Source organism: Bos indicus x Bos taurus, chromosome 11 (assembly GCF_003369695.1).
Source record: "Bos indicus x Bos taurus breed Angus x Brahman F1 hybrid chromosome 11, Bos_hybrid_MaternalHap_v2.0, whole genome shotgun sequence".
Classification (NCBI taxonomy): domain Eukaryota; kingdom Metazoa; phylum Chordata; class Mammalia; order Artiodactyla; family Bovidae; genus Bos; species Bos indicus x Bos taurus.
Genome location: NC_040086.1, coordinates 1,842,881 through 1,908,121, shown reverse-complemented (window position 1 = coordinate 1,908,121; position 65,241 = coordinate 1,842,881). Strand labels below are relative to the sequence as shown.

Here is a 65,241-nt window from a genome sequence, read left to right as displayed (position 1 = left end):
GAAGACCTACAAGACCTTCTAGAGCTAACACCCAAAAAAGATGTGCTTTTCATCATAGGGGACTAGAATGCAAAAGCAGAGAGTCAGAAATACCTGGAGTAAAAGGCAAATTTGGCCTTGGAGTACAGAATGAAGCAGGGCAAAGGCTAATAGAGTTTTGCCAAAAGAATGCACTGGTCAGCAAACACCCTCTTCCAACAACACAAGAGAAGACTCGACTCTACACATGGACATTACCAGATGGTCAATACAGAAATCAGATTGATTATATTCTTTGCAGCTGAAGATGGAGAAGCTCTATACAGTCAGCAAAAACAAGACTGGGAGCTGAACTCCTTATTGCCAAATTCAGACTTAAATTGAAGAAAGTAGGGAAAACCACTAGACCATTCAGTTATGACCTAAATCAAATCCCTTATGATTATACAGCAGAAGTGAGAAATAGATTTAAGGGACTAGATCTGATAGACAGAGTGCCTGATGAACTATGGACGGAGGTTTGTGACACTGTACAGGAGACAGGGATCAAGACCATCCCCATGGAAAAGAAATGCAAAAAAGCAAAATGGTTGTCTGGGGAGGCCTTACAAATGGCTGTGAAAAGAAGAGAAGCGAAAAGCAAAGGAGAAAAGGAAAGATATAAGCATCTGAATGCAGAGTTCCAAAGAATAGCAAGGAGAGATAAGAAAGCCTTCCTCAGTGATCAATGCAAAGAAATAGAGGAAAACAACAGAATGGGAAAGACTAGAGAACTCTTCAAGAAAATTATAGATACCAAGGGAACATTTCATGCAAAGATGGGCTCGATAAAGGACAGAAATGGTATGGACCTAACAGAAGCAGAAGATATTAAGAAGAGGTGGCAAGAATACACAGGAGAACTGTACAAAAAAGAGCTTCACGACCAAGATAATCACGATGGTGTGATCACTCACCTAGAGCCAGATATCCCGGAATGTGAAGTCAAGTGGGCCTTAGAAAGCATTACTTCAAACAAAGCTAGTGAAGGTGATGGAATTTCAGTTGAGCTATTTCAAATCTTGAAAGATGATGCTGTGAAAGTGCTGCACTCAATATGCCAGCAAATTTGGAAAACTCAGCAGTGGCCACAGGACTGGAAAAGGTCAGTTTTCATTCCAATCTCAAAGAAAGGCAATGCCAAAGAATGCTCAAACTACTGCACAATTATACTCAACTCACACGCTAGTAAAGTAATGCTCAAAATTCTCCAAGCCAGGCTTCAGCAATACGTGAAACGTGAACTTCCAGATGTTTAAGCTGGTTTTAGAAAAGGCAGAGGAACCAGAGATCAAATTGCCAACATCCACTGGATCATGGAAAAAGAAAGAGAGTTCCAGAAAAACATCTAGTTCTGCTTTATTGACTATGCCAAAGCCTTTGACTGTATGGATCACAATAAACTGTGGAAAATTCTTCAAGAGATGGGAATACCAGACCACCTGACATGCCTCTTGAGAAATCTGTATGCAGGTCAGGAAGCAACAGTTAGAACTGGACATGGAACAACAAACTGGTTCCAAATAGGAAAAGGAGTACGTCAAGGCTGTATATCGTCACCCTGCTTATTTAACTTATATGCAAAGTACATCATGAGAAACCCTGGGCTGGAAGAAGCACAAGCTGGAATTAAGATTGCTGGGAGAAATATCAATAACCTCAGATATGCAGATGACACCACCCTTATGGCAGAAAGTGAAGAGGAACTAAAAAGCCTCTTGATGAAAGTGAAAGAGGAAAGTGAAAAAGTTGGCTTAAAGCTCAACATTCAGAAAACTAAGATCATGGCATCTGGTCCCATCACTTCATGGGAAATAGATAGGGAAACAGTGGAAACAGTGTCAGACTTTATTTTTTTGGGCTCCAAAATCACTGCAGATGGTGACTGCAGCCATGAAATGAAAAGACGCTTACTCCTTGGAAGGAAAGTTATGACCAACCTAGATAGCACATTAAAAAGCAGAGACATTACTTTGCCAACAAAAGTCCGTCTAGTCAAGGCTAAGGTTTTTCCTGTGGTCATGTATGGATGTGAGAGTTGGGCTGTGAAGAAAGCTGAGCGCCGAAGAATTGATGCTTTTGAACTGTGGTGTTGGAGAAGACTCTTGAGAGTCCCTTGGACTGCAAGGAGGTCCAACCAGTCCATCCTAAAGGAGATCAGTCCTGGGTGTTCACTGGAAGGACTGATGCTAAAGCTGAAACTCCAGTACTTTGGCCACCTCATGCGAAGAGTTGACTCATTGGAAAAGACTCTAATGCTGGGCGGGATTGGGGGCAGGAGGAGAAGGGGACGACAGAGGATGAGATGGCTGGATGGCATCACCGACTCGATGGACATGAGTTTGAGTGAACTCCGGGAGTTGGTGATGGACAGGGAGGCCTGGCGTGCCACGATTCATGGGGTCGCGAAGAGTCAGACACGACTGAGTGACTGAACTGAACTGAATGCCCCTACTATTCCCTGTTATCACCATACTGATGCAGCTTATGATTGCTCCATGTATTATCAACTGTCTAACCTGTTTTTTCTCTGCCCAGGTCAACAAGCTACAACATGCAGTACCAGTTCAACAAGAATATATAAAACAGTTGACCATGGAAAATGTTAGTCACCTTTAGATGAACACCGCTATAAGGACTCTGAGGCTTGAGATTAGCAAGAGGTGGAGGCCCAAAGGCCCTCTCTGTCCCAGCTCAGCAGGAAGTAGCCAGAGAGACCTCAACACCCCTACTCCCAAAGAATTGGTCCTCCCCTCTGTTAAGCGGGGAATGTTAGGTAGGTAAAATAGGAAAAAGGAGTCCAAAATAGCAGTGGCTAGAAGACAAAGAGGAAAAAGCCCACGAAAGTAGAACAAGGAAGGTCCAAGGAGCGGAGTGAGAACTTCAGGTGAAGCAAAGAGCCCTCCAGGCTAGCCCAATTTACAAAGGGCAGGCTCAAGGGAAGGAGAAAAACATAGAAAAAGAGGAGCCAAAATTGAGCCGTACTTCTTTTGGGTTGGCCTGCCCTCATGCCTTGAGGATGTATTTTCCTTTGCTTGCCAAATAAAACTGAGCTGTAACCAAAAAAAAAAAAGTAAAACTCATTCTAATTTCATGAAAGGTAGAAGCTGGATAAAATCCATCTGAAAGTGTTCAGGGATTTTTGAGGCCTTGGTTACTGGCCATGTTCCACCTTTAGTTCTTCAAAGATTATATTTACAGGTGACACATGACCTAAAAATAACTTGTTAAAAGTTCATTTTTTAAAGTTTATTTATCAACGTTAATTTAAGATAGTAACCAATTTGTCTTTATCATGATGTATAGTTTTATGGGGGAAAAATTTTTTTAGCTTGTATCCATCTGAAATCGTCTGGCGCCTCCAAGTGGCCATCTTGGGAGCACCAGTAATGACCTGAGTGAAAGTTGCCTGCATGCTCAGTAATGTTTGACTCTTTCTCCGTTCCATGGAGTGTAGCCCACCAGGCTCCTCTGTCCATGAAATTCTCCAGGCAAGAATACTGGAGTGGGTTTCCATTTCCTCTTCCAGGGCATCTTCCTGATCCAGGGATCGAACCCGCATCTCCTGTGTCCCTGCATTGGCAGGTGGATTCTTTCCCATTGTGCCTTCTGGGAAGCCCATGAGTGAAGGTTACATTTTTTAAAAACATTCTTCTTTTTTAGAATCAGAGGATAAATGCTGATATTTCATAATGGTCTCTCTGAATTCCTCCAGAGATTTACCCTTTGAGGGTTCAGTTAGGAATCTCACCTAAGTTAAGGCAGTTTGTTTGGCATCATGATCTGCTAGAGCACTTCCTTTGACCTCCATATTATCTTTTTCACATGAACTGAGGCCCTTCTAAGAGCTACTTCTCTAGGCGACAGGAGCGACTCAAGTTCTTTAGCTTGTAGTTCATTTTAAAATTATTTATTTATTTGGCTGTGCTGGGTCTTAGTTGTGGCATGTGGGATCCCTCGCCCGGGTCAAACCCATGTCTCCTGCACTGGCAGGCATTCTTTACCACTGAGGCACCAGGGAAGCCCACATGATGGGTGGATGAATTCGCTCAGTCGTGTCCAACTCTTTGCAACCTCATGGACTGTAGCTTACTAGGCTCCTCTGTTCGTGGGATTTTCCAGGCAAGAATACCGGAGTGGGTTGTCATTTCCTTCTCCGGGGGAACTTCCCGACCCAGGGATCGAACCCGGGTCTCCCTCATTGTAGGCAGACGCTTTACCGTCTGAGCCACAAGGGAAGCCCATGATGGGTATATACCTCTAAGTATTGAAAGCAGGGACTAGAAAAGCTATTTTCGAGTATTTACATGACTCAACACACACTCCATGTTCACAGTAATATTATTCACAAGAGCAAAAAGGTAGAAGCAACCCAACTGTCCATCGGCAGATGAATAAACAATACAGTATACAGTGGAATATTATGCTGTGCTGTGCTCAATCACTTCAGTCATGTCTGATTCTTTGTGACCTCATGGACTGTAGCCCACCAGGCTCCTCTGTCCATGGAGTTCACCAGGCAAGAATACTGGAGTGGGTTGCTGTGCCCTCTTCCAGGGGATCTTCCCAACCCAGGAATCAAACCCGTATCTCCAGCATCTCCTGCATTGTACACAGGTTCTTTACCCACTGAGCCACCTGAGAAGCCCCACAGTGGAACATTATCTGGCCTTAAAAAAGGAAGATTCTAACACATGCTACACATGGATGAACCTTGAGGACATAATGCTAAATGAAATAAACCAGTCACAAGAGGACAAACACTGTATGATTCCACTTATATGAGACAATTGATCCAATTCATAGAGACAAAGAATAGAATGGTGTTTGACAGAGACTGGAGAGAGAAAGGAATGGTGAATTACTGCTTAATAGGTACAGAGTTTCTGTTTTTCAAGATGAAAAGAGTTCTGGAGATGAATCATAGGGATGGCCACACAACAATATGAATGGACTCAATGCCTCTGAAGTGTTCACTTAAAAATGGTTATGACAGTAAATTTTATGTTATGCATATTTTATAACAAATTTTTTTAAATGTCAAAAATGTACATGAATGTTCATAGCAGCTTTGTTTGAAATAGCCAAAAACTGAAGATAAACTATATACATATTCTACAATGATGAATGGTTAAACAAAAAGGAAGAAACTATTGAGGCATTCAACAACTTGGAAAGACATCAAGAGTATTATGCTGTGATCTCCAAAGGACATGTAACTAACTCCATTTACATAACATTCCCAAAATGACAAAATTTTAAACATGGAGAACATATTAGTGGTTGCCAAGGGTTAGGGATGGTGGAGGAAGACAGAAAAGGGAGAAAGTGACTCTTAAGAGAAAGCATGAGGGATCTTTGTGATGACAGTTCTACCATGATTGTGGTGGTTACAGAAATCCACACATGATAAAAACTGTATAGAGCTACACACACCCCCACATGCATGTAAACCCCACGATTGCATGTAAACTGATAGAATCCAAACGAATTCTGTGAATTTTATCAATATGCACAAGGGTTTTGATACTGTATTATAGGTGACCCTTGAACAACATGGGTTTGGACTGCATCGGTCCACTTATACGCACAATTTTTCAATAAATATTGTTGTACTACACGATATGCTTCCTTGGTGGCTCAGTGGTAAAGAATCTGCCTGCCAATACAGGAGATGTGGGTTTTATCCCTGGGTCGGGAAGATCCCATGAAGAAGGAAATGACAACCTGCTTCAGTATTCTTGCCTGGGAAATCACATGGACAGAGGAGCCTGGCAGGCTACAGTCCATGGGATCACAAAAGAATGGGGCATGACTTAGCGACTAAACAACAACAACATGATAGGCAATTAGCTAAATCCATGGATATGGAACCATGAATTCAGAATACCGACTATGGGATCTGAGCACCTATGGATCTTGGTATCCATGGAAGGTCCTAAAACCCATCCTCTGTGGCTGAGGGATGACTGTAGAAGATGCTACCATTGGAAATAACTGGGTAAAAGATGCAGGAGCTCTTTCTGTACTATTTCTGCAGCTCCCCATAAATCTATCACTATTTTAAAATAAAAGAAAAAACAAACAAAGCAGAACCTGAATGCTTGGCTATGGGCCAAATTCCCTTGTAATCTGAGCTGTCCATCATGAACTGGGTGCCCTCTATTCTTGAGTGCCATGACCATGGCCTCTACTCTTGCTGTATTATCTTCTCCCTTCAACCTCCACCTACAGCTTCACGGTAACTTCCATGCGACCAGGTGCCTGAAGAACAAAACTCTTAGGTTCTGCAAGGTATGTAGGCACGGCCTACAAGGACACAGCTGCACAACATCCCACTTTGGGAACGCTCTGAGGAACAGAGGTGGAGGAAAATCCTCTCAGTGGACAGAACTTTGAGCAGTGCACTTGGTTGTTCATTTTGCCCGATCAGGTGTACAGATCTATACTTTTTCAGGGACCATGGCTAATGGCTTGGCTGGCTGATCAGGTACTTGAAAGGAATGGGATTAGAAAATTCAAGGAGGTGTGGGGAAGAGGGTGTGGACAGACTTCTCTAATTTGGCACAGAATGTGAACTTAATTATGCTCCACATGAATGCTTACCAAATAGGAGGGTTTTAATGAGGTGGACAGAATAACCAACCTGAGAATGTCAGTCTGCTTCCTCCCCCAGCCAAATGGACTCAAGGGCAATGCACTAGGGATGGAAGTTATGTTTGAGCTCAACAACACAGACTTTCACTTACTAGGGCCAATATAGCCACTGCCGAGCGTTCACTATTCTAACAGCAGAGACCGACACTGGCCCTCAATATGACAGAACACGCCGAAGGATCAGTCAGCTAACCTGTTGCAGATTGACCACATCGGGCCAGTTCTACTAAGGAAGAAGCAGCCCCTTGTTCTGACACTCTGGATATGGATTCTTCTTCATCGCCCGCAGAGCTTCTCCCAAATCCAGAGCGTTACTGGAGTTGGCTATGAACGGCTTTTTTATTCTTCCGTGTGCACCATTCCCCGCTTCGATCTTCACTTAGACCCCGCTTCGATCTTCACTTAGACCCCGCTCCGTGCTCGTCCGTACCTCTCATTTCTGTTTGGGGAGAGTCCACAGCATCAGCTTCATTCAGTGAGAGGATTCTGTCAGCGGTACACGCGCTCGCGGCTCTTTAGATCCCGAGGGTCCCGCCGGGAGAAGACAGCGCGCCAGCCCCGCCCACCCCGGCCTCAAGCCTCGCCCACCCCGGCGGCCGGCCCAAGCCCCGCCCCTGGGTCCTAACGCGAGGACCCCGCGGGGGCTGTCCGCGGCGAGGCCGGATTCATCCCACCCCGCTGCCTGTCCGGACACCCCCTCACTCGGGCCTGCGCTGCGGCGCGGCCCCCGGACCCTGGGGATTCAGTCTCGGGCCGAGGTCCGCGGCCGGTGGATGGAGAGCAGTCACGACAGGCGGTAGGAAGGCTGCTCGGCCGGAGGCGCTCGTGGGCCTCCACCATGGCGGCGGCGGTATGCGCTGCGGGCTTCCTCCCTGCTCTGTGTGGCGCTTCGGCGGGTGAGAGCTGGGACGCTGGGAGCCGGAGCTTTGAGCCAAGCGGGAGCGGGGGTGGGGGCGGCTCTCCCGGGGCCTGCATTCGCCCGGGCGGGAAAAAGCAAGAAGCCGCAGCTCCGGGCCCCTCGCGCCGGTTTACCGGCTCATTGGGGTCTGCTGTGTGACCTTGCGTGCGTTCGCACAGGGCATGGGTGTGTAAAGTGAGGATGGACTGGACGCGGTCCAGGGTCCCTTCCAGTTCACCAGGCGGCTTGTGCATGCTCGGCTAAGTGAGGAGGATAGTTGCAAGCCATCATCGCCTTCCCCGCCGGCGCGACTTGTGGGTAGATCGAGGCCAGAGAAGCTCGAAAGGGAAATAGGCTGTCCTCCAGCTTGAGTCGGATAGGATTAGTGTCAGTTATTTTAGATTTCGGGCTGATCAATACTCTTTATTAAAAAGAAGGATGTTGGTATTGTCCCCCACCCCATGTTCGTTGTTTGCAGCCCGAGGAGAAGCAGCCTACTATCCTCCAGCGCAACGTTTATCTCTAGGAACCAGTATACCATTGACCTGACCGCTGATCGCTCTAAAACCTGCAATCCAGCATTCGTAATTCTGAAATCTAAAGATCTGTGAAAATCTAAAAGTTCTTTTTTGTAACTTGTTTTGTTAGGAAACTTGACCTGAAATCCTTTGTCGGAAAATCTGACCTGAGAAATATTTTTACTTTTGTTTATGTTTGTGACCACCTCCTCTTTTTTCAAAGCCCTGTTCAAATAGCACCTAGCATCTGCAGCTTTCTTCCGTGAGTTCTTATGTGTAGCAGGGTCTGTCTTAAGTTCTTTATGCTTTTTTCCTTCATCTTCTCAATGTCTTTATGAGATAGATACCTTTACATTCCCATTTTACAGATTAGGGAATTAGGGCACACAAGTTGAGAAACTTGTTCAAGGTTAGACTGGAAGGACGTCAGATTTTTGCAGCCATACCAGCTGGTTCCAGAGCCTTTTTCTTTCTTTTTCTAGTGTATAAATTTTTTTTTGATAGTGGTTTTATTGGGATGTAACTTACACACTATATGATTCACCTTCTCAAACTATACAGTTCAGTGGTTTTTAGTATATTTACAGAGCTGTGCAAAAAAGATCTTCACGACCCAGATAATCATGATGGTGTGATCACTCACCTAGAGCCAGACATCCTGGAATGTGAAGTTAAGTGGGCCTTAGGAAGCATCATTACAAACAAAACTAGTGGAAGTGATGGAATTCCATTTGAGCTATTTCAAATCCTAAAAGGTGATGCTATGAAAGTGCTGCACTCAATATGCCAGCAAATTTGGAAAACTCAGCAGTGGCCACAGGATTGGAAAAGGTCGGTTTTCATTCCAATCCCAAAGAAAGGCAATGCCAAAGAATGTTCAAACTACCGCACAATTGGACTCATCTCACACGCTAGTAAAGTAATGCTCAAAATTCTCCAAGCCAGGCTTCGGCAATATGTGAACCGTGAACTTCCAGATGTTCAAGCTGGTTTTAGAAAAGGCAGAGGAACCAGAGATCAAATCGCCAACATCACACTGGATCATGGAAAAAGCAAGAGAGTTCTGGAAAAACATCTATTTCTGCTTTATTGACTATGCCAAAGTCTTTGACTGTGTGGATTACAATAAACTGGAAAATTCTGAAAGAGATGGGAATACCAGACCACCTGACCTGCCTCTTGAGAAATCTGTATGCAGGTCAGGAAGCAACAGTTAGAACTGGACATGGAACAGCAGACTGGTTCCAAATAGGAAAAGGAGTACGTCAAGGCTGTATATTGTCACCCTGTTTATTTAACTTATATGTAGAGTACATCATGAGAAATGCTGGGCTGGATGAAGCACAAGCTGGAATTAAGATTGAGGGGAGAAATATCAATAACCTCAGATATGCAGATGACACCACCCTAATGACAGAAAGTGAAGAAGAACTAAAGAGCCTCTGGATGAAAGTGAAAGAGGAAAGTGAAAAAGTTGGCCTAAAGCTCAGTAGTCAGAAAACTAAGATCATGGCGTTCAGTCCCATCACTTCATGGGAAATAGATGGGGAAAGGGTGGAAACAGTGTCAAACTTAATTTTTTGGGGCTCCAAAATCACTGCAGATGGTGATTGCAGCCATGAAATTAAAAGACGCTTACTCCTTGGAAGGAAGGTTATGACCAACCTAGACAGCATGTTAAAAAGCAGAGACATTACTTTGTCAACAAAAGTCCGTCTAGTCAAGGCTCTGGTTTTTCCAGTGGTCATGTATGGATATGAGAGTTGGACTATAAAGAAAGCTGAGTGCCGAAGAATTGATGCTTTTGAACTATGGTTTTGGAGAACGCTCTTGAGAGTCCCTTGGACTGCAAGGAGATCCAACCAGTCCATCCTGAGGGAAATCAGTCCTGGGTGTTCATTGGAAGGACGGATGTTGAAGCTGAAACTCCAATACTTTGGCCACCTGATGCGAAGAGTTGACTCATTTAACTTTTCATTGACTTTTCATTCCCTGATGCTGGGAAAGATTGAGGGCAAGAGGAGAAGGGGATGACAGAGGATAAGATGGTTGGATGACATCACGGACTCAGTGGACATGAGTTTGGGTGGACTCCAGGAGTTGGTGATGGACAGGGAGGCCTGTGTGCTGACGTCTATGGGATCACAAAGAGTCTGACATGACTGAGCGACTGAACTGACTGAGTGACAAAGCTGTGTAACCATCCCCATAATCAATTTTGAAACATTTTAATCACCTCAAAAAGAACCTTACCTATCATGTCCCACAGTTCCCTGTTCCCCCAGCCCCCAGAAGCCACTAATCTACCCTTTTTCTCTATTGTTTGCATGTTCTGGATGTTTCGTATAAATGAAATCATGTAATGCATGATCTTTTTTTACTGTCTAGTTTCATTTAACATAGTGTTTTTCAGATTTGTCCATATTGTAGCATAAATCAGTACTTCCTTCTTATGGCAGAATAATACTCTATTTTGTGTATGTACCACGTTTTTGTTTATCCATCATCACTTGAGCATGTGGGTTGTTTCTACCTTTTGGCTATTACGTGTAGTGTTGCTGTAAGTATTTGTGTGCAGTGTCCTTGTGTCTATTTTCATTTCTCATGTGTATGTACCTGGGAGTGGAATTGCTTGATTGAATGGAGACTCCATGTTTCCCTTTTTGAGGAACTGCTAGACTGTGGTAAAGTAGCCGCACCTTTTACGTTCCCACCAGCATGAGGATCTTTATTTCTCTACATCCTTGTCAACACTTATTTTCTGTATTTTTAACCATAGTGATCCTAGTGGATGTGACGTGGTATAAATTTGTAGTTTTGATTTGCACTTGCCTGATGGTTAACGAATGCCTTTTTTTGAGGAGAATGTGTGAGGCTTGGTAACAGGTCAGGTGTGAGTGTGAAGCAGCCAGTGTGATGTGATGTCGTCTACTTGGGCAAGTGGTCATGGTGCCCAGAAACTCTTCATTTACTTGTTTTGGTTCTTTTATACTATAGATGTTGCTATTCCTTAGGTGTTAAAAATGTTCCTTTTCATGTAGAAATACATCTTAACCTTTGTTTTTGTTTTAATTTACAGGTCGTTTATGGTCCAGGCAGCTTTACCTAAACACCTTTCCAACAGCTTCCATTTGGGCGTTGAAAGCTGTTCCCAGCAATGGTGAGATTATTTATCTAACAACCTTTTCTTCTAAGATCTGATACTTAAGAGTACTTTGTGTAGTTTCTAAAATGTAAATGAAGTACATTCTTTATAATAGAAATGGGTAAGGTCTAAAGAGTATTTTTCAAATTTTTAATGATAATGGCAGTTATAATTCAAGGTCTAAGATGTAATAGCCACAATTTATTGAACAATGATTTGTGTGTCAGGTTAATAGTATGTTATCTTGGTTAATCCTCACACCAGTTTTTAGTGACGGAGTTGTTATTCCCATTTTACAGATGCTAAAATGAGTCTCTTAGAGGCTAAGTGACTTGCTTAAGGTCACACAGCCAGTAATGGCAGGACTGGGTTCTGAGGTATTTTGAATATTGTGACACCTCCTTGAAACACAGTGTTTGCAGAAGGTTTTTGTTCTTTCCTGATGGTGCCAGGCCCTCTCTTGACTCACTTTCCAAAAGGAAGAGGCCGGCGCTTGCCAAGCCCATGTTATGCTTTGTTGTTGTTGTTCAGTCACCAAGTTGTGTCTGACTCTGAGCACTGACCATAAGCATACCATGATATTCCCGGGTGGCTTGCTCAGTTGTAAGGGACCCGCCTGCCAGTGCAGGAGATGGGAGGTCAATCCCTGAGTCGGAAGATCCCCTGGAGAAGGAATGGCAACCCACTCCAGTATTCTTGCCTGGGAAATCCCATGGACAGAGGAGCCTGGCAGGCTACAGTCCATGGGGTGGCAAAGAGTTGGACAGGACTGAGGCGACTTAGCGTGCACACACTAGGTATTACATTATACCTACATCACTTACTGGTGTTGACTTTGTACTAGTTTGAGTGACGTATACGAACCTTACCTCTTTGTGACCCTATGAAGCGTAGCCTGCCAGGCTCCTCTGTCCATGGGATTTCCCAGGCAAGAATACTGCAGTGGGTTGCCATTCCTTCTCCAGGGGATCGTCCCGACTCAGGGATTGACCTCCCGTCTCCTGCATTGGCAGGCGGGTTCTTGACAGCTGAGCAAGCCACCTGGGAATGTCATGTCATGCTTATGGCCAGTTAAATCCTGCCTCCTCCGCATGGTCTCTGGTTAGGGCAGAGTTGAAAGCTCACTGTGTCCGCTCCGTGCTGGACTTGCCGTTAGTCTTCTTCCTTTCGTCTTGTCAGCCCTGCAGTTGGGATGCCTCTGCGCTTGTTCAGGTGGTCCGGCAAGCAGTCTGGAGCGCCTGGCTCCTCCTGCGTTTGTGTCTTTGTTGTTCGGGTGATGCGTTCAGTCATAAACGACGTACTCGGCCCTCGACTCTGACTCAGGCAGTGCCCCAGCCTGAGCTGATACAGGGCCTGGAGAAGGGATCTGTGAGGAAGGCCAGAAAGCAGCACTCTTGCTGAGGGGACAGTCCCACAGGAGGTCTGGGGCAAGGAAAGTAATGACTGGTGGAATGAAGAGACAGTTCTCCTCCACTTTTTCTGCCTGTGCAACCATGACCAAACGACACCCTCAGTTGCCTTGTATATAAAATGAGCAGAGTAGTTCCTGCTTTGAAGATTGTTATCTTAAAATACTACACTTCCAAGGAATACCAAAAGGTTTTTACCTTAAAACCATTTCCCTTTGCTAGGCCTTCTCATTTTCCAGTGACACTTTGTTTTAACTTCTACCTGGTTATATTTCCAAATAGATAGTGTATATTATTCTTTTCCCTGTTAACATCGTTATGCTAATTGAAGATTTAACTAAGCCGCATGTCTGCTTTTTCTGAGCATAGATGCAAGCACAGTTTCTATGCGATCTAAATCCCATGGACAGAGGAGCCTGGCAGGCTACAGTCCATGGGGTTGTAAGAGTCGGTTATGAGTGAGTGACTGAGCTGAGCTGAGTATTTCAAGGATTGCAACATTAAACAGCAAGAATAAATTAATGTGTACTTGGTATTTTGTTGAAGATTGAGGGGGTTAAAAGAAAAACTAAAATGTGTCCAATGTAATGGGATTTAGAGTGATTGTTGAAGACCTGAATTTATTTAAAATGAAAAGCCACGGGTTTCTATTTACTTTTAACTGAACCATTTACTCAATAAAGCTGACAGGTCCAGAGAGATCTCCCTGTGTCATCTGAGCCAGCGTCCAAAAGTTTGCTTTTATTTTTTAAAGAAAGACTGTCCTCCAAATACGATTCTTAAAAGTTCAGCATTTTAGTGGCTTGTTTTTATAAGTAAGAGTTAATTTGTGGCGTTGGCAGTGTCTCTGCGCAGGCGTGGAGTCTAACGCAGTTTTGCTCTTGTCTGCCTACAGGCCCTTCGTCATCTGCAGGACCCAGAGGCCGCTGCCGTTCTACCCACTTGGGCCCCGCGCTGCAGACACAGTGCTGCACTCCTGCTCCCGGGAACGTGACGGCCCAGCAGTACAGATCCTATAGTTTCTTCACTAAACGTACGTAGTCTGGCCACCAACTTCCCATTTCATGAAACAGGAAAAGAAGAGGTGCTTTGGTATCTTAATTTTTCTTCTTTTTCTTCTCCTTAAACGAATTTACACTTCAGAGGTTAACATATGACGTACAGGCATACCTCGTTTTATTGCACTTTGCTTTATTGTGTTTTGAGGATATTGCATTTTTTGCACATTTAAGATTTGTGGCAACCCTGTGTTGAACAAATCTGTCTGCACCGTTTTTTCCAACACGCTTTGCTCACTTCGTGTCTTTGTGTCATATTCTGGTAATTCTTGCAATATTTCAAACTTTTTAGTTATTATTATATTTGATATGGTGATAGGAGATCAGTAATCTTTGATGTTGCTACTTTGACTTGCTAAAGATGAACATTTTAGCAATAGAATTTTTTTTAAATTAAAGTGTATACTGTTGTTTTAGGCATAATGTTTTAGACACAGTGCTTTTAGAAATAATGCTATTGCATGCTAAAGACTGTGGTATAGTGTAAACATAACTTTTGTATGCACTTGGAGACCAAAAATTTGTGTGACTCACTTGGTTGTGCTAGTCACTTTGTTGCAGTGGTCTGGGGACAAATCCAGATTGTTCTTGTATTGTTCAGTCGCTCAGTCGTGTCGGGCGATCCCATGGACTGCAGCGTGTCAGGCTTCCCTGTCCATCACCAACTCCCAGAGCTTGCTCAAAACCATTGAGCATTGAGTCGGTGATGCCATCCAACCATCTCATCCTCTGTCGTCCCCTTCTCCTCCTGCCTTCAGTCTTTCCCAGCATCTGAGTGGCCAAAATATTGGAACTTCAGCATCAGTCCTTCCAATGAATATTCAGGACTGATTTCCTTTAGGATTGACTGGTTTGATCTCCTTGCAGTCCAAGGGACTCTCAAGGGTCTTCTCCAGCACCATAGTTCAAAAGCATCAGTTGTTTGGTGCTCAGCCTTCTTTATGGTCCAACTCTCACATCCATACATGACTACTGGAAAAACCATAGCTTTGACTAGATGGACCTTTGTTGGCAAAGTAATGTCTCTGCTTTTTAATATGCTATCTAGGTTGGTCATAGCTTTTCTTCCAAGGAACAAGCGTCTTTTAATTTCATGGCTGCAGTCACCATCTGCAGTGATTTTGGAACCCAAGAAAAGAAAGTCTGTCACTGTTTGCAGTGTTTCCCCATCTATTTCCCATGAAGTGATGGGACTAGATGCCATGATCTTCGTTTTTTGAATGTTGAGTTTTAAGCCAACGTTCTCTCTCCTCTTTCGCCTTCATCAAGAGGCTCTTTAGTTCCTCTTTGCTTCCTGCCATAAGGGTGGTGTCATCTGCTTGTCCAAGTTTATTGATACTTCTCCCAGCAATCTTGATTCCAGCTTGTGCTTCATTCAGCCCGGCATTTTGCATGATGTACATTAAATAAGCAGGGTTGACAATATACAGCCTTGATGTACTGCTTTTCCAATTTGCAACCAGTCTGTTATTCCATGTCCTGTTCTTACTGTTGCTTCTTAACCTGCATACAGGTTTCTCAGGAGGCAGGTCGGGTGGTCTGGTATTCCCATTTCTTGAAGAATTTTCCACATTGTTGTGATCCTCTCAGTCAAAGGCTTTAGCATAGTCAGTGAAGCAGAAGTAGATGTTTTTCTGGAATCCAGATTTATCTCCATTAAAAGTGCTTGCACTGTGAACTTTCAAGTTTTTGATGGCATTTATAGATAGCATCCTTTTTAAGGAATAAAGAAAGAAAGTCAGTGTTTAGTGCGAGTATAGCTTGAGGTTGGTAATTTTATTTCAAACCTGTGGTTCTCTTAAATGAATTAGTGTCAATCTAAAGTTTGCTTTGATCAAGAATACACAAAGCAGCATGTGATGTGGAAACTGACCTATTTTTCTGAGCTTCAGTTACAAAGATTAGTTCTAATAATATGTGTATTTTGAAAAACAGGGTACTCTATAGATGCAAAACATTAAAAAATACTGTAAATCCCAAACATTTTCCCCTTTTCATGTTATCAAACCAAAGGATCAAAGTGTAAGGCCTTTCAGGAAGCAAGCAGGTAGAACCTTTAAAGCCTAAGGGCTCATAAGAAAAGGAAAATGAAGATACTCATTTGACTTCTAGAATGTGTTTAGGTTTCAGGCATGTAGATATATGTGTCTTAGATTTTTGACTAGTACAATGTTTGTATGGTTCTGATTCTTTATTAAATTGGTAATGGAATAATTGGTTGTCATAAAATCAGTTGGTGATAACGTGAAAGGCAGAGTCCTTGTGGAGACCATTTAAATCTAATAAACAACGTGGCTATACCAGTAAATTCAGAAGCAGTCAGAAGTAAAGAATCTGAATGTTCCACAAGTACAGAGGGGAAAATGCTCTGCAATGTATGGCAGGAAAGATTGGGGGAGCCTAGAAATTCACAGATGGAAACAAATCAGTGGTTTCGGGGTCTGTACATTAAAGTAAAAGGTAATCATCTAAGGAGTACATACAGGCATGTGCAAGGATTAACTGTCAGACCCCATACATGCTCATTCTTTCCCAAGAATGGTTAGGTTTTCATTAGAGTTGAAGACGAATTTGGGCATCTTGTTTTGAAGGATATACAGACGTATAGGGCATTTTCAGAATAGAGCAGACAAATAAATGATTAAGATTTGTGGGTTCAAATTGCAGAGTTGGTTCTTTGGGCTAAGAGACCTGTATTGGGAAGGCTAGTTATTGATTATCTCAACAGTTACAGTGGATGTCACATAGGTGATAAAATGTTCAGGAGACACATCTATAGGAAAGTAACGGGGATATAAATGTTGGTTGTCTTTTGTGCTGGGGAGGCCATACTCTGTAAAAGGAGTAGCAACAAATCTTGGGCTTTTCAAATGGAAATCATGTGGAATGTGCAAAGGATGTTTTAATTTTGCTTTCATTGCTGCAATGATGCAGATGACCCCGCTTCTTCCAGCCCTTTTTACTCAACAGGAATAAATCAGTAGGCCCTGAACCACTGCTTGAAGAAATTCTGTAACACCTGTCTCTTTACAGTGACAGCAGATGAGCTATGGAAAGGTGCTTTAGCAGAAACCGGAGCTGGAGCAAGAAAAGGAAGAGGCAAAAGAACCAAGAGAAAAAGAAGGAAGGATTTGAACAGGGGTCAGATCATCGGCGAAGGTAAACTTACTTGTAAAAACAGCTATTGTGCTAAGATTTTTTTTTTCTCTCCAAAACTTTATAGATGTTTTATGAACTAGAAACATCAAAACATTTCTAATGAAGGACATTAGGAAATGTGGTTTTAGAGTCCAGCCAAATGGCTCATTGCCCCATGATTCAGGGGAAGAAAATCTCATAAAAAGAGATTCATTCATTGAGTTATTCATTCCACAGGCCTTAAGTGCCCTTGTGTGGCATCTGCTGCGAAAGGCCCTGTGCTCAAAGAATTTACAGTTCAGTGGTAGAAAATTAGAATTTTCTCTGCTAAGGGTCAAGAAGTAAGTATTTTCAGCCTTGTGAGCCACATGGTCCCTGTTACAACCATTCAACTCTGCTGTTGTAGCAGAGGAGCAGCTATAGGTAATACATAACCAAATGGGCACAGCTATGTTCCAATAAAACTTTATTTACAAAAACAAGTATGTGGGAGTCTTAGTTCACGGACTGGGGGTCCCCTGAATTCAAAGTGAGGAGTCTTAATTGCTCGACCGCCAGGGAAGTCCCTTGGTGCCTTTTTTATTTTCTTCAATCCCAGTTGCCTCTGCTAAGGAAACCACTGATTTCATTTTGATGTTTCCTTCTGACATTTTCTTTTTTTTTTTAATTTAAACTTTATTTTGTATTGGGTTATAACCGATTAACAATCCTTCTGACATTTCTAATGCTTTTGTATACATAAAAACCCTAACAGGAATATACATTTTCTTTTAAAAATCATTAGATTATATCACACGGTACATATTCTCTTATACTTCACTTTTTTTTCACTCAATAATAGGTCTTAGAAATTATTCCATATCAGAACCTACAGGGCTGCCTTATTCTTTGAGTTGAATGCAGCATATTTCATAGGTTGGATATGCCATAGTTCATTTTGCTGTTTCAACATTGCTAGACAGTTTGATTGTCTCTCTTTTTGGGCTTGACAAATAACACTTGAGTGGACATCCTTGTCCAAGCACACGTATGCTGCATAACCGAGGGGCAGTGTGTCTCTAGGCCGTACCGTTAAGTGGAATTATTGGCTGTTTCCATGGGTATGTTTAAAATTTTAGTAGACGGTGCCAAGTGGCCTGTAAGTGAGTATGTTAGTATAAGCTCCCACCAGCAGTATCTATCTGTATGCCCACTGCCTGGCATTTTAATACTCAAGAAATGAATGCTTTTAAAAGAATTATTTCTGTGTGTTTTTAAACCTTCAGGGCGTCGTGGCTTCCTATGGCCTGGTCTGAATGCCCCACTTATGAAAAGTGGAGCTATACAGACCATCACTCAAAGAAGCAAGGAAGAGCAAGAAAAGGTGGAGGCCGATATGGTCCAACAGAGAGAAGAGTGGGACCGGAAGAGGAAGATGAAGGTTAAACGGGAGCGAGGATGGAGCGGAAACTCGTGGGGCGGCATCAGTCTTGGCCCCCCTGACCCCGGTCCCAATGGAGGTAGCAGAGTCCTGGTTTCACTTACGTCGTGATGGAGAGGGCACTCCTAGTTTCTGGAATTCTTTAATATGCTTCTAGTTATTCCTCTGTTTAGACTGCCCTTTTCTAATACAGAATCTGAATATCACTGGAATAACTTCACATTGTTAACCAACTGTATTTTATGAAACACTAGAGGCCTGTAAACCAAGAAGTATTCCACAGATAGGATGCAAAGCACTGGGTTCTGGTGTCTTCCTTGTGTGGCTTCTCGGAGCCTTCGAGCGTGGTGGTGTGCACTACGCCTATTACGCGTCTCCCATAGTACGTGGTTTCCCAAGTGCTGTTGGTCATGGGGTATGGAGCAGCATGCCTTAGGAGTGCTATTTTGATAACAGAAGAAACCAAATAGTTGTCATGAAGCATCCTAAAAGAACACATGAAATAAAAGTTGATAATATTTATCAGATGAAATTAGAAAACAAAGTCATCTCCCCCACTGTTTCCTGAGTATGTAAAGAAGTAAAAATCATCTGAAAAATTTGTTCGTGTCTACGAATAGGAGATGAGAAAGTAGGCAAGAGTTTGGCTGCTTTCTTAAGTTTGGCTTAGAGAGGGGAGGAGAGGTTGAGGTGGAGAGACTCAGCCAGCACACTGAGGACTTAGAAGAACACTTCCCATGGGAGAATGACGATATGGGGGGGGAAACCCATGAGCTCAAGTCCCTCCTGGGGGCCCAGGTTTAGCCTGTAGATAAATGGGTGAACTCGTGACAGAAGAAAGGGCAGCGGACAGGGTCAGGTGAGCTGTATTTTGACTGTGTGAGTGTCGTCTCTCCAGAGGCTTCCTTGAGTCTTTGAGAAGGAGACGGGAACATGGACGAGTGTGGCCACCAGAGTGTGTTGATGAAAACATAACGTATCTGGGACTGGCCTCAGAATTACCCAGTGGAGTGGGAATTGGACCGAATGTAGAGGAAAGGCGATTGACGTGAGTTGATAATCACTGAAGCCAGCTAATGGTACATAAACGTACATTTTGCTGGTTGTTTTGTTGTCTATGAATGTTAATTTCCTATAGTCAAAATAAAAGAACAGGGAGTGTTTGAAATGGCTGCTGTGGTGAGAAGAGAGAGACCTAAGTAAAAGGATGTAGAAGGCCCGCGGGCAGCAGAGAGGGCTCGGCTGAGTTGGAGACCATGAGTTCTCAGTGGCCCCAGTGTGTGCCGTGCTTTGACTTCTCTGTCGTAGCGCCCAGCAGGTCAGGTGTGGCCAGACAGCTGTACTGATTGCCTCCTGGATGGTGTGGTGTACGGGGGAAGAGGTGAGCGAGTTGAGGACATTCACGAGACCTAGCGGAAGTGGTGGGCAGTAGTGTCTTGACTGAGTGGGAGAGGCTGGAAGGCCAGAGGGGTGATGGAGAAAGGGGAGCAGTGGTCACGAGTCTGGAGATGCTGGCCGAGCCCCAAGAACCGTACCTTTGAGTCACTGAGTGAGAGCTGGAGGGGTAGGAGAAAGCAGTCAGGAAGATGGTGGCCAGGTTTATGAATTTAGGGGTGGAAGAGTTTCTGGTAGTGATGAGGACCAGGGTGCGGCCTGGAGAGTGGCACCAAAATATCTGAGATTCTTAGTGAAAAGTCAGTGATGGTGCCAGTGATAAAAAATGCTGTCATACACTAATTACATGGATGCGTTTATCTATATTCCTGTTTTTTTCCTCCCTGCAGAAACGTATGATGATTTCGATACCAGGATACTTGAGGTAGGCATGCTGAACTAAATACCCAGTTAAGCCTTTGGAGAAGTTGGGTTAGTAGGTATTGAGGGGATACAGAAAGAGGAACAGTGAAGAAAAGCCTTTGATGTGTGACTTTCTGAGCTACAGGGCTGCTTTGTGTAAGGAAATGATGAAACTTCAATTTCAGTTCTCTTCTGACTGCTGCCCTTTTGAGGGGCTGCTCATCAGGGTCTCATCGCAAGGTGACTTCAGTGGTATTGTTGATACCAGAATTTGGAGATTGCATTAAATTTCCTCTTTCTTAAAGCAGAGGTTGCAGTAGCAATTTCTCTTGGGATCAGCTGTATCTGACACTTAGTTCAGGAAGCAGAGGTTGGAGGGAGACATGGGGAGGGGTAGAAAGCTTGGAGTTACTGTGAATGTCCAGCTCTTGCTAGGGAAAGGTTCTGCTGGGCTTCTTATAAGGTCTTGAAACTGAAGTCTGTATCAGGTCAGTTTCAATCACTTTTTCCAGGGCATTTCCTAAAACCGTAACTTCCCTTTGAGCTCACACTTGGTGTTAAATGCCATATGGAATGTGTTGAGTTTGTGATTGATTGTGTACGTTATTTCTTCAGTGTCAATTACATTCAAGTTTATATTTACAAGTACTTTACGTCTTTGGGTCCTGGTATACCCCTTGTGGAAGTTAGTTCCTTTGAAGAATTTTGTCCGTGGGGGTGATTTCCAGTAAGAGGATCCGCAAGAGTGGGCTTGAGCTCCCTTTTTCTTTAAGTTCACTTTATGGGAAAGGGGCCACCACGTAAGCAGTTAACAGTTTTGTAGTTCTTGGTGAATGTATAAATATGCCCCCAAATGTAGATTTTTCTACAGTGCATAACAATCAGTATTTCAGAAGTTTCTGTCTTCTTTTGAGTCTAATCCATAGAGATCCACTTCTTTGCTGATTGTTTCTGCACCTTGCATTTTATCATTTGTAAGATTCACACTTTTTCATATTTTAGCATCTCTGCTATTGGGATGTGTCAATCAGTCAGTTACCAACTGTGTTAAAGTTGAATCAGCAACTTTTTTTCTTTCTTGTGGTGCCTTCATTAAAATAAGATAGACTGTGTTTTACAGTTTCAAATCTCTTTAAAAGTTATCTCAGTCAGATCGTCTAACCAGCTTGTAAAATAAGAAGAGAAAGTCCTATTTCCATTTTACTCCTGAAGAAAGAGCCCAGATGGTGGTTTCCTTTGGAGGAAGTGTGCTGTTTGTGCTCATGGGAGTGAGGGACAATGTGTGTGTTCACCGTGTACGTGTGTGCGTGTGTGTGTAGGTTCCTTTGGTTCCCTACTTCAGAATTTCCTTAAGGGGTAACATTTATGGCCATTTTGTCCTCTAGGTGAGAAATGTTTTCAACATGACGGCCAAAGAGGGAAGGAAGAGATCCGTCCGTGTCCTGGTCGCTGTGGGGAACGGCAGAGGAGCCGCAGGTGAGTGGGGGGTAGGATGTGAGGAGCTGGTGGTGGAGGGGGGACAGGCATGGCCTGCCCTCAGCTGTGCACTCAGTGGCTTCAGGCTTTTCCCACTGATTGTCTTTTAGTGGCTTAGGCTCACAGACCTTGTGGTGAACCCAAGTAATTCCTTAGAGGGAAAAGAGAGATCTTCCTACACCTGCTTTTTCCCATGAGGACAGTGAATATTTTAAAAGGCTTAAGACACGATTGTATTATGTATAATAGTAAAAAAAAAAAAACTGGGGGTGGGGAGAGAGACAGTAAATATTGCACAATAGGGACACAGTTACCAGAAGAGTATATGTAACCAAGCATTGTGATACGCTATAGCCATTAAACAATTATGGGAAATCACTTCAGTTCAGTTCAGTCGCTCAGTCGTGTCCGACTCTTTGCAACCCCATGAATCGCAGCACGCCAGGCCTCCCTGTCCATCATCTCCCGGAGTTCACTCAAAGTCACGTCCATCGAGTCAGTGATGCCATCCAGCCATCTCATCCTCTGTCTCCTTCTCCTCCTGCCCCCAATCCCTCCCAGCATCAGAGTCTTTTCCAATGAGTCAACTCTTCGCATGAGGTGGCCAAAGTACTGGAGTTTGAGCTTTAGCATCATTCCTTCCGAAGAAATCCCAGGGCTGATCTCCTTCAGAATGGACTGGTTGGATCTCCTTGCAGTCCAAGGGACTCTCAAGAGTCTTCTCCAGTACCACAGTTCAAAAGCATCAATTCTTCGGCGCTCAGCTTTCTTCACAGTCCAACTCGCACATCCATACATGACCACTGGAAAAACCATAGCCTTGACTAGACGGGCCTTTGTTGGCAGAGTAATGTCTCTGCTTTTGAATATGCTATCTAGGTTGGTCATAACTTCTTCCAAGGAATAAGCGTCTTTTAATTTTATGGCTGCAGTCACCATCTGCAGTGATTTTGGAGCCCCAAAAAATTAAGTCTGACACTGTTTCCCCATCTATTTCCCATGAAGTGATGGGACCAGATGCCATGATCTTCGTTTTCTGAATGTTGAGCTTTAAGCCAACTTTTTCACTTTCCTCTTTCACTTTCATCAAGAGGCTTTTTAATTCCTCTTCACTTTCTGCCATAAGGGTGGTGTCATCTCCATATCTGAGGTTATTGATATTTCTCACAAAGTAATCATTAGGTCAAAGAGACAAACTAAAAACCACTTCATATAAGACTGATATAATCCCAGTTTTTAAAAAGTATGTTTATATGCAAAGAAAAGCCTATAAGGATTGGAAGAGTACACACTGAAAAGATTAAAAATGTTTAATTAGTACATTTGCCAGTTCTTCAAATTTCTTCTTGATACTCTTCAGTAGAGTTTCCACAATGAACATCTGTTTTTGAAATGTATACATGAATGTGTAAAGGGAAGAAAACTGGAAAACTGCCTATTTACATCCATACTGACACTTATAAAACGGGTATTTATAATACCTTATAGATAGAATGTTGCCAAAGGAAACGACTCTTTAACAGTTCCTTGGGCTTCCCTGGTGGCTCAGAGGTTAAAGCATCTGCCTCCAATGCGGGAGACCCGGGTTCGATCCCTGGGTCGGGAAGATCCCCTGGCAAAGGAAATGGTAACCCACTCCAGTACTCTTGCCTGGAGAATCCCATGGACGGAGAAGCCTGGTAGGCTACAGTCCATGGGGTCGCAAAGAGTTGGACACAACTGAGCAACTTCACTTTCACTTTTCTTCCCAGAAATTCTTTGTTCCTATACCACCATATATTTTCTGTAGAAATGAGTTTGTTTGTTTATTTTGGCCGTCCTGGGTCTCTGTTGCTGCGCGGGCTTTGCGCTACATGTGTTGAACAGGGTACTCTAGTTGTAGTGCATGAGCGCCTCACTGCAGTGGCTTCTCGCTGCAGAACGTGGGCTCTGGGTGCCGTGGCTTTAGCGGGTGTGGCTCCCGGGCTGTAGAGAACAGACTCAGTAGTTGTGGTGCACGGGCTCAGCTGCTCCACCGCATGCGGGATCTGCCCAGATCAGGGATCAAGCCTGTGTGTTCTACAGGCAGATTATTTACCACTGAGCCACCGGAGAAGCCCAACAGTGAGCTTCTTGTACATGTCATTTATTGTACTTTTGCAAGTATATTGATAGGGGAAATTTCTTGCAGTGAAATTGCTACCTCAAATATTTTTACTTTTTCTTTAAAAGGTTTTGCCATTGGGAAAGCCACTGAACGGGCAGATGCTTTCAGAAAAGTATGTACATTTTTTTCTTTGTTAACAGTAAAAGATCAATAATGTCTGTGCTAGACTTCGTGGGAACCACAGAAAAATACTTACTGTCAAAAGTTACTGATCTCATAAAGGCAGTTTCAGAAGGGCCTGTGTTCTTGCGTCATTTCTATTAGCCTTGTGATTGCTTACCGGAGCTATGAGACAGCGGCGAGTGCTTGAACACTGACGGAATGTTAAATGATATTAAGGAATTATTGATTTGGTTTCAGTTTGGGTTTTTTTTGGCTGTGGTAGTGATGTTATTTTATTTATTTTTTTCAAAATTAAATCCTTGACTTTTGGAAGCATCTACTGAAATTTTGGTGTAAATTTGCAATTTTCCATAATAAAATATTTTATAAAAGGTGTTTTTTGAATCTCTGAGAAAATGTAAATTCCCAACAAGAGATTTAAGAAAATTATTTTCCTTCTTTCTTTCAGGCAAAGAATAGAGCCGTTCACTATTTGCATTATATAGAACGATATGAAGACCATACCAGTGAGTGTTAATCTTTTCTTTTAAAATTTTCAGGCTTATACTTGTTTCTTTATGTGTGGCACTATATCTCTGTGGATATTTTTGTCTTTCTCTGTCTGTTACTACCTTCTTTCATATAAATATATAAAATGTAGAACCAAACTTACTCTCATGAGAAGGTTAGTAATGAGTGAAATCAGAGTTGGTTACTCATCCGTGGCTGATGCATGATGGCTGCTTAGGGTCGCGGTGGTTGCTTTGTGGTATTTGCAAGGGCATTAAAGCTGTACCCCTAACCCTGTGTTTCTGTTTTTACCCTCCAGTATACCACGATATTTCCTTAACATTTAAAAGGACACATATCAAGATGAAGAAACAACCCAGAGGTAACTAAAAACTTATGATGTGTTGGAGGGAAAGCAGAGAAACTGTACCAGTTTCATCCTGCCCCCTGTTTTTGCTCACCTTTGCCTGAACTCATTTTGAAAACACCAAAATGGACAGGCCTAAGTTAGATTTAAGTTGATTAAGGTTTTTGGGGAAGTAAAAAGCAGTCAGCCTTAGGACTTCCCTGGTGGGCCAGTGGTTAAGACCTCAGGCTTCCAATGCAGGGGGCTCAGGTTTGATGCCCATTTGGGGAACTGACATCACACATACTGCAAATCACAACAGAAAATAAATGAATTAAATGTATAATTCAGTGATTTTTTTTTTAAAAAAAGTCGTCAACCTACTTAGACTCATATGATTACAAACACATTCCAGGGGTAACTGTAGGCGGGAAGAGCACTTAATGAATAGGAAACAGCAACTGGATAAGTAGTTGAGTTTGTAGTGGGAACAGTGGTTCAATCAGTCAGTCAGTTCAGTCGCTCAGTCGTGTCCGACTCTTTGCGACCCCATGAATCGCAGCACGCCAGGCTTCCCTGTCCATCACCAACTCCTGAAGTTTACTGAAACTCATGTCCATTGAGTCGGTGATGCCATCCAGCCATCTCAGCCTCTGTCACCCTTCTCCCCCCACCTTCAGTCTTTTCCAGCATCAGGGTCTTTTCCTGATGAGTCAGTTCTTTGCATCAGGTGGCCAAAGTATTGGAGTTTCAGCTTCAACATCAGTCCTTCCCATGAATATTCAGGACTGATTTCCTTTAGGATGGACTGGTGGATCTCCTTGCTGCCCAAGGGACTCTCCAAAGTCTTTTCCAAGACTACAGTTCAAAAGCATCAGTTCTTCAAAAGCATTGGTTACTCGTAGGGAATTCACTGATGGATGCTACAGATGGTTCTTTTCCAATAGCATATTCAGTTCCTTTAATTTACTCTCATCATTAAGTGTGAATTGAACAACTTTGGTGAGCCAGGTGCTATACCAGGCTCTGAGGATCTGGAGATGGACCTTCGTCCTGTCTTGGGAAGAGCAGGCAGTCAGAGTTTAGGGTCATGGGGCTATGCCAGTTATGCCCAGTATACTCAGGCAGTAGAATTCTTAAACATTCTGATGTGCGTTTCACCTGTGGTTCTACAGTAAAAATGGTTTTGTATAACTCTAGGTAATATGTTAAAAAGTCTGGTTCAGAAGATAGAACATACACAGTATTTAAATTTTTCATGCCAAAGCTTCTAATACAACTTTGCTAGAGCCATGGCATGGAAATAAGAAAGAAAAAAAAAAAAAAAATCAAATGTAGTACCAATTATATTAGTGCACCTGAACTTGCCTTCTGCTTCAAAATCATAAGTAATCATTCATATGCCAGATAATAAAAACATTTATCATTAGAAAAAGTATTGAGTTGAACACTTGGACATTAAGGTTTAAACCTGTGCTGTCCCATTTGGCTTTTGAGTACTTGAAAGGTGGCTTCTGAGAGTCCCTTTGTCACATACCACCAGATTTCAAAGGCTCCATATGAGAAAAAAAAAAAGGATAAGGAATAGCTCAAAAATATTATGGTATTGATGACATGTTGAAATGATAATGTTTTGGACATACTGGGTTCATAAAATACATTATTAAAATCAGTTTTACCTCCTTTAAAAAAATCTTTTAAAAATGTATCTGCAAGATAATTTGAAAATATATATTGCTAAGTCACGTTAGTCGTGTCCGACTCTGTGCGACCCCATAGACGGCAGCCCACCAGGCTCCTGTCCTTGGGATTATCCCGGCAAGAATACTGGAGTAGGTTGCCATTTCCTTCTCCAGTGCATGAAAGTGAAAAGTGAAAGTGAAGTCGCTCAGTCGTGTCCGACTCTTTGCGACCCCATGGACTGTAGCCCACCAGGCTCCTGTGTCCATGGCTTGCATTTGTGGCTTGCCTAATGTTTTTGTTAGACATGTTACTTTGGATACATCTTTATCTGAATGATTTTTGAAAGACTGCTGGTTTTAATTGCAGAAGTTACTTTTTTTTTTTTTTTTAAATCTTTGCTGTCTTCTGATTAAAGCTGTATTTTTCAGCTCAGCTTTAAGGTATGTGCTGAGTTTTATGCCTGGCTAATCAGAGTGCTAGAGAACTTCCCAAGTGGTGCAGTGGTAAAGAATCTGCCTGCCAATGCAGGAGCTGCAGGAAATGCGGGTTCGATCCCTGGGTCAGGAAGCTACCCAGGAAAAGGAAATGGCAACCCACTCCAGTGTTCTTGCCTGGAGAGTCGCATGGACAGAGGGACCTGGTGGGCTGCAGTCCATGGGGTCATGAAGAGTTGGACATGACTGAGCAACTAACCAGCAACAACATGGGTAAGGGATTACAGGTGGCCAAGAGTGGGGTGAGTGGCTGGAGAGGAAACCACGGGAGATTTAGAGGCCAGCATGGAGGTGAGAAGGGCGGGCCAGTAACTAGGAGGCAGTCTGGGGGAGGGTGAGTTACTGAAGCCAAGAGTTTTTCCAGAAGGAGGAAGTGGATGATGTCTCTATTCAGTGCAGCTGACCATTCAAGGAGGGTGAGAACAGATGTGTCTGGTGAGCCCTAGTTAACATGGACATGGGGTGCCAAGAAACTTCAGGCTCTCTGTTAATCTTAACAACCCTATTTTTTATCCGTGTGTTTAATAAACTTATAGGTATATGTATTTTAAAATTAATCATTTAATTAGTTTTTGGTTGTGCTGGGTCTTTGTTGCTCCTCGCGGGCTTTCTCTAGCTGTGGTGTGCGCACAGTCAGGAGTTGTGGGGAACAGGCTTAATTGCTCCGAGGCATGTGGGATCTTCCTGGACCAGAGATCAAACCCATGGCCCCTGCATTAGCAGGCAGATTCTTCACCACTGAGCCAGCAGGGAAGTCCAGAAACATATATATTATTTACTTAGTCCTTATAGCATCTCATTTAAATCAGGGTCCTCCTTAAAGTTCGGGAAGTTGTGAAAGGTCACCCAGCTGGGAAGTGATGAAGCCAGAATGTGAACCAACATGTAAACCCAGAGCTGGAAGCCAGGTGAGGCCAGCAGGTGGCGCCACCTGCATTGTGGGCGAGTGGGCAGGCGTTTGACTTGATTCTCCTCTTTCTAGGCTATGGCCTCCGCTGCCACCGAGCCATCACCACCATCTGCCGGCTCATCGGCATCAAAGACATGTATGCCAAGGTCTCTGGCTCCGTCAACATGCTCAGCCTCACCCGGGGCCTCTTCCAGGGGCTCTCTCGCCAGGTAAGTCAACCCTATGCTCGGAAACTGAAGAGCCAGTTTGTATTTAAGCGGTGTGCTCTGAGACCAGCATCTCCTGGGCCGCCCTGGAGTTGCTCTTGGGCCACCTGAGGACCATGCATTCTTTGTCTCTGGCTGCATCAGGTTAGTTAATCCAACTGAAGAGGTAATTCATGAGGATTATCCTTTAAATGGAGAAGCAATGGCACCCCACTCCAGTACTCTTGCCTGGAAAATCTCATGGACGGAGGAGCCTGGTAGGCTGCACTCCATGGGGTCACTAAGAGTCTGACACGACTGAGCGACTTCACTTTGACTTTTCACTTACATGCATTGGAGAAGGAAATGGCAACCCACTCCAGTATTCTTGCCTAGAGAATCCCAGGGATGGGGGAGCCTGGTGGGCTGCCATCTATGGGGTCGCACAGAGTTGGACACGACTGAAGCGACTTAGCAGCAGCAGCAGCATCCTTTAAAAAAAAACTGCATGGGCTTTTGAAGTTTTAAAATTAAGTATTTTTAAAAGCCAGTAATTATAATCTGCTTTTATTATGGAAAGAATATGTGCTTGTTCGAAAACTCCAACAACATAAAAATGTTAAATAAAAAGAGAAAGTCCCTTTCTTAATTCTGTCCTTTCAACTGGAACTAGGGTGAAGGCCCCTGGGCACTTGCACTCGAGAGTAGTCTCGAGTAAGTTTCATGTCACCTGAAGAGGTTGTTCAGGGGGACATCTGAGTCAGTAGGAACTGCGCATTCAATAGTTCAGGTTATTTCTCCACATAGATGGGGCCGCTGGGCCCCTGCCAAGCTCACCCCCTCAGCCTGGGCTGGGCTCACCGTCGCACCAGTGGCAGGGAGGAAGGGCTGTCATTGCAGGGGCCCCTCCAGCTCTGCAGGGCTGGCTTGTCCCTTGAAAGAAAGGCTGGGTGGACCTCAGCAGAGCTGAGTGAGCAGAAAGACAGCCGGGTTCAAGAGGCATTCACGGGCCTCCATTTGCTGAGGACTTTGGCAGGGTTACAGAGTGCTCTGGCTGTTTCTGAATAAAGTGATCCGTGGAGTAATTGTAGCGGTCACTGTTTAAAATAGGAAAACTAACTGAAAGAAAAATTTTGCCTAAAAGAACTTTTTTGATCAGCTGTGTGTTAGTACTATCTAAAAACATCTCTCAAAAGCACTTCTAAACTTAAACTTACTTTAGAGACTTAATTGTGTGATGTAACTTAAAATATTTGTTTTTAGGTTATACTTATGGTCAAGCAGACCTGTTCTTTTACGTGATATTTTGTTTTGTGTTAGTACTTTGAATCTTTGGCTACAGTGACTACGTATCATCTCTTCTAAAATGGAATCAGCTATAAAAAGTTGCATTGTGCTACTCAAAAAAATGACACCAGTGTAAGCGACACGCCTCTGATTCTAAGACACTCCAACTTATTTATTTATGAATTAGCACTTCTCTCTTCTAATTTCAAATATATGCAGAATTAGAATAGTACAAAGTGTACTATTCTCACAGTATTTTAGATATTTTAATATACTATCTGTAAACCACCTATTGAGTTTACTCACCTGGTCCAGACTCACGGCTACCATCTGTTATGAATCCTCATGGCTCTGTTGCACACCAACAGTTAGCGTCTCATATACCCCCAGCCAACCCCAGTCATTCTGAACCAAATCTCAGACATCAGTTTATGTCACTCATAAATATCTCATCGTGTATCTCTAAAAGATAAGGACTAAAAAGTACCAGACAGTACTACCATCATGCCTAAAAAATTACCAGTAACTCAATGTCAAACATCTAGTCAGTGTTCATAGAAATGTATCCATTTGTCAGATTAAAAACATTGTTTATATAGTTTATTTGAATCAGATGGCAGAAAAGATCAATACATTTAAAATCTTTGCTGTGTCTTTTAAATCACTTTTAATCTGTAAGTTCCGGTTTTCTTTTTTCTCTTACGTTTTTCGTTGTTGATGAAATCGGGTTGTTCGTCCCAGTCTGGTGCTGGATATCTGAGGATACTTGACATCCTCTGTCCCTGCGTGTCCTATAAATGGGCAGCTAGAGCAGGGGCATGGTGAGAGTCAAGTTCATTCTGGGGCACAGCGTGGCACATGACTGGGAGGGTGAGGAAGACAGGAGGCCAGAGGCCAAGGCCCTTTCTTCATGCCCCTTGGGGGTGGGGCGGTGGGTGGGATGCTTCTGCCCCCAGCCCGTCACCTTTAGGATAGCCACAGGAAGTTCCTGCTCTTTAGGTTAAAGACTTCAGATTTTTTGTGTTTTGTGTCTTTTTTTTTTTAAGTAAAATCTTACTTTCAATCACTCTTACGTATATTCAGTTAGCTAGTCAACTTGATATTGTGTTACCTGCGCCAGGTTTCTTGCTGTAATAATCACCCTCAGTTAATGAACTCTTAGAGTTGCTACATTTTAATCAGCCAGACAGTTGTGCCACGCCAGATGAACATCAGGGGCAGACCACGTTAGACCAGCCTCACCCACCTAACCTGGTGTTCTCTCCGCTTGGTTGTGCCCAGGAAACCCACCAACAGCTGGCTGATAAGAAGAGTCTCCATGTTGTGGAATTCCGGGAGGAATGTGGCCCTCTGCCCATCGTGGTTGCCTCACCACAGGGGGCCTTGAGGAAGGATCCGGAGCCGGAAGATGAAGTTCCGGATATCAAATTGGACTGGGACGATGTCAAGGCTGTGCAGGGAATGAAGCGCTCTGTGTGGTCAGGTTTAAAGAGAGCTGCCACGTAGGCCTCCCTCCTGCCTCGGCCAGCCTGGCACTGGGTGCTTCCAGCACCTGCGAGAGACTCATCCTCTCACGCTTGAGATTGTCAGGGTTTTTTAAAAGGAAAGGCCAACCTTACATTTCTTTATTTACAAATAATAAATGATGCGGATGTAACTGATTGAGCACGTCATACATACCAGTCACTGTGGTAGGAACTTTACATATGTGTCTTAGTTAAAAACTACTTCAAATATTTATTTAAACTAGTTAAAACTCAAATGAATTGGGGAGGCAGGGCTTCTAGTCTGACCTGATAAAAAATAATGTGCAGTCAAGTTATAGTTACTTGACTGTAACACACAGTTAGAAAGCTGAGGAAAACATGCAGACTTAGTTCTTTTTGACTCCAGAAGTTCTGTTTTTAGTAAACCTCTTTGTATCCATGTTTGGGTGGTTGCTGTAGGCATTATTAATAGCACAGCAGTGAAGAATCTGCCACCCGTGCGGGAGCTGCAGGAGATACCACTTCAATCCCTGGGTCGGGAAGATCCCCTGGAGGAGGGCAGGACAGCCCACTCCAGTATTCTTGCCTGGAGAATCCCATGGACAGAGGCGCCTGGCGGGCTACAGTCCATGGGGTGGCAAAGAGTTGGACAGGACTGAGGCAACTTAGCACGCACACACTAGGTATGACCTTATATCACTTTACTGGTGGTGACTTTGTACTAGTTTGAGTGAAGTATACGAACCTTACCTATCTTCAAATCCCTTTACCTCCCGTTTGTATAATTGTTTTAGAATTTCCTCTGCCTACACTGAGAACCACATTAGACTCATGATACTTCTGCTTCAACCATCAAGCATAATATCAAAACTCAAGAAGAGGAAAAGCCCATTTTATTTACCCATGTTTTTGCTCTTTCATTCATTCTTTCCTGATATTCCGAGAGTCCTTTTGTCATTTTGAGTGGGGCAAAGCCAAGTTCCCCTCCTGTGTATCCCCTTTACTCACACGATGGCCACACTCCCCACACTTCTGACATCAGATGTGGGGGTGGAGTGGGGGAGTGTTTCCTTCCCGAGCAGTCCTCTGCAACACCAGCTGGATGTCCTACAGTGTAACTCAGTTCTGACACTACCTACCTGGAGGTCACGTCAAGACTCCACTGGCTAAGGGCTCAGGCCCCCAGGACTGCCCCACCCCACTTCAGAGCCAGTCGCAAGTCTGGTTGTTACTAGGCTTCGGGCTGATAACTGTAAATCAAAAGTTGCTATGACTTTCTGCCTACCAGTTTGGTATAAAAGGATATGATTAAAGGGTACACATGAATTTCCAGATGGGAGAGGTGCAAAATTTTTTAATTTTCATAAAGTCTAGTTTTATTTTTTATTGTCTGTATCTATGGCATTCTGTTGGAGAAGGAAATGGCAACCCACTCCAGTGTTCTTGCCTGGAGAATCCCGGGGACAGAGGAGCCTGGTGGGCTGCTGTCTGTGGGGTCACACAGTCGGACACAACTGAAGCGACTTAGCAGCAGTAGCAGCAGCAGGGCATTCTATATAAGAAATGATTGTTAAATCCAGTGTCAGGAAGCTTTTGTCCTGTGTTTTCTTCAAAGTTTTATAAGGTTGGGTCTTATATTTAGGCCTTTGATATCTTTTGAGCAAATCCTCATGTTGTACACCTTAAGCTTCTCCCGTGTTACATGACAACTGGATCTTAGTAAAACTGGAGGGGACAAACGGAGGGCAGTAGGGCAGGAAGATAAGGGAGCATCGGGCAGAGGGTGCCCAGCAGGCCCGCAGTGAGTGCCAGCCCCAGCACCAACCCACTGGACGCACTTGGCCAGTCTCGTGCCCCCTGCAGCCTCCTGTTCTTCATCTGTAGTGTCCCCAACCCCTCCTAGGACTGCTGTCCCCTAGGGCGGGTGTGGGGCAGACTGAGGGTGCTTAGGCCTGGCTACTCAGGCTGGGTGGGACTTAGCTCTTTGTTCCATGAATTTAAAGACACTAAGTTACCTTCACAAAGCACCAGCTGGACCGGGGGGGCTTTGTTTTTGGGGGGCTGCGATATAGACCTTTGACTCTTGGTCACATACAGACATCAGGTTCTGACTCCTTTCTCAGGCCCAGGGAGGGTCTTAGGTCTTGGTTCCATGAACTTAAAAACACCCAAGTATACACCTTCTTCACAAAGCATCGATTGAACAGGGGCCTTTGGCTTCGTGGGGGCTGCAACGTGGAGCTCGGTGGTTGCCTGAACGGGCCTGGCCTTGACTTTGCCGCTCGGAGCAGGCAGCCCTTTCAGGAAGTGCGCTGTGCCCAGGACCTGGACCCAGCCGCGTGGCCGCCTGCAGACTCCGCTGGTGGTCCAGGGCTGCCCCTGTGCCCGGTGCCATCCGCCCCTGATGTCCTCTGCCCACTAGCCTCAGGTCCACTACAAGGCCTTGTCTCACTGTCACTTCCTGAGAAGCCAGAGGACAGACCTTCGTGGGGACAGGTCTGGGCACCTGAGGGCAGGGAGTGACTACAGAGCTTCAGGGGCAGAGGAAGCCAGCCCCACCAGCTCCAGTTCTCACCAGCGAGTGCACCCGTCCCCCTGCCTGTGAAAGGACAGTTGTGGCTGTGTCCTGTGCCCAACTGGGAGGAGGACAGGAGGCTCTCTATATGGGAGCTGCCTGGCCCAAGGCCAGACCTCCAAAGGCGGCAGGCACGTCGTCACAGTGCAGATGTGGGGCCTCTGGGCGGTTGTGTTTCTGTCGCAGTGCAGATGTGGGGCCTCTGGGCGGTTGTGTTTCTGTCACAGTGCAGATGTGGGGCCTCTGGGCAGTTGTGTTTCTGTCACAGTGCAGATGTGGGGCCTCTGGGCAGTTGTGTTTGGGTTTTGGTGTGACCGACACTTTGGTCCAGGACAGGGCTACCAAGCAGACAACCTCTAAGGCATGTCCCACTGTCCTTGGGGAGGGCAACAAGTTCTGCCCCAGAGGAAGTTCCCTCCTGCTCAAGACCCAGAGGCAGAACTGAAGAACAGAGGCATGCTAGCCATGAGGGGCTTGGGGAGCAGACAGCACGCCGCACCTGGAGGTCCCAGCACAGAGCAGGTGCTCCGTCAACATCCAGTCTCTGTGGTCTGAGGACCTTTCTGCTATGGCCCAGCTTCTTACATGCCCTCTTCGCCAGGCCACATGGGTTTCCTGGGAGCACTGCACTTAGCAGGGAGGACTGCCCACTGGCCAGAACTTATACCTGCAGACACTTCCTAAACAGTTGGATGCAGACAGAACTGAGCAATGAGATGCACCAGCAGAAGACTGGACCAAGGTTTGTTGGGGGTAGGGAGGCGAGTGGTCTGGGTGAAGGAAAACAGGGAGGGCATCTTTTGAGGCTTCCCATCCTCATTACATCAAGTGCAAAGAGGATGCAAAGCAAATGCCAATGAAACTGCACGTTATAGAAATGACTCAGGATACGAGGAATGAGGAAGTCATGTCAGAGAATCTTCTGCAAAGCTTGGGACTAACGAGGCTTAGTGTTAGACAACTGGCAACTGAAAAGGGGGAAAGAGCATGTCACAGCTTCTTTATAAAGAGAATGAAACTTCAAAACCTTGAGAAAACTTGGAAATTCAACTAAGCCTGCAGTTTCTTTTTTTTTTTGTTAGGGTTGAACATGAGCCTGTGTTAGCATCACTGGTACTTTATGAAAAAATGAGACTTCCTCGGTCAACACTTGGTTGCAAATTTTGTTAAACACGTGACAAACTTCCTATCCTTTCTTTGTATTTAAAATATTCAGTATAAGCCCCAATCAAATCTTTTGCTCCTAATTTACTGCAACATTTTAAAAAATTATTTATTTGGCTGTGCTGGGTCTTAGTTGTGGCATGGGGGATCTGGTTACCTGACCAGGGATTGAAGCTGGGCCCCTGCATTGAGGGCGTGAAGTGTTAGTCACTGGACTACTGGGGAAGTCCCTCCTATAACATTTTAACTGAAGTTTTAAGTAGACTCAGTGAAAGTGGCCTTTCCTGGTACAGTTACTCTGGAATAACAAACAGCTGTCATCTGAACTGCCCTTTGATGCTGCTTCTGAGATTTGGTCTAAGCAAGGATTCCTTAGAAAGAAAGCTGACATGATGGTGTTGCCCACATGGGAGAATAAAAAAAAAACAAAAAATTACCCCATGAGAGTATTGACCATAAAGGCACTTTATAAATTATTTGAAGAGTTTATCATGTTTCTTCCTGCACATCGGTAAATATTTGCTGGGAGAGTTTTATTCTCTATGACAACTAGAATATCCTTGAAGATGTAAGATTTCCTTGAAGACCTAGAAACATGCTGCAAGATGGATACTCAAAAGGGCCCATGGAAAATTGCAATAGATAGTAACAAAGACTCAGTCCAGAGACCAGTGGGGGATCCTTGTTTTGTGGTCTCTCAGATCACAGTCCCCACTTCCCACCCCACCACCCCCTTCAATAGGAAATGACCCTAGAAAGACTTCTCAACTCTTGGAGGCTAAAGGTAGCAAGCCCTTTACCCTGACACGAAGGTACCTGAACAGTCAACATAGCACCCACAAAGAAAGAGAATGTGGCTTTTTGTTTTCTTTTTCCACAATCGAGAGCAATTCTGCAGCCTCAAATGTTATGCTGGAAGGCAGCCTGATGAGTGACCATTGTCTGTGTTTTCAGGAATGTTCTCTGTTCCTGTAGGAAACCTTGCATCTGATTAAAGAAAACACGGCGTGGACCATGTACAGCAGTGTGACTATGATTGAAAACACCTGCAACCAAGAGAAATAACCGTTAATGGGGGTGCCTGGTGAGAGGGCAAGTCATGGGCCTTCCAAGCTGGGCTGGCCGCTTGCATGAGGGCCTTCCAAGCTGGGCTGGCCGCTTGCATGACACTTGGCCCTGAAGTTTGTGGACTGCCATTGTTTCCCATCACTCACACAGTCATCCTTCCTTTCAGAGCCCAGGCGTAGCCCAGAATGCTCTAGGCACTGACTCCAGGTGACCTATTGCATCTCCTGACCTTGGCATGCAAAGTCAACCACTGCCATCACACATCTCCATTTGGTGCCACCCAGTTGGAAATGAGGGCCCTCAGAGACCCCTCCAAAGATACTTGCAGCAAATGTCCCCTGCTCTTCATGGAAAGCTTCCTTCCTGCACACCGGGATGACCAGAGTCCACCAGCTTTGATTCCAGCAGCCTTGGCTCAGAGAATACGACTGCATGGGTTTGCTGGCTCTGGTTAAGGTCTCATTGCTGCCTAGACATCCTCAGACCCCCACCAGAATTTTACGCTAAGATCCTGAATTTCACAAGCATAGGCCAGGAAGCCAGGACACAGGAAGTGAGGGACTGGCATTGGGAGGAGGAATTTTGAGCCTTTGCTGAAAGGAGGGGGCTTACTGAGAAAGCTGCTGGGAGCAGAGGCTGAGAAATGTGGCAAACGGTCACACTGTGCCTGGTCAAGGCCCTGGCTTGCCACGTTCTCACCTGGGCACCGTCTATCCTCTCACCCAGCTCGGAGTGGCTGGCCCCAAGGGCTGCCTGCCCACAAGCAAACATCCGCATCTGGCTTGGCTTTGGGTGTGGGGTCAAGAGTTTCCAGCTGCTGGGGTTGAGATGAGGGAGGTACCCGTGGTTTCTCTACTGTGGGGGGTGTAGAAACAGTCGTCTGAAGGTGACGGAGGAGGCGGATGACCCTCCCAAGGGGAGGGAGAGCGACGGAGGAGGCGGATGACCCTCCCAAGGGGAGGGAGAGCAGCCCAGGCGCTGCCTCGCTGTAGTTGGGCGCCATCTTGGGAGATGAACTAACATGGGCGAGGCTCCCACTCTGTGGGACAGTTGAGGGGGTCCCAGGGACCATGAGAGGGCCCTGCTTATGGAACTGGGAGCAGCTGGGAGCTGAGGGGAGTGTGTGGCTTCCCCAGGGAAGGGAACAGGCCCCTGGAGGCTAGCAGACAGGCTTCGAGGCCCTCTCCCCGAGACCCCTGCCTCTGGGAGCAGGAAGGGCACCCGCACTAACCCCCTTCCCAGAGCCCAGCGGTGCCCACCCCGTGGGTTTTATTTCAACCTCTGTTCTGTTGTTCACTCGGTGGTGTCCAACTCTGTGATCCCATCGACTGCAGTACGCCAGGCTTCCTTGTCCTTCTGCATCTCCTGTTTGCTCAAGTTCATGTCCACTGAGTCAGTGATGCTATCTAACTATCCCATCCCCTGCTGCCCTCTGATCTACCCTTCCCAAAAGGTGTGAGGAGACACGGCTTTGGCACCTGGGATGGTCATGTTGTGGTCTGTCATCACATTCGACCTCAGGATTTCCTAGAAATCTAAGTAAGGAGTAATGTTTCTTCAACTTTTTCTTGCTTTTTAAACAATGTTCATGGTTAGAAATACATCTGATATGAATTAGCACCCTGATGCAAGCCTATACAAGCTCAACTCTGGAAAAGATTTCTAGGAAACAATACATTCTCATTCCTTGCCATTCTTTTTTTTTTTTTTTAATGTATGTATTTTTAATTGGAGGGTAATTGCTTTACAATATTGTGTTGGTTTCTGCCATACATCAACATGAATCAGCTGTAGGTTATACTTATGTCCCCTCTCTCTTGAACTCCTGGTCATTCTGATCCATTTCAGCAACGAGGAAATTAGGTCATGAATTCACGGCCCACTAAGGGGTCTTGTCCCCGCAGTGGGAGGATGTTCCTTTTAGAGCTTAGGGACCTGCAGTCTCACCCCATCTATTCTAATGGGGTGAGGGAGGTTCCAGCCCCTGTTCTACCCATTGCTACCTGGGAAGCCTTGGGAGGAAGTGGTTTAATAGCTCGCTCATCCTCCAGGGAAACAAAAAGGATTGCTGTCTCATTTTATAGGTGAGCAAACTGAGGCTCAGAAGGTGCAAGAGACTTGCAGAAAGAATGAGTGTGAAGTTCACACCCTCTCACTGCACAGGTTCTCAGAGCTGCCAGGAAGGAGACGCCGTGGACAAGAGACAAAGGTCTAATCCCAGAAGCAAACACCCACAGCTGGAGGTCTGGACACGCTGTGCCTGGAGGGGCCTCCCCGCAGCCCCAGAGCCAGGGCCTGGGAGACACTGGCCATTCAGTTTCCCATCCCTGGTCTCAACACTGCCCCCGCCCTGACCGTGAGCTTCCCTGGAAGACCCTCAGGGACAGCCTGGAACCCAGGTGGGCAGACTCTCTGCTCACAGTTGTGCTAAGACTGTGGGTAACAGAGTAGTTGGCCTGGACCCCACCTGCATCCTCGGGCTGCTGTGAAGGGAAAATGATTGTTCACAGGACCTCCGACAGTGCCAGACCCTCATGGTCGCGCCACCTCCCACATCTGCCCCCTCAAAGCCCACCCAGGCTCAGACCCCTGGCCAGCCCGGGCCTGGGCACTGCAGAACTGACTGTGCCCGAGAGGGTCTGGGCGCATCAGTTCCCTCGTCTGGGGCTTTGTTTTTGCAGAAATGAGGAGGAAAGTTTACTTGGTTGAGAATTAAGCAAACTAAGAACCACCAGGGAGGACTCAGGAGCCCTTCTGCTCAGAACCCCCGTCAGTGGGCAGCGGGGGCTGTGAACACTGAGGCTGAACCGAGGACTCACCACAGCGGAGATGTTTTCACTGTAATGTTTGTATATGTCGTCTTGCAGGCCGATAGTGACCAGAGTTTCCAGGGCAGAGGCGCTGAAGTAGAACAGGGCGGCGAGGCAATGGTAGGCTGTGTCCTGCAGGTCAGAAAGGGCCATCAGAGAGTGACGTGGGCGGCTATGGTCCCGGGGGCCCCTGAGCCCACCTGTCCCTGCCTGGCCAGGCCCCTGTGTTACCCTCCGTGGTTTCCTTTTACCCCTTCCCCGCCCAACCTCCGCTCCACCCCCAGCCCCTCCTCACAAGGACTGATTCACTAACCAGGGCTGCTCCTCGGTTTGGGAGCAGAGAAAGGACTTTAAAGGAGGAGGGACTTTCACTTGAGATGAGATCTAGTAAGGGCTGGGAGAGGGCCTCTTGGATTGTTGGAAATCGGTTTTGGACATGAGAGGTGTCATGCACGGTCACAGCCCGGAGTTCAGATGTGGTCTTGGTGCCAGTGCAGAGTGAAAAGGTTAGGCCGTGTCCGTGGTTTTGTTTTTCATTTTGGGGGGTAGTCTAGTGGGGCTCCAGGTATAGTTAAAAGGAAAAAAGTACTAGAACGGGCTTTGAGTAGTTGTGAATGGAGGGGGTTTCTGAAGTCTAGGCTGGAGGCCTTGGGAGAGTAAGAGGCCTGGCTGACGGCCCCACCCCGTCCAGGGGAGGGCAGGGCAGGTGGCCCAGGCGTCATTTCCCCCCTTCACGGGCCTCAAGGCAGAATTCACGCGGAAGGGAGATCACAGGCCATCTCTTCCCCTGCCAGGCTCCTCTCTGGTGACCCCACGTTAGAGGCGGGGACGGGAGCCGGGCAGTGAGCACGCCTCACACCGGGCAGCGGGGCCCACGCCCGGCGCCCCGGCCCCTCCCCGGAGGCGAAAGCCAGTCCTGCGGGTGGGGGGAGAGGCCGACCGACCCCTGGCAGGTGCGGGAGGGACAGGGAGGGATGCTGGGCTGCTGGTTTCCAGGAAAGGGGTGATCGCAGAGGAGAAGGCAGAGCAGCCCCCGGAGAACCAGGCAGGGACAGCGTCAGTCAGCCTCCTGCCGCGGGACCCCTGGGCTGCTGTCGCCACTCGGCCTTGGAGGGCGCGTGGGAGACACCCACAGGGCTCCTCACCCCGCACTGGGAAAGCCCGCCTCCCAGGGGACAGCGCCCATCACTACCCCCTGCCCCAGACACGCAGGGCTGGACTCACCAGGGTGATCCAGAAATTCCGGTTCTTATGGGCACCAACAATGTAGAGGAAGAGCAGGAGAGTGGTGACTATGAAGCAGGACACAGACACGAACAGGACCCAGCCCTGGATCAGGGGGACGGGCACCTGGGTCAAGAGGATGAGAATCCACACCAGCCCCCCAAAGGCCTGCAGAGGGAGGGAGATAAGGGTGACGGTCAGACCAGGACAGCCCAGGCCCAGCGGTCACACTGGGGAGCCGGGGCTCTTCACAAATGTTAACTCGGTTAATCCTCACGAGGGAGACAATGGTGACGGTCAGACCAGGAGGGCCCAGGCCCAGTGGTCACACTGGGGAGCCGGGGCTCTTCACAAATGTTAACTCGGTTAATCCTCATACTGAACCATTTGTGAGATGGGCAAACTGAGTCATATACTAGGTAAAAATTTGTTAGCACTAGAAAGGATTTATGCCATCCAGTTTTATCATTAGAAGAGCTATTTCTGAGGTTATATCCTTCCTAATTTTTGGATGGCAGAAAGCAAAGAGGAACTAAAGAGCCTCTTGATGAAGGGAAAAGAGGAGAGTGAAAAAGCTGGCTTAAAACTCAGCATTCAAAAAACTAAGATCATGGCATCCGGCTCCATCACTTCATGGCAAATAGATGGGGAAACAGTGGAAACTGTTGTAGATTTTGTTTTCTTGGGCTCCAAAATCCCATAACTGTGGCCGTGAAATTGAAAGCTGCTTGCTCCTTGGAAGAAAAATTATGACAAACCTGGACAGCGCATTGAAAAGCAGAGACATCACTTTGCTGACAAAGGCCCATATAGTCAAAGCTATGGTTTTCCCAGTCGTCATGTACAGATGTGAGAGCTGGACCATAAAGAAGGCTGAGTGCCAAACAGTTGATGCTTTTGAATTGTGGTGCTGGAGAATACTCTTGAGAATCTCTTGGACTGCAAGGAGATCAAACCAGTCAATCCTAAAGGAAATCAGCCCTGAATACTCACTGGAACTGGACTGATGCTGAAGCACTAATATTTTAGCTGCTGCTGCTGCTGCTACTAAGTCGCTTCAGTCGTGTCTGACTCTGTGTGACCCCATAGACGGCAGCCCACCAGGCTCCCCCGTCCCTGGGATTCTCCAGGCAAGAACACTGGAGTGGGTTGCCATTTCCTTCTCCAATGCATGAAACTGAAGTCGCTCAGTCGTGTCGGACTCTTCACGACCCCATGGACTGCAGCCTACCTGATGCAAAGAGCTAACTCATGGGAAAAGACCCTGATTCTGGAAAGATTGAAGGCAGGAGGAGAAGAGGATGACAGAGGATGAGATGGTTGGATGGCATCATTGACTCAACGGACGTGAGTTTGAGCAAACTCTGGGAGATGGTGAAGGACAGGGAAACCTGGCGTGTCGCACTCCATAGGGTCACAGAATCGGACATGACCGAGCAACTGAATTACAGCAAGTATTTTTAATATAAAAATATCCATTCTTTTATAAAATGGTAGGGACTAGTTGATCCTTTTGGTCTTTACTTTGCAAAATGAATTAGCTACACTATGTTATTAGCATTAAAAAAAATTGGCCCCTAAATGACCAAGTCCAGGAAGCACTCTATCTACTGGAGGTGTGGCAGGAGTGGGAAGGACCCAAGAGGGCCTGGTCTTGGATGACCTAGGGCAGGCATGAGAGAAGTGCTCTTTTCCTTGTCGTTATCCAGAAGACACTCTGCTTGGTGTCCTCAGGGTCAGGGAGTTCCAGGAGCGTAAGGACAGATGTAGAGGTCATGACCTCAGATCCTCAAAGCCAAGGGCTTGTAGACAGGCTTGCCCTCGTTTGGATGGACCTTCTTCCCTCCCTGTGCCCACTGGCTTTACCCAGCAGGATACAGAGATCGAATAAGGAGGTTTCATGAAAAATATGAATGTCAGCCATAAGAGACAAAAAAAAAAAAAAAAAATCCTTGGACGCTTAGATCAGACAGGAGTGGGTTCTGTGCAAGAAAAACAGATCTGATGGGAGGCACCCAGGGGGCCGGCAGCGCGGCAAGCTCGCAGCAGTGCGCGTGCAGCAGTGAGCAGAGCGCCTCAGCCAACAGCGCTGCTCTGCAGGGCCTCAGGCTCTCTCTTTGAGAAGGGTGTGGGTGTCAGTTTTACCCTTCTTCCCTTGTGGTCGAGGATTCTCTTCTGATTCATGCACATTGGCCAGGTAGGAGATAAATGCCAGTCCCTTTCCTGTGGACGCATCCTGAGAACTAGTGTCTCAGAGAGCCCAGTGTGTGCCAGGGACATGGGCAGAGTCATGCATCAGGCAGGGGCAGACCGCAAGACTGGCCTGCAGTACAGGAAAGGGTGCTCTCAGTGTGGGCTTCCAGGTCAGCTGGGTATGAAGGACTTAGCCGCACGGGCACCCACACCGGGGCACCGTGAATGGAGACCACTGAGGGGCTGGTCTGTCTTGGGAAGAGTCCTAAGACGTAAGAGTGGTTGGGTGGTCCCCTTCTGGCCAGGTCCCTCGACCCACAGTGTCTGGCTTATCAGCAGGCAGCTGGAGGGCATGATGGAGGCTCTGGGAGACTGCCTGCGGGCAAGGTTTAGTGCCAGCAGGTGCCCTCGCCCTGAAACAGGGCCCTGCCAGACGCTGATAAACTGACACGATGACAAATCATGTTTGAAAAGTTTAACCAGGCCCCGTGGCAACTGCTCCTCTGCCTTCTGGCAGATACGGCAATTTGCTACTAATACACGCTCAGAATTCACAAAGCTTTCCCCAGGGTCCTGGCACCGTGCTGGTGCCACCCAAAGGCACAAGACAGGAGGGGCAGCCACAGCATCCTCTTCTCCTTGGTCACCCCCCCGGTCAGGCTGGCCAGAGCGGCTCCTGGCAGAGGACACGCCAACTTCTGCCCTCCGTTTCCCCTCTATGGGGAGGAGAGTCTGTGGGACGCCCTATTGAGATAGGTTATCTGTGTGGTACTTGACCCAGAGACAAGTTGAATGTTCCCTCAACAGCCTCACCCGCCCCCAAATCTACTCAGCGTCCTGCCTGAGAAGGGCATCTAAAGAAAAGGTGGTGTGGATCACCCACACCGCCCCTGCCCCTGCCCGCTTGCCCCCTTTCAGCACACACTAGCCAGGTGATCTCAGACCATGCATTTGAGGCGTTACTAAATTAATCATTGCACCTGATTGCTACCGAGCAGTAACTGTGTGCATCACTCGTCTTAAGAGCTTTGTGTATATGACATTCACTTATTCCTCACAGCATCCCACAGGTTTATACTGTCGTGTCCCCATTTTATTGATGCGAAAACTGAGGCACAGTTGCCCGCTCACATCCCCACAGCTGCTAAGTGCCGGCTTCGACAGGCTGGCTGTGGAGCCCAGGTCAGGACCTCTGTGTGTGTGTGTGACAGTTACACAAGCTGACGCAAGAGCAGTTCACCATGACACTGCCCTCGTATGTAGGGTCGGCTTTAGAAGTGGCCAGGAGAAGAGTCACACTGGTGGAGAGGAGACTGCCCCATGAGAGGAGCCTTGCTCCCGCTGCCAGCTGTCCTTCGGCCCTGGGGCTGGTGAACTGCAGCGGAAGTGCCCCTCCCCCACCCTCCCCAGGTTCAGCATGCTCTGTTCTGTGACCCCACTTCTGGCAACAGCTGTGTGGTGTGTGTGGCTCAGAGAGATGGGCTTACACCACCGGGTCGTGCCTGTCTCCCTCTTCCTGTGATGGCCCTGCAGCCTTCAGAGGTCAGGAGCTCCAGGGTAGGGGTGCAGGCCCGGGGAGAGCTGCCATGCCTCACCCAAGATACCACTCTTCCCTGCTCCTGGGTAGTTTCCTGGTCTTGCGGGGGGAGTGGTGTCCACCCTGCTGACCTGGAGGCTGAAGGTCTGGCATCTGCAACTCCCAGGCTATTGGGAAGTCAGATATGGGAATATGGGCTGGGAGTAAGCAACAACTCACTGGACCACAGATTTAAAAAATGGATCAAGCCTTTCACACCCGTTGGACTAGCAGAAAATTACAAAGTCTGACTCTGCCAAGTGAGGCAAGGTGTGGGAACAATGGAGACTTTGATAAGCTGCTGGTGGGAGTCAGGACGGTTATACAATATGGGAACCTTCTTTCTAAAAGAATGCAAAGCAAGCCAGAGTCCTGGAAACAGTCTGCACAAGCAGGGGTCCTGAGCTTAATTAATATTTATTAGCTTCCTGGTAACTCCACTCCTGGGCTGTGTAAGGGGGAATAACCCTTTTGGACAGTGATGTGCTAACATCTGGGAATAGGAGGACGTGCAACCCCTATGACCCAGTGTGTGTGTTCCTGAAAGAAATTCCCAACATACAAGTAAAGGGAATACATGAATGTTCTTTGGCAGTGCCGTCTGCAATATCAAAATGAAGCAGATTGGAAATCGCCCAAATGCCCATCAACAGAAGATGGATAAAGAGTGTCAACATGTATAAACCTCAGAATAAGGCTGCATGAAAAGCCTGTTGCAGAAGGATATGTACAGGGCAACAAAACTTTCATAAAGTGAGAAAACATAAAACCACACCACATGTAGTCAGAGGTAGTTAGGGGTGCAGTCAAGTTTTAACCTTGAACACACATTCAGCCCAGGGGTGGTTCTGTAGCTGGAAGAAGAGACAGTAATAAGCAGAGTATCCAGGGGGCTTACATGTCATCTGAAAGTTCTATTTCCTTAATACTGAGAGGAACATTAAGATTTGACAAAACTGAGCGATAATTACAAGGGTTTTCATTAAAGTATTATACACAGTATAGTGTCCATCACTAGGTCGTGTCCGACTCTTTGCAGCCCCACGGACAGCAGCCCGCCAGGCTTCTCTTTCCATGGAATTCTCCAGGCAAGAATACTGGAGTGGGTTACCATTTCCTTCTCCAAAAATATTATATATACTTTTCTATAATATTTGAAATAGTTCTTAATTTTAAGAAGCTGAAGTGGAGGGACTTCCCTGGTGGCTCAGTGGTAAAGAACCACCTGCCAATACAGGAGAGGCAGGTTTGATCCCTGGTCTGGGAAGATCCCTCGTGGCTCGGAGCACTTAAGTCCGTGGGCCACTTCTGAGCCTGTGCTCTGGAGCCCATGTGGCTGAGGCCCGTGTGCCCTCGAGCCTGAGCGCTGCGAGAAGAGAAGTCACTGTGACGAGGCGCCCACACACCACAGTGGGAGTCAGCCCACTCCCATAACTAGAGAGAAGCCCGCACAGCAACGATGGCCCAGCACAGCCCAAATAAATAAATTATTCTTATTATTATTTTTAGATTCACTTTATATTTATTTATTTTTTTGGAGGCTAATTACAATATTGTATCGGTTTTGCCATACACTGACATGAATCCGCCATGGGTGTACATGTGTCCCCATCCTGAATCCCCCTCCCTCCTCCCTCCCCATCCCATCCCTCTGGGTTATCCCAGTGCACCAGCGCCGAGCACCCTGTCTCATGCATCGAACCTGGAAAAACAAACTTACGTGGGATTGGCACAACAGGAAGTGAACCATTTCACCTTGACCAGTTCGGTGGTATTTAATGCATTCAGGACGTTGTGCAGTCCACCATCTCTAACTCCAAAACACTGTATCACCCCCAAAGGAAGCACCATGCCCAGTGAACCGCTCCCTGTTTCGCTCTCTTCTCAGGCCCTAGTAAACCACTGGTTCGTGTTCTGTGTCCATAACCTTATCTCTTCTGTGCCTTTCATATAAATGGGGTCCTGCACCACGTGACCTTTTGTGTCTGGCTTCTCAGCACAGCAGTTTCACACTCATTAACTCTATAGTATGGATCGGTGCTCCATTCCTTTCTAAGGCTGAGTAATAGTCCATTGCACGGAAGGTCACAATTTCTTTATTAATTCACCCACTGATGGGACATTTGGGCTATTTCTCCCTGTTAATTACTGTGAATGGAGCTGCTATAAACATGCATGTTTATGTACCTATTCGGGTCTCTGTATTCAATTCTTTTGGTCATAAATCTAGGAATTGCTGGGTCATGCGGTAATTATTATTATGTTTTAAAATTTTTAATTAAAATTTTAATTTTATACTGGAGGATGGGTGATTAACAAAGATGTGTTCATTTCGAGTGCGCAGCAAAGTGATTCATCTGTACATACACACACACCGATTCTTTCTCAAACTCTTTTCCAATTTAGGTTATTAAGTAATATTGAGCAGAGTCTCCTGTGCTATACAGTAGGTCCTTGTTGGTTATCTGTTTACAACATAGCAGCATGTACATGTCAATCCCAAACTTCCAATCTATCCCTGCCCCCCACCCTTCCCCCGGGTAGCCGTTAATTTATTCTCTGTGAGTCTGTTTCTGTTATAAATAAGTTCACTTGTATAATTTTTAAAAGATTTGCATATAAGCAATATCATATGATGTCTGACTTATTTCATAGTGTGATCATCTCCAGGCCCACTGATGTTGCTGCAACTGGCATTATTTCATTCTTTTAAATGGCTCAGTAATATTCCATTGCATGTATGTGCCACATATTCTTTATCTATTCATCTGTCAATAGACATTTAGATTGCTTTCATTTCTTGGCTATTTTAAACTGTGCTGCAAAGAACACTGGGGTGGATATTTCCTTTCAGACCATGTTTTTCTCCAGATATATGCCCAGGAGTGGGATTGCAGTATCATACGGTAGCTTTATTTTAGTTTTTTAAGGAATTTCCATACTACCGTTCTCTACAGTGGTTGTACCAATTTACATTTGCACCAACAGTGTAGGAGGTGTTTCCTTCTCTCCACACCCTCTCCATTATTGTCGTAGATTTTTGTGATGATGGCTGGTAATTATTTCTGAGGAATTACCAAACTGTATTTCATAGCAGGTGAACAAATTTACATTCCCACCAGCAATGTCTGCTAAGTCGCTTCAGTCGTGTCGGACTCTGTGTGACCCCATAGACAGCAGCCCACCAGGTTCCCCCGTCCCTGGGATTCTCTAGGCAAGAACACTGGAGTGGGTTGCCATTTCCTTCTCCAATACCAGCAATGTCTGAGGGTCCCAATTTCTCCACATCCTAGCCAGTACTTATTTTCCAGTTTTTTGATAACAGTAGTCCTAATTTCACGTGAAGTAGAGCTCATTGTGTTTTTAAGATAGTTTACTTATTTATTTTCTTTTCATTGCTGTGCAGGCTTTTCTCTAGCTGTGGAGCGCGGCTCCTCTCTGGTTGCAGTGCGCGGGCTTCTCATTGCAGTGGTTTCTCTAGGTGAGGAGCGCAGGCTCCACGGCCTGCAGGCTCAGTAGCTGTCGCACACCGGGTCAGTAGTCACTGTGGCTTTGATTTCATTTTCCTAGTGATTAATGATGATGGATATCTTTCCACGTGCTTATTGACCATTTGCATGTCTTCTTTGGAGTACTGTGCATTCAAGTCCTTTGTCCATTTTCTTAATTGGGTTGTATATGTTTTGTTGTTGAAACAGTTCATAATTTAAAAAACATAAACATCCCTCCCAGATTGGCCAGCTCCTTCTTAGGCCCTTTAGTTCTCTACTCTTTCCACACATCAAAACACGTACAGCTTTGTATGTGTACAGCTTGTACAGATGAAAATATAAAGAACGGGCATCTGCTTTCTTCTCTGCCCTCCCAGGCACCCTATGAGCCCATCCCCAATTCAAGGAGGAAGTAAAAAATTTAGGATGACAGTGAGGCACCAGGGCCCTCTGGAAGTGGGAGGGGTGTGATCCGGTAAGCAGGGGTTAATGGGGTAGAGAAACAAATGACTTCTAAGACAGGTGTGAGAGAGGTATTTGGGGCAAAGGAGACATTTTTCTTAGAAGCCGCTACTATCTGCAGGCATCAAAACGATGCATTTCAGGTAGTCCATAGATCTGAGATTTCCTACACCTGGTTTTCTACTTTTGTTGATTTAGGGGGATCCTCCTCATCACCCAGGACTCCCCCCAGCAGGCTGGGCTCATCCTTCACTCTGGCACTCCATCCACTAAGCTGTGATGACAGAGGAGGCAGAGGGCGCTGGGAGGCTGTCCCTTCTGTGGCGCCAGGATCCCCCTACCCCCAGCACACACGCCTGCTGCCACCTGAGCCAGACCTTGTCTGCGCAAGAGGAGGAGGGTGCACCAGAGTCTCCTGCATGAAGCCCAACTAACACACTCTCTCGTGACTCTTGTTATAATGCTCCCCAAACAGTTACAAAGGCAGAGCAAGCCACTCATCAGGGCAACCTACGAGACACTAGCAAGTCCTTTTGTTGCTTAAAAAATCTCTCTGCCCCACCACACCTCACTTTTAGCCAGCATCTCTTTTGGTCACAAAACTTGCCTTTGTAAATACAGTAGGCTCTGAAGGAACTACTCATTCACTACTTATTCCCTGGTCTTAGGTTCTACAGGATCATTTCCAGAAACCCAGCCTTGAGCAAACACAGGCTCAGTGCTGACTGGAAGCAGAGATGAGTGGTCTGGGAAGGAACATACTAGTGGATGCCAGTCCTTTCCACTCTGGGCCCGAGTGTCCCCACCTACAAATGGTGTGGCTAGGTCCAGAGGTGTCCAGGGCTTCTCCTAGATGTCAGCTCCTCCACAGGGGTGCGACCAGGCTACCTTGACCCCTTCTGCCATCTCCCCCAACCCTCCAGGGAAGACAGAACCTGCTCCCTTTGCTGTTCACATCTCCTTGACAATCAGGAGACAAGAAGCTGGGGTCCCGTTTCTAAACAGGTCTGGACGTTTTCTTTTCCAACGGACTCTCCAGGCGGCCATTTATGCGGTGGGGCTGCAGGGAAATGAGTCTCGCGGCTTCTGGCGTTAAAGCCACAGAAGGAATACAGCCTGCCTGCCACCCCTCCACCGCCTTTAGGCGAGGCCCTGGGAAGTTTAGCCTGAGTCCCACAGGGAGCACTTCACAGGAGCCCAGAGGAAGAAGCGCTTTCCCGCAGCCTCGGGTTGAGGCTGTGCGGCTCCAGTGTAAGGAAGGACTAACTGCAGGGGAAGGAGTCCTTGGATGCTCAAGGTCAGCCAAGTCAGGGCCCGGCTCTCACAGGCCCCTCTCCCTCCCTCCATCCTTCACACTGGGTACAATGACTGTGGCGAGCAAACGACGGCTGGTTTTATCATTTCCAGATTGCCAAAATTTCGTTCACTCTCCAGAAACGTCCAAGAGAAAATAATCCGGATTCGGTTCCTCCTGCAACACCAACCCTATCTCCACACCGCTTTCGGTAATACTTAATCTTTCTTTTGCCGATTTTTATATTTTTTAAACAAATTCCTGACCATGGAGAGAGCTGGGCGCCTCTACAAGGACGTCGATCGCCAAGAAGCCCATGGGAAGCAAGTTAGGAGCGCAGCTTTGGTACCTGCGCGCTGCCGGTGGAACCCGGCCAGCTTTCCGACCACTGAGCCCTGTGAGTTTGGTTTCTCCACCTAAGCCCCGGTGACAGTCTCCCCGTCGTCGCGGGCTAGAAGGGGCCAGAAGACTGCATGTGGCGGTGGGGAAGAGACAGTCCTCACCCTCCTTCTCTACCCCACCCAGTGCTCCCGGACCAGGGCCGCTCTGGGACGGGCGGGCGGGGAGAGCGCGCGCGGCACTGCCCATCCCATCCCGTCCCAGCCCGCCCTCCCTGGTCCTCAGCGACTCACAAACTCGAAGATGAAGAGCAGGTCGGGGAAGGTGGTGAAGACCGCGGAACCCCTGGGCAGCCTGCGGCCGCCCGAAGCCGTTCCGGTGGCCATGCGGGCGCGCGGGTGTCCGCCTCGGAATCAGAGGCGCGCGTCTCTGGCTCCGCGCTGACCGAGCACTTGCTCGGGGAGCCCGGTGAGCCGGATGCACCCGCGAGGGTTGAGGCCGGGATTTAGGGGCCAAGGAAAGAGGAGCCCCAGGCCGCTGCCGGTGGGGCCCTGCCACCGCCCTAGACCGTCGGGCTTCGCCCTGAACCACCCGGGAGTAGGGGCGGGGACTTGGCTCCAGCGTCCCAGGTCTGCGCTCCACCTCCAAACCCGAGCCTAACAAAACCACTTGGCTAGGCGCTTCGCACACTTTGGGTCTTAGCAAGTGATGATCACCATCACTTAAGAATGATCTCTGTCAAAAACCAGCACTCAAAACTCCTTGTCTTCGCACTCCTCCGGTCACCATTGCTCCAGCTGTTCTTAAGGTGGACTTCTTTCGTCTTTCTGCTGGGTGAGTTAGTATTTGTGACCTCTGGTGCCAGGCTCCAGGAGGGGCCAGTTCCCAGTCCTGCCCACAGCTGCAGGGACGGTGCTGAGACTCGCTCTGGCTTCCCATCCCCTTTCCCTGAGCCCTAGGAGCCAGCACTGGGAACCCTGACCCCCTGGTCCCCGCACTCCGTGCTGGAGCTGCTGAGCGATGGATTAAAGGCAGTCACAGTGGCCTTGAACCTTGGAGCTGGGAGGGAGCCAGCACTGCCCAGTGCTTGCTAAGTGCCTAGCACCCCATAGGTTCTTTGTTCACATGACCTCATTTGATGCTGGGAGGAGAGTGCAGGGAGACCCAAGAGCACCCACCAGCCCAGCCTGGCTTGGGCTCGGGGTCCAGGGAACTTGTGGAAGGGACCCTTGAGTGAGCAGTGGTTAACTGGAGGGAGGAGGCAGCCTTCCCTACAGAGGAGCAGCAGTCACTGGCCCTGGAGGATGGTCAGGCCTTGTTCCTTACACTGGGAAGCTGCCGGATAGATATGGGAATCCCCTGAGGGGGTCAGAGCCACTCTGCTGGGGGAGCAGGGGAAAGAGCCGAGGCATCCAGGGCAGAAGGAAGCAGGCACAGAGGGGTTCTGCGAGAGGACAAGGAGGAGAGCCTGAGCGAGAAGAGGGGGGCAAGGTGTGCCTGGAGAGTCCTGGAGGCTGGAAAGGGTCTGATCTCTGTGGGGAGCAGAGTGGCTCCTGGGGCAGAGCTGGAAAGGCCAAGGGCAGGCTGGGCTCAGGAGGAAAGAGGCGAAATTTTGTATATGTTGTTGTTGTTCAGTCACTAAGTTGTGTCCAACTCTGCGACTCCAGAGACTGCAGCACGCCAGGCCTCCCTGTCCCTCACCATCTCCCAGAGATTGCCAAGTTCTTGTCCATTGAATAGGTGATGCTATCCAACCATCTCGTCTTCTGTCGCTCTCTTGTATGTTAATGAGCCTCATCATAGAATCAGAACTTTAAAAATTGGTGTTAGCTGCCTCGAAGACAAACCTGCTAAAGAAACACAGGCCATGGCGGTTTGAATTCTGGATGTAGAAAAAGAAAAACTCAAGAGTTTTTTCCTCTTCTCATTTAAGATTAAAAATACTTCCCCTTCTTTTGTCTTTTTAAAGTAACTACGTCAAACTAAATAGTATAAGGCGTATCTCAACTTAGTCTTGTCCCCCCATTCAGCCCTGAGACTAATGTGACTCAATCTCCCTGTCCCAAAGAGGGGCGGGACCCTGTAGCTCTGCAGCAGAATTTGCCACGTGCCCATCAAGTTGCACCTGGAATCTGACCCAAATCAAAGGCTGATCTGAGCTCACCAGGTAGCGCTAGTGGTAAAGAACCCGCCTGCCAGGGCAGGAGACACAGGAGATGACGATTCGATTCCTGGGTTGGAAAGTTCCTCTGGAGAAGTGGCAACCCACTCCAGTATTCTTGCCTGGGAAATTCCATGGCCAGAGGAGCCTGGTGGGCTATAGTCCATAGGGTTGTAAAGGGTGGGATTGAAGCGACTGAAGCAACTTATCACCCAGTGCATGGAGCACCATGCACCCAAAGGATGATCTGTGTACATCACCACTGCCTCACTTTGAACTCTTAAAAGGGGTGGGTCCTCATGGCCTTGCAATCCCAGGGAAGGAAACAGTTTCAAAAAGGAACTAGAATTTTCATCAGCAAATAACATCTCTCAGCCCAGGAGAAACCCATCCTTGGTGGGATCGTTCCTCCCTGGATCACCCCATTGTGCATACAATATCATCATCTGGTACCTTGTCAGGATGTGAACTGAGGACCACACCTCCCAACCCCGGCCCTTAGGGGGCCAGTGGGCTTACTCTTCCCTTCCTCTCCCCACCTCAGTCACCCACCCAGCCCTCTGTGGACGTTCCACCCTTGGGTGGACTGCTGGGACTGTGGGGTGATTGAGGTCTATCCAGCTCAGAAGTAGGTACAGAGGCAGCAGCCCCTTTGGGCTCAGTCTGGGGTCAACTGTGGTCACTGGGGTTCTGAGCAGCTGCCTTCAGCCCAGAAGGTTCTATTTCTCCCCCATGAAAAGCTCAGGCCTCAGGTCCAGCATCTCCTGCTCAGAGGGCCTGGGTTCTCTCCTCCTCCGCCCTCCTGCATCCAGCTAGTGTCTGAGTCCTGGCCCATGGAGGCGGTGAGGGCAAGCATGACCACCCTCCCCTCTCCTAACCCCTGGGCTCCCCACCCCCACCTTCTCACTCTTTTCCTGCCCCCCCCCCCCACATCTGCAGGAGCCCCTCCCTGCCCCAGGCCCCTCCTCCAAACCAGCCCAGGCCCCGCCCAGTCACCGACTCTCGGTCCCTCTCTGGACCTCTCTTGTAGTTCATGCAACAGCTGTACATCCGTCTTCCCATGACATGTGTGGGAGTGCGTGTACCTAGTCGTGCACACAGTGAGGGGCCCTCTTTGCTCAGGTGATTCCCTGGGCTCACTATTCTGCATACCTTCTCTCATTACTTGCTCTACGACTCTACTTGGAACACATTTTTAATTGTGGTGGAATACACGTAGTGCTCACCACGTCCACCACTTTCACTGTACAGCTCAGCGCGGTCCATTCGCGCTGCTGGCAGCCGTCAGCCCCATCCATGCCTGTACTCTCTTCCTCTTGCGAAAGTGCATCCCTTACCTCCTAAGCAGTAAATCCCCATCCTCTCTCCTCAGTCCTGGCAATCACTGTTGTATTTACTGTTTCTAACTTTGATTATTCTAAGTACGTCATACAAGTTGAATCAGGCAATATGTATCCCTGTCCATTGGACTTCTGTCCCTTTGCATAATGTCCTTTAGGGTCATTTTTGCTATTACTGGTATCAGAATTTCCTTCCTTTTTAAGACTGAATAATACTTCATCGTACATACAGACCACCTTTTCCTTGTCTGCTTATCTTGAGACGGAGACGTCAGTTGTGCCCTGAATAGTGCGGCTACAAACGTGGGGGTGCAAATACTTCTGTGAGACCCTGATTTCAATTCTCTTAGGAATATACCGAGAAGAGAACTTGCCAGGCTGTACGGTCATTCTAATTTTAATTGTTTCAAGAACCCACCGTATTGTTTTCCATAGCAGCTGAACTACTTTACAATCCCATCTACAATGTGTAAGGGTTTAAATTTCTCCACATCTTTGCCAACACTTTATTTTCTGCTTTTTAAAATATTAGCCACTCTAATGGATGTGAGGTGCTCTCTTTTCATAATTTTCATTTGCATTTTCCTAATGAAAATTATACTGAGCATCTTTTTATGTGCTTATTAGCCATTTATACATCTCCTTGGATAATGTCTATTCAAATCCTTTGTTCTTTTTCTTTTTTTGGCTGCTCTGCATGGTAGGTGGGATCTTAGTTCCCCAATCAGGGATTAGATCCACATCCCCTGCAGTGGAAGTGCAGAGTCTTAACCACTGGACCACCAGGGAAGTCTCTCTGTTCATTTTTGAATCAACTTGTTTGCTTTTTCATAGTCAAGTTTCCACAGGCCTGTCATTTATATGATTTGCAGACATTTCCCACTGTTCTTTAGGTTGCCTTTGGACTCTGTGGATAGAGTTGCTTGATGGACAAATATGAGAAACTTTCATGAAGTCCAATTTGTGTGTTATTTTTCTTTTAATACTTGTGCCTTTGGTGTCATATCTAACACATCATTGCCAAATCCTCATTTGATGCTTCTGGCATTTGTTTTCTTCTAAGTGACCTGCCTCTTGAGAAACCTGTATGCAGGTCAGGAAGCAACAGTTAGAACTGGACATGGAACAGCAGACTGCTTCCAAATAGGAAAAGGAGTACGTCAAGGCTGTATATTGTCACCCTGCTTATTTAACTTCTATGCAGAGTACATGTTGAGAAACGCTGGGCTGGAAGAAGCACAAGCTGGAATCAAGATTGCCGGGAGAAATATTAATAACCTCAGATATGCAGATGACACCACCCTTATGGCAGAAAGTGAAGAGGAACTAAAGAGCCTCTTGATGAAAGTGAAAGAGGAGAGTGAAAAAGTTGGCTTAAAGCTCAACAGTCAGAAAACTAAGACATGGCATCTGGTCCTATCACTTCATGGCAAATAGATGGGGAAACAGTGGAAACAGTGTCAGACTTTATATTTCTGGGCTCCAAAATCACTGCAGATGGTGACTGCAGCCATGAAATTAAAAGACGCTTACTCCTTGGAAGGAAAGTTATGACCAACCTAGATAGTATATTGAAAAGCAGAGATATTACTTTGCCAACAAAGGTCCATCTAGTCAAGGCTATGGTTTTACCAGTAGTCATGTATGGATGTGAGAGTTGGACTGTGAAGAAAGCTGAGTGCCAAAGAATTGATGCTTTTGAACTGTGGTGTTGGAGAAGACTCTTGAGAATCCCTTGGACTGCAAGGAGATCCAACCAGTCCATCCTAAAGGAAATCAGTCCTGCGTGTTCTTTGGAAGGAATGATGCTAAAGCTGAAACTCCAGCTAAAGCTGAAACTTTGGCCACCTCATGCGAAGAGTTGACTCATTGGAAAAGACCCTGATGCTGGGAGGGATTGGGGGCAGGAGGAGAAGGGGATGACAGAGGATGAGATGGCTGGATGGCATCACCGACTTGATGGACATGAGTTTGAGTGAAGTACGGGAGTTTTTGATGGACAGGGAGGCCTGGCATGCTGTGATTCATGAGGTCACAAAGAGTCGGACACGACTGAGCGACTGAACTGAACTGAACTGAAGAGGTTTATGTTTTACATTTACATTCAAGAATATTTAGGACACTTACCACTATGGTCCAGAAAACAAGTTTCAATCAGTATAAAAGGATTCAAGTCATACAAAGTGTATTCCGGATCAAATGTTTTAAATTAGAAATCAATAATATCTGAAAAATCCAAATATCTGGAAAATATTGTAAATAGCACAAGGCTGTGAGAAAATTAAATGGGGCAAATTAGAAAATATTTGGGATTAAATAGACTATAAAGCTGGGCTTCCGTGGTGGTTCAGATGGTAAAGAAACCGCCTACAATGTGGGAGACCTGGGTTCAATCCCTGGGTTGGGAAGATCCCCTGGAGGAGGGCATGGCAATCCACTCCAGTATTCTTTCCTGGAGAATCCCCACAGACAGAGGAGCCTGGGGAGCCTATAGAGTCAGACACGGCTGAGTGACTCAGCATAGCACACAGCACAGACTAGAAAGCTACAGAAATTGAGATGTATGGTATTGGTATCAATATAGACAAATAGATCAATGGAAGAGAATAGAGTGTATAAAAATACATCCACCAAATGTGATCAGTTGAGTTTCAACAAAGACATAAAGGCAATTCAGTGAAAAAAAGATATAACCAACAGTGCTGGTATAGTTGGATCAGTTCAGTTCAGTTCAGTCGCTCAGTTGTGTCCGACTCTTTGTGACTCCATGGACTGCAGCATGCTAGGCCTCCCTGTCCATCACCAACTCCCAGAGCTTGCTCAAATTCATGTCCACTGAGTCAGTGATGCCATCCAACCATCTCATCCTCTGTTGTCCCCTTCTCTCCCACCTTCAATCTTTCCCAGCATCAGGGTCTTTTCAAATGAGTCAGTTCTTTGAATCAGGTGGCCATAATATTGGAGTTTCAGCTTCAGCATCAGTCCTTCCAATGAACTGATATGGGACTGATTTCCTTTGGTTGGATCTCCTTGCAGTCTAAAGGACTCTCAAGAGTCTTTTTCAACACCACAGTTCAAAAGCATCAATTTTTCAGCACTCAGCTTTCTTTATAGTCCTACTCTCACATCCATACACGATCACTGGAAAAACCATAGCCTTGACTAGATGGACCTTTGTGGACAAAGTAATGTCTCTGCTTTTTAATACACTGTCTAGTTGGTCATAGTTTTTCTTCCAAGGAACAAGCGTCTTTTAATTTCATGGCTGCAGTCACCATCTGCAGTGATTTAGGAGCCCCCCAAAATAAAGTTTGTCTCTGTTTTCATTATTTCCCCATCTGTTTACCATGAAGTGATGGGACTGGATGCTATGATCTTCATTTTTGAATGCTGAGTTTTAAACCAGCTTTTTCACTCTCCTCTTTCACTTTCATCAAGGCTCTTCCCTTTCTGCCTTAAGGGTGGTGTCATCTGCATATCTGAGGTTACAGATATTTCTCCCTGCAATCTTGATTCCAGCTTGTGCTTCATCCAGCCTGGCATTTCACATGATGTACTCTGCATTTAAGTTAAATAAGCAGGGTGACAATACACAGCCTTGACGTACTTTCCCAATTTGGAACCAGTCTGTTGTTAGAACCTGCCTGGTTCTAACTGTTGCTTTTTGGCCTGCATACAGGTTTCTCAGGAGTCAGGTAAGGTGGTCTGATATTCCCATCTCCTGAAGAATTTTCCACAGTTTCTTGTGATCCACACAGTCAAAGGCTTTGGTATAGTCAATGAAGCAGATGTTTTTCTGGAACTCTCTTGCTTTTTCGATGGTCCAATGGATGTTTGCAATTTGCTCTCTGGTTCCTCTGCCTTTTCTAAATCCAGCTTGAACATCTGAAAGTTCACGGTTCACGTCCTGTTGAAGCCTGGCTTTGAGAATTTTGAGCATTACTTTGCTAGCGTGTGAGATGAGAGCAATTGTGCAGTAGTTTGAGCATTCTTTGGCATTGCCTTTCTTTGGGATTGGAAGAAAACTGACCTTTTCCAGTCCTATGGCCACTGCTGAGTTTTCCAAATTTGCTGGCATATTGGGTGCAGCACTTTCACAGCATCATCTTTTAGGATTTAAAATAGTTCAACTGGAATTCCATCACCTCCACTAGCTTTGTTTGTAGTGATGCGTCCTAAGGCCCACTTGACTTCACATTCCAGGATGTCTGGCTCTAGGTGAGTGATCACACCATCGTGGTTATCTGGGTCATGAAAATCTTTTTTGTATAGTTCTTCCATGTATTCTTGCCACCTCTTCTTAATATCTTCTGCTTCTGTTAGGTCCATACCATTTCTGTCCTTTATTGTGCTCATCTTTGCATGAAATGTTCCCTTGGTATCTCTAATTTTCTTGAAGAAATTGAGTTTTTCCCATTCTATTGTTTTCCTCTATTTCTTTGCATTGATTGCTGAGGAAGGTTTTCTTATGTCTCCTAGCTACTCTTTGGAACTCGGCATTCAAATGGGTATATCTTTCCTTTTCTCCTTTGCCTTTAGCTTCTCTTCTTTTCTCAGCTATTTGTAAGGCCTCCTGAGACAACCATTTTGCCTTTTTGCATTTCTTTTTCTTGGGGATGGTTTTGATCACTGCCTCTTGTACAATATCACAAACCTCCATCTATAGTTCTTCAGGCATGCTGTCTATCAGCTCTAATCCCTTGAATCTATTCCACTGTATAATTTTAAGGGATTTTATTTAGGTCATACCTGAATGGTCTAGTGGTTTTCCCTACTTTCTTCAATTTAAGCCTGAAGTTTGCAATAAGGAGTTCATGATCTGAGCCATGGTTAGCTCCTAGTCTTGTTTTTGCTGATTGTATAGAGCTTCTCCATCTTTGGCTGCAAATAATAAATCAACAAAAGGGTCCAAAATGCTGTACTTGGATGCAATCTCAAAAACGACAGAATGATCTCTATTCGTTTCCAAGGCAAACCATTCATTATGACAATCATCCAAGTCTATGCCCCCAACCAGTAATGCTGAAGAAGCTGAAGTTGAATGGTTCTATGAAGACCTACAAGACCTTCTAAAACTAACACCCAAAAAAGATGTCCTTTTCATCATAGGGGACTGGAATGCAAAAGTAGGAAGCCAAGAGATACCTGGAGTAACAGGCAAATTTGGCTTTGGAGTACAAAATGAAGCAGGGCAAAGGCTAACAGAGTTTTGCCCAGAGAATGCACTGGTGAAAGCAACACCCTCTTCCAACAATAGTTGGATGTTCATGTACAAAAAATGAACTTTGATTCATATTTCAAACCATATACAAAAACTAATGGAAAATATTTCCTAGACTTATTTGTAATACCCAAATTTGTGACCATGGGTTAGGCAAAGATTTCTCAGATACAATATCACAGACATGATCCATGAAATACTGGTAAATTAAGCTGCATCAAATTTAAGAATTTCTTCTCCTCAAAGACTCTGTTGAGGATGTGGAAAAGGTAAGCCAGAGGCTGGAGAAAATATTCATGAATCACTTGTCTAATAAAGGACTTGTACTCAGATACATATAGAATTATGAAAACTCTCAATAAGAAAAGAAACAACCCCATAAAAAATGGACAAGACACATGAACAGACACCTCGCCAAAGAAGATATAGCGCTGGTAAACAGGCTTGAAAAGATGTTTATTAAGAATTGTTTAGTTGCTAAGTTGTGTCCAACTATTTGCAACCCCATGGACTATATGGCCCACCAGACTCCTGTGTCCATGGGATTTTCCAGGCAAGAATACTGGAGTGGGTTGCTTATTTCCTTCTGCAGGGGATCCTCCCAACCGAGGGATAGAACCCACATTTCCTGCATTGACATCATTGGCAGGCAGATTCTTTACCACTGAGCCATCAGGGAACCTCTTATCAATAACTGCCAAGTTGCTTCAGTCGTGTCTGACTGTGCAACCCTATGGACCATAGCCGCCAGGCTCCTCTGTCCATGGGATTCTCCAGATGAGAATACTGGAGTGTGTTGCCATGCCCTCCTCCAGGGCATCTTCCCCACCCAGGTATTGAACCTGTGTCTCCTGCATCTCCTGCATTGCTGGCAGATTCTTTACCACTGAGCCACCAGGGAAGCCCTTATCAATAATTAGGGAAGTGCAAATAAAAACCACTAAGATACCACTATGCCCCAATTAGGATGTCCAAAATTAAGATTTACTCTCAAATGTTGGTGAGCATCTGGGACAACTGAAGCTGTTGTGCGTTGCTGATGGGAATGCAGACTAGCACACCCACTTTGGAAGCAATTTGACAGCTTAAATGTCAAAGATACACTTACAACTTGGCCATTCTCCCTCTAGGCATGTATTTAAGAGAAAGCAAGCCTTACCAAGACGAGTATAAATGTTCATAGCAGCTTTATTCATAATAGGCAAAACCTGGACCGATGCAGGTATATTTCAACAGGTGAAAGTATACACGCCCTGGACTATGTCCACATGAGGATTACTGCTCAGAGATAAGCAGGATACATACCCAACATGGATGCATCTCAAAATAGCCATGTTGAGTAAAACAAGCCAGACAAGATTTATCTCACTGTATGATTCCTTTTTTGTAATAATCTATAAAGTGCAAGTTAATGTATAGTAACAGAAAGTAGATCAATGGTTGCCTGGGGATAGGAAAGGGCGGGGAGAGGTGGGAGGGAGGGATGACAGAAGGGTATAAGGTATGAACAACAGGTATGTTTATTATCTTGACTCTGGTGATGGTTTCACTGTACATGCAATGTCAGCATTTTCCAAAGCGTATACTTTAAACGTGTGTCCTTTGTTATTGAAACGTCATTAAAATGGTTAAAAAGTTATAGCTATGAGACCACCCTGGTAGTCCAGTGGTCAAGAACCCGGCTGCCAACGCAGGGGATGCAGGTTTGATCCCTGGTTCGGGAAGCTTCCACATGCTGTAGATCAACTAAGCCCTGGGCCACAACTGCTGAGCCTGAGCTCTAGCCCCACTGTGCAACTAGAGAAGCCACCACAACTAGAGGCCCGCGCACTGCAACTAGAGAAAGCCCACGCGCAGCACCCACGTGCAGCAAGAAGACCAAGCTCAGCCAAAACTAAATGAATAAAAGTACATTTAAAAAATTATAGTTACAACCACCAGGGGGCAGGCAGAGCTCCCCCAATAGTCCCTGTTTGTTTACTGAATGAGGCAGTACCTGCTACCCTGTAGAAACTGATCATTCTAGTAAAAAGTCATCTCTCTTCTCAAAGAAATATCGTGAAGTTGGAAATGCTTGCCCGCTACACAGGTAAATCATTCCAACTTGAACTGCTAGATGTGGGATTCCTAGGAGCTATAATCCCCTACTACCATCCCAGTTCAGGTTAAACATATTCCAGATTTGTGCTACAAAGACTAGTCTTGAAAGAATCCCATTTGCCTCTCTTCCTCTCATGCAGGGCTTGCAAACGGTGATTAGGTGGCAATGGAAATCTTCAGAAGGTTCTTTCTTTGATTAGTGATGCAAAGAGAGAGCCTATGGACTAAGGGGCAGAAAGAAAAAAACCTTTACTTGTTCAACTGATGGAAGACTCAGTCCAACCTCTGCCATATGGTCAATGAAGAAGTCAGAAAAAGCCAGCTGTGTGGGCTGGGGCTGCTGTTACTTCTCAGGGTCTCTGTTTCCCCCTATCTAAAACAAGGAGATAGGGCTTCCCTGGTGGTCCAGTGGTTAAGAGTTCGCCTTCCAATGCTGGGGACATGGGTTCAATCTCTGGTCGGGGCACTAAGATCCCGCCTTCCGGGGGCCACCAAAGCCTAGGCACTGCAACTGCAGAGCCCACGTGCTCTGGACCGGCATGCCACAACTAGAGAGAAGCCTGCACGCCACAAGGAATGATCCCACATGCTGCAACTAAAACCCAATGCAGTCAAAAATAAATAAATACATATTTTTAAAATAAAAGAAGTAAAAAATTAAAAAATAAAACAAAGGGATAGACCAAGTGGCTCATTAACTGGGGCTGAGACTGCTGTTCCAGGCTCATGGGGAACAGTTCCTGACACTCAGTAGGCACAACCCTGGGTCCCTGGCCCCTCACTCAGGAGACTGACACAGCCATGAGACCCTCACGGGAAGCCCTGCCTGAGTAAGCAGCTGTAAGTCCTGAGCTTAAGTTTACTTTGGACAATGGTGATTTCTTAGAAAGAAAGCTGTCCCTGCCTCAGGGTGGATCTGTAGGGCCCACACAGCAGGGCAGTAGTATTTTTGTTTCATCTCATTCCTGGGGATGAGCTCAGTGTCTGGTAAACTTAAACTAGGAGTCTCTCTCTTTGGGAGCATCGCAGATATAACCAAACAATCAGGGTAAGATTTTTCATCTTACAAATGGAGCTGTTGCTGTGGAAGAGGCGATGACCTCTGGTTCATAGGAGCTTGGTTACTAAGATTCATGCTAACAAATACTCTTTTTTTAATATTTATTTATTTGTGGCTGTGCTGGGTACTCGTTGCTGTGCCGGCTTTTCTCTAGCTGCAGCGAGAGGGGTTATTCTAACTGTGGTGCACAGGCTTCTCAGTGCAGTGGCTTCTCTTCTCGCAGAGCTCTAGAGCACAGGCTCAGTAGTTGTGGTGGATGGGGTTAGTTGCTCTACAGCACGTGGGATCTTCTAAGACCAGGGATCAAACCATGTCTCCTGCACTGGCAGGTGGATTCTTCATTACTGAGCCACCAGCGAACACTCTTAAAAGCATATCATCCTGAAGGCCAGGGAGAGCAGCCCAGTACATGTTCTGTCTGCCTCCTGAGCTGGGTCTGGGACACGTCTTCTGGGCAGCTACCAGGGAGCATCATGGGGGGGGGGATTGCCATCCCTATAGCCAGGGTCATTCCTTGAAGCCCACGAGCCATGTTCTCCGTGGCCCTCAGGAAACCCGTGTGTGTCCTTTTAAAGGGGTCTTTAACCTCAGGCCCTCTGCCAGTGCTGGGACCACGCAGTCCTCAGAAGAGACCCCCACAGCCGCACCCCTTCCTGAAGTCCCGCTTGGTGACGTGCTCTCTGGCCATCTGCAGTCTCTTCCTTCCTGAACCTGTCCTGCCCTTTCCAGAGGCCCCACGGGGATGTGAGTTACACTCCCCTCCTGAGTCCCAAGCTGCTAGTGGGGAGCAAGACTTCTCTCCAACTTCCAGCTGTCCTCACCCGCCACCCTGGTGGTTTTATTTCTGTTTACTCCAAGCCCACCAGCTGTGAGCAGGCTTCCAAGAGCCCTCACCCTCTGCTCCCAGGGTTGGCGAGAGCCTCCCTCTTACCCAGAGCCTTCTTGGTAGCCCTCCCTGGCAGCTTCTGCCCAAAGCTGGTGGCCTACAACAAAGCAAGAGACCACTCTCAACACCGGGTCCCATCCAGTCCCTCCTTCCCTTCTACTGAGCTAAAAAGAACCTGAAGGAATTTCTGTTATTAAGCTGTACAGCAGGAAGGCAGCTTCCAAAGAAATTGCTCCGAAGTGCTAGAGCAGCAAAGGGTATTTCAGGATTTGGAAATGGAGATACTTGGAGACCAAATTTCTGAGAGTGGACACAAGAGCAGCAATCTGAGCATGTGTCATGTCAGCTTTAGCAAAACAGAGCACTGGTTGGCCGGAGCGAGAACAAGACCTGAGGTTCCCTTGAGAAGGTCGGAGGGATGATTTTTCAGAAGCTCAGCAGGACAAATAGGATTTCCCAGCTGGAGTGAATGGGCTTGGGGGAAAAGCCATGAGAACAGGGTGGAGATTCAAGACAGTTCAGGAGGGACTTGCCTGATGGTCCAGTGGTTAAGACTCTGTGCTTCCAATGTTGGGGGCTGCGGCTCAACCCCTGGTCGGGGAACTAGATCCCACGTGCTGCAACTAAGAGTTTGCCTGCTGCAACTAGTGATCCCGTGTGTGTGTTCGGTCACTTAGTTGTGTCCACCTCTGGGACCCTACGGACTGTAGCCCACCAGTCTCCTCTGTTCATGGGATTGCCAGGCAAGAATACTGGAGCGTGTTGCCAATTCCTACTCCAGAGGATTCTCCCGACCCAGGGATCAAATCCAGGTCTCTTGCATCTCCTGCATTGGCAGGCGGGTTAAGTCCAATGATCCCGTGCTCAGTCACTCAGTCATATCCGACTCTTTGAGACCCCATGGACTTCAGTCTGCCAGGCTCCTCTGTCCATGGAATTCTCCAGGCAGCAATACTGGAGTGGGTTGCCAAATGATCCCATACACCCCAACAGAGTTGGAAGATCCTGCATGCCACAACCTAGATCTGGCATAGCCAAACAAGTGAATAAATACATATGTATTTTTGAAGAAAAGATAGTGGGAAAATACAGTCTTTTACTTACACATATGTGTGCAAACATACACACACACACACACCCTCATACTGCTGCATACTCTCAAATGGCAGCATTGTCCAGGCTTCTGTGTCTTGGGATGCATAGGAACAAAGTCTGCCCTCCCCTCAGCAGGAAGCCACGTGGGACTTCCAGTGGCCAGGACATCTGATGTGAGCTTGTGAGTCTACACTCACTGCTGCTACTGCTGCTAAGTCACTTCAGTCGTGTCTGTTCAACCCCACAGACAGCAGCCCACCAGGCTCCCCCGTCCCTGGGATTCTCCAGGCAAGAACACTGGAGCGGGCTGCCATTTCCTTCTCCAATGCATGAAAGTGAAAAGTGAAAGTGAAGTCACTCGGTCGTGTCCGACTCTTAGCGACCCCATGGACTGCAGCCTACACTAGGTCTCTCCAAATTCACTGCTTGGTCACACCTAGAGAGGGGCCTTGAGTTTGGCTCGCCAGTGAGGGCTTGTTCCTGGTGTGCTGGGGCCTCACGGCAGGCTCTGAGGCTGTTAGTGCCCAGAAGCTGGGTGTGCTGAGAAACCCCTAAGAATGTGAGTCAGCCTCAGTGGGGCGGGGAGGCATCCGCTTGGATGGCTGCCAGGTTGTCTCCCCTTCCTGCATCGGTCAAATGACTCCCTCCCTTCCGAAGCCTCCCTTCGTATGAAGCCCTCCCTGTCACAGACTGGTGTGGCTCAAATCCTTGATGTCATCTGGCCAGTGGGTCACCCCAGTGGGGCGGAGCTGGGGGGGGGATGGCTGCTGGCCACACAGCTGCTCCTTAACTCAAAAGCCATTGCTGATTCTGGGGAGATCCTCTCCCCTCGAATTTCCAGCCTTTCCATGGATGAAGATCTTTATTTAGAATCTGGAAAATAAAAAATAAAAACCATATACTGGCTCCTTCCCTGAGGTATATCTAAGAGTAGATGCAGTTCTAATGATTGCTGATAGAGAAAATAAAAACCAATAGAAAGCTGCTCTGAATTTGGTTATGTTTTTAAATGATACTTGTTAGCATCACAAACACATCTACACACATCTGAAAAAAAGCGCTGAAGGGCATGTAGGAGCTTGAATTACAGATGATGCTCAGATCCAGTCCCCAGGGTCCTCAGGGTGAGGGCCATAGGTTTATAAAATCAGAAAGTCCCCCAGCTCTCTAGGAGAGCTGGACTTGGCAGTGTGCATGCGCGTGCACACACACACACACACACACACACACATTCCTGCTTCACTCTGGCTACAGCTGGCCCTAGTAGATCAGGCTGTAAGGTGTCCAGGTAATCTCTGAGACCCTCCGTGAAACTCTAGGTTTCAGTGATAACAATGCTGAGGTCAGGGCCTTCCAAAAAGGATGTGAGATATATGTATACACAAACACCACAATGGAATATTACTCAGCCATAAAAAGAAATGAAGTAATGCCATTTGCAGCAACATGGATGGCCTTAGAGATTATCATATTAAGTGAAGTAAATCAGACAGAGAAAGACAAATATCATATGGTATCACTTATATGTGGGAGCTAAACAAATTGATATAAGTGAACTTATTTACAAAACAGAAATAGACTCACAGACACAGAAAACAAATGTATGGTTATCAGAGAGGATAGTAGAGGGTAAGGGGGATAGATAAATTAAGAGTTTGGTCTTAACATATACACACTGCTATGTATAAAGTAAGTAAACAACAAGGGCCAATTGTCTAGCACAGGGAGCTATATTCAATGTCTTGTAATAACCTAGAATGGAAAAGAATCTGAAAAAGTATACACTGGGTTAGCCAAATAGTTCAAGTTTGTACGGGTTTTTGGTAACATCTTACAGAAAAACCCAAACAAACTTTTTGCCCAATTCCACATATATACAGATACACACACACATATATGTAGACACACACACAGATGCATGTATAACTGGATCACTTTGCTGTACATCTGAAGCTAACACAACATTGTAAATTAACTATATTTCACTTGCTGCAGCTGCTGCTAAGTCGCTTCAGTCATGTCTGACTCTGTGCGACCCCATAGACAGCAGCCCACCAGGCTCCCCCTTCCCTGGGATTCTCCAGGCAAGAACACTGGAGTGGGTTGCCATTTCCTTCTCCAATGCATGAAAGTAAAAAGTGAAAGTGAAGTCGCTCAGTCGTGTCCGACTCTTCGAGACCCCATGGTCTGTCCATGGGATTTTCCAGGCAAGAGTACTGGAGTGGGGTGCCATCGCCTTCTCCGATACTTCACTTAAAAGTGGTTAAAAAATGGACTTCACCGGTGGTGCAGTGGATAAGAATCCACCTGCCAATTCAGGGGACAGGAGTTTGATTCCTGGTCCGGGAAGATACCTCATGCCACCGAGCAACTAAGCGTGTGTGCCTCAACTACTGAGCCTGTGCTCTAGAGCCCGAGAGCCACAATTACTGAGGCCACATTCTGCAGCTACTGAAGTCTGCATGCCCTTGAGCCTGTGCTCTGCAACAAGAGAAGCC

At 46.4% G+C, this 65,241-nt stretch overlaps 2 protein-coding genes across 3 annotated transcripts; one reads left to right on the top strand and one right to left on the bottom strand.

Moving 5' to 3' along the window:
• The first annotated feature begins 7,305 nt into the window (after nucleotides 1-7,305).
• Nucleotides 7,306-30,870, top strand: MRPS5 (mitochondrial ribosomal protein S5). Of its 2 annotated transcripts, XM_027554542.1 has the most exons (12): nucleotides 7,306-7,571; nucleotides 11,171-11,251; nucleotides 13,541-13,678; nucleotides 16,737-16,862; nucleotides 18,107-18,340; nucleotides 20,046-20,080; nucleotides 21,444-21,534; nucleotides 23,746-23,792; nucleotides 24,252-24,309; nucleotides 24,612-24,674; nucleotides 27,798-27,934; nucleotides 30,479-30,870. In XM_027554542.1, the coding sequence occupies exons 1-12, from the start codon at nucleotides 7,514-7,516 to the stop codon at nucleotides 30,701-30,703; spliced, it is 1,293 nt and encodes a 430-aa protein (XP_027410343.1). In that variant the 5' UTR covers nucleotides 7,306-7,513; the 3' UTR covers nucleotides 30,704-30,870. The 2 variants fall into 2 exon arrangements, with proteins under 2 accessions (XP_027410343.1, XP_027410344.1); XM_027554543.1 differs by lacking the exons at nucleotides 7,306-7,571; nucleotides 11,171-11,251; nucleotides 13,541-13,678; nucleotides 16,737-16,862 and having other exon boundaries at nucleotides 18,123-18,261.
• Nucleotides 30,871-34,870: 4,000 nt separating this feature from the next.
• On the bottom strand, nucleotides 34,871-49,464 carry LOC113900909 (myelin and lymphocyte protein-like). Its single transcript, XM_027554541.1, has 4 exons — nucleotides 49,174-49,464; nucleotides 39,526-39,693; nucleotides 38,311-38,433; nucleotides 34,871-35,469 (listed from the first exon to the last, which is right to left on the bottom strand). The coding sequence occupies exons 1-4, from the start codon at nucleotides 49,264-49,266 to the stop codon at nucleotides 35,374-35,376; spliced, it is 480 nt and encodes a 159-aa protein (XP_027410342.1). The 5' UTR covers nucleotides 49,267-49,464; the 3' UTR covers nucleotides 34,871-35,373.
• Nucleotides 49,465-65,241: the final 15,777 nt, after the last annotated feature.

What these genes read in the sequence shown, in the direction of transcription:
- MRPS5 (XM_027554542.1), top strand. Translation starts at nt 7,514, where the DNA reads ATGGCGGCGGCGGTATGCGCTGCGGGCTTCCTCCCTGCTCTGTGTGGC. An exon ending in GAACGGCAGAGGAGCCGCAG is followed by an intron (nt 21,535 to 23,745) that starts GTGAGTGGGGGG and finishes TTTCTTTAAAAG; the next exon opens with GTTTTGCCATTGGGAAAGCC. An exon ending in GGGCAGATGCTTTCAGAAAA is followed by an intron (nt 23,793 to 24,251) that starts GTATGTACATTT and finishes TCTTTCTTTCAG; the next exon opens with GCAAAGAATAGAGCCGTTCA.
- LOC113900909 (XM_027554541.1), bottom strand. Translation starts at nt 49,266, where the DNA reads ATGGCCACCGGAACGGCTTCGGGCGGCCGCAGGCTGCCCAGGGGTTCC. An exon ending in TGCTCTTCATCTTCGAGTTT is followed by an intron (nt 39,694 to 49,173) that starts GTGAGTCGCTGA and finishes CTCCCTCTGCAG; the next exon opens with GCCTTTGGGGGGCTGGTGTG. An exon ending in GTGAAAACATCTCCGCTGTG is followed by an intron (nt 35,470 to 38,310) that starts GTGAGTCCTCGG and finishes TCTTGGTTGCAG; the next exon opens with GTGTTTTCAATCATAGTCAC.